Source organism: Eriocheir sinensis, unplaced genomic scaffold, assembly GCF_024679095.1.
Source record: "Eriocheir sinensis breed Jianghai 21 unplaced genomic scaffold, ASM2467909v1 Scaffold1, whole genome shotgun sequence".
Classification (NCBI taxonomy): domain Eukaryota; kingdom Metazoa; phylum Arthropoda; class Malacostraca; order Decapoda; family Varunidae; genus Eriocheir; species Eriocheir sinensis.
Genome location: NW_026110295.1, coordinates 2,007,136 through 2,079,224, shown reverse-complemented (window position 1 = coordinate 2,079,224; position 72,089 = coordinate 2,007,136). Strand labels below are relative to the sequence as shown.

The window sequence follows — 72,089 nt, the reverse complement described above, 5'->3', positions numbered from 1 at the left end:
ATCAGTCATCATTCCCTCAATGTCCACACTGTTAGGCTGGGACGTCAGGTGTAGTGCCGCAGAATTGGCCCCTGGCACGATGGTTGAGTTTGCTTGCTGCCCTGGCTTGTACCCTGAAGGCCCGGGTTCCCTCAGTGCACGTACGAGACTAGTGAAACATTATTATTATTGCTATTAGTATTATCTGTCATGGATATACACAAGAATGACAAAACTAATGCATCTGTTCAATATACACCCATGCCTTAATATACTTTCTCTTGCATGCAAATTATAGGGGAAGGAGATGGGAAGATTTAGAAGAGGAAAAATAGGAGGAGGAGGAACTAAGGAAAAATATAGATGAGGATTTGTATGAGAGGAACGAAGGAAGAAAACATAGAAAATAAGAAAGGAGGAGGAGGAGGAGGAACAGAAAAGGAGGTGTAATGAAAACTATGAAAAGAGGAATATAAGAAAAACGTAAGTTTAGAAGAGGAGGAGGAACAGAGGAAGAAAATTATAGCTAGAGGAGGATCCGTAAGAGGAGAAATGACGGACGAAAATAAATGATGGAAATAGAGAAAACAAGGAAGAGGAGGAGAAGGAGGAGGAAGAGAGAAGTATAAGAAATACATACGTTTAGAAGAGGAAGTGGAGGAGGAGGAGGAGAAATGACGGACGAAAATAAATGATGGAAATAGAGAAAACAAGGAAGAGGAGGAGGAAGAGAAGTATAAGAAAGACATAAGTTTAGAAGAGGAGGAGGAGGACAAGTAGGAGGAGAAACGAAGGATAAAATTAAGGAAGGAAATAGAGAAAACAAGGAAGAGGAGGAGGAAGAGAAGTATAAGAAAGACATAAGTTTACAAGAGGAGAAGATCGAGGAGGAGGAGGAGAACAAGTAGGAGGAGAAACGGAGGAAGAAAACTAACGCTGGAGATATAGAAAAAAAGGAAGAGGAGGAGGAGGAAGAGAAATGAAGATGGAATGAAAAACGGAGAAAAGGAAAAATATATTAAAAAAACCTGAGAAGAGGAAATAATAAGCAGGAGAATAAAGGAAGAAAGGGCAGAAAGGGGGAGAGAGGAAGGAAGAGGAGAAGTAGAAAGGAAAAAGACATAAAATTATAGAAAACGAATCCTAGGAGAGGAAGAGGAGGGGTCAAAGAAGGAAGAGGAGGAGGAGGAGGAGAAGGAGCAAAGGAAGAAAAATAAGAAAGGAAAGAGGAAGGAAGAGGAGGAGGAGGAGGAGGAGGAAAAATTAGAAAGGAAAGAGAGATACATGAGAGAAAAATGAATCATATAGGAAGAGGAGAGGGAGGGGAAGCGATAAAGAAGGAGGAGGAGGAGGAGGAAGGATAAAGAATGACATATATTAGAAAGGAAGAAAAATAAAGGAAAGAAGAAATAAATGATAAAATAATATAAGAAGGAAAGAAGAAGTATAAGAAGAAGAAAAAGAAAAAGAAGAAGAGGAGAAGAAAATATATATTAGGAAGGAAGAAAAACACGAAGAGAAGGAGAGAGAAGATACAGTAAAAGAGGAGGAGCAAGGAGGAGGAGGAGGAGGAAGAGGAGGAAGCTCTTGCTACTATAAATCTTGCAAACTACTACTACTACTACTATTACTACTACTACTATTATTACTACTATTACTACCACTACTACATGCATTTCACTAGACTGTGACTAGAGTAAGGTCTGTATATGATTCTTGGTGTGGTGGTTCTGCTGCTGGTATCTCATTCCCTCCCTCATTCTTGTTGTGGTTCTGTTGTCTCATTCGACCATTCTTGCTGTGGTTTCAATGCACATTCATTCATTCTATTCCCGTCACTGCCTGTTGCTTGCCGCCCGCCTCGCCTGTGAATGGAAGGATGTGTGAATGTGTATGTCATGGGAAGAATGTGTGAACCATCTGTATGTTACGGGAAGAATGTGTGAACCATCTGTATGTTACGGGAGGGAAGAATGTGTGAACCATCTGTATGTTACGGGAAGAATGTGTGAACCATCTGTATGTTACGGGAAGAATGTGTGAACCATCTGTATGTTACGGGAGGGAAGAATGTGTGAACCATCTGTATGTTACGGGAGGGAAGAATGTGTGAACCATCTGTATGTTACGGGAGGGAAGAATGTGTGAACCATCTGTATGTTACGGGAGGGAAGAATGTGTGAACCATCTGTATGTTACGGGAAGAATGTGTGAACCATCTGTATGTTACGGGAAGAATGTGTGAACCATCTGTATGTTACGGGAAGAATGTGTGAACCATCTGTATGTTACGGGAAGAATGTGTGAACCATCTGTATGTTACGGGAACAATGTGAACCATCTGTATGTTACAGGAAGAATGTGAACCATCTGTATGTTACAGGAAGAATGTGTGAACCATCTGTATGTTACGGGAAGAATGTGTGAACCATCTGTATGTTAGAGGAAGAATGTGTGAACCATCTGTATGTTACAGGAAGAATGTGTGAACCATCTGTATGTTACAGGGGAAATGTGTGAACCATCTGTATGTTACGGGATGAATGAGTGAACCATCTCTATGTTACGGGACGAATGCGTGAACCTTCTGTATGTTACGGGAAGATTGTGTGAACCATCTGTATGTTACGGGAAGAATGTGTGAACCATCTGTATGTTACGGGAGGGAAGAATGTGTGAACCATCTGTATGTTACGGGAAGAATGTGTGAACCATCTGTATGTTACGGGAAGAATGTGTGAACCATCTGTATGTTAAGGGAAGAATGTTTGAACCATCTGTATGTTACGGGAAGAATGTGTGAACCATCTGTATGTTACGGAAAGAATGTGTGAACCATCTGTATGTTACGGAAAGAGTGTGTGAACCATCTGTATGTTACGGGAATGTGTGTGAACCATCTGTATGTTACGGGAATGTGTGTGAACCATCTGTATGTTACGGGAATGTGTGTGAACCATCTGTATGTTACGGGAATGTGTGTGAACCATCTGTATGTTACGGGAAGAATGTGTGAACCATCTGTATGTTACGGGAAGAGTGTGTGAACCATCTGTATGTTACGGGAAGAATGTGTGAACCATCTGTATGTTACGGGAAGAATGTGTGAACCATCTGTATGTTACGGGAAGAATGTGTGAACCATCTGTATGTTACGGGAAGAATGTGTGAACCATCTCTATGTTACGGAAAGAATGTGTGAACCATCTGTATGTTACGGGAAGAATGTGTGAACCATCTGTATGTTACGGGAAGAATGTGTGAACCATCTGTATGTTACGGGAAGAATGTGTGAACCATCTGTATGTTACGGGAAGAATGTGTGAACCATCTGTATGTCATGGGAAGAATGTGTGAACCATCTGTATGTCATGGGAAGAATGTGTGAACCATCTGTATGTTACGGGAAGAATGTGTGAACCATCTGTATGTTACGGGAAGAATGTGTGAACCATCTGTATGTTAGTGGGAGAGTGTGTGAACCATCTGTATGTTTCTGGAAGAATGTGTGAACCATCTGTATGTTACTGGAAGAATGTGTGAACCATCTGTATGTTACGGGAAGAATGTGTGAACCATCTGTATGTTACGGGAAGAATGTGTGAACCATCTGTATGTTACGGGAAGAGTGTGTGAACCATCTGTATGTTACGGGAAGAGTGTGTGAACCATCTGTATGTTACGGGAAGAGTGTGTGAACCATCTGTATGTTACGGGAAGAATGTGTGAACCATCTGTATGTTACGTTATGAATGTGTGAACCATCTGTATGTTACGGGAAGAGTGTGTGAACCACCTGTATGTTACGGGAGGGAAGAGTGTGTGAACCATCTGTATGTTACGGGAAGAGTGTGTGAACCATCTGTATGTTACGGGAAGAATGTGTGAACCATCTGTATGTTACGGGAAGAATGTGTGAACCATCTGTATGTTACGGGAAGAATGTGTGAACCATCTGTATGTTACGGGAAGAATGTGTGAACCATCTGTATGTTACGGGAAGAATGCGTGAACCATCTGTATGTTACGGGAAGAATGTGTGAACCATCTGTATGTCATGGGAAGAATTAATGTGTGAACCATCTGTATGTTACGGGAGGGAAGAGTGTGTGAACCATCTGTATGTTACGGGAGGGAAGAATGTGTGAACCATCTGTATGTTACGGGAAGAGTGTGTGAACCATCTGTATGTTACGGGAAGAGTGTGTGAACCATCTGTATGTTACGGGAGGGAAGAGTGTGAAAATCGGTGTCATTGCTTAAAAAGAATAGATGAAAACTGCTACGATTTTTTTACCATAATTAAGAATGAGAGAGGCCAATGAGGAAGGTGAATGAGATACGGAAGAAAGAATGAGAAAAAAAATGAGAAAAATGAGACCAAGGAGGAAGTAGTAGTCTTTTTTTTTACGGAAAGGAAAAAACAGCTCATGGGTAAACAAAATAATAAATCCACTTCGTACATTTTGGATGGAGAGGCGTCTGGAAGGGGAGAGGGAAGGGAATTTTTAAAAGGAGAGGGAGATGATGTTACTTTAGATTGGCAGTCAGGAATGCTGCCTTACCCTGTCTACCCGGCCTACTAAGCAATCACGAGTGTGGAGTCGGATATAAAAAATTTCAGTAAATTTAAAGGTTACGACTCCGACTCCACACCTCTGTAAGCAAAACACATCGGCAGAGGGACGCAGTGTCTTTAATGTTAATTACCTATCACGTTTGAACACAGCCTGGCGCGAGACAAGCCCACGGGGTTAGTAAGTTATCACAAGAAACAGAACGCGATTTAAAAAAAAAGTGCAACTCACGTACCTGACACCACTCGACCCTCAGAGTGGTGTCAACGGTACATTTTTTTCCCTTCACAAAAATATTAATGTAAAATACAAATGATGTCTGCAAATGAACCCAATCAATTCAAACCAATAATCTATAGCAGATTTATTACTTTAACTCTAGTAGCTAATTTGTTATAAATAAAAAAGAAGCAAATTCCATGAAGAGTTCCTCTGAGACACCCTCTGAAAAATATAACCTGAAACAAACACACATTATTTCGGCAAAACTTTTGGTTAATAAACACTCACCACTCCAACGAGGCCAAGGTGTGTGTGTGTGTGTGTGTGTGTGTGTGTTTCACCACGGCCTGATCACGATATGGGCTCGTCGTCGCCAACAATTATATATATAAACCCTTATCGTGCCGGAGCCGCCCTGGTGGCTTGGCTAGTAGGCTGCCATGAGCCACCCGGGCGGGTTTTTCACACACCCTTTATTTTGTTCCATCACTGTGCGTTTATACTAATTATTATGGTATATATTTTTTCATAGGTAACCATCCTCAATAATTAAACTTCATCATTCGAAACCTTATATGCTTGTTAGTAATGAATAGTCCGTAAAAGAATGAACTGTGCATAAAGCTCCTTATGATAATGTCGGCACGAGCGATATTAGGCTATTGGATATTATATTATTTTGAATTACCTCTCCAGTAGGACTTACTTTGTCCTTTAGTCATATGGATCCTATAAACAAGCACATTTTATCACTTTACAACAATTACAATAAACTAGGCAGCATAATTTATTTACATTTATATATATATATACATAAAAATTTAAATAAATATATATATATATATATATATATATATATATATATATATATATATATATATATATATATATCCGTATCCATTGTCTTCGTACGCAGCTGAAACTTCTCCCGAGACGCCTCGCGGAGGGAGGGCGAGAAGGGACGCACTGTCAAGATGGACGGAAAAACTTGGGCATGTTTCTTTGCCCCACTTCACCAAGCAGTGATTTGATATTGGACGTAGATCGAGAATTCGTAATCTCGTAGCCCGGAGAGTAAGTGTGTGTATTGGCTTTATCCCCATCCATAGACCGGTCAAATAAAGAGCTCTAAGATCGCTCCCAGAGGATGGTGGCTCTCAGGGATCCACACTGATCTACAAGGCTGTTCGTGAATAACACACACACACACACACACACACACACACACACACACAAACATAATATATATATATATATATATATATATATATATATATATATATATATATATATATATATATATATATGTGTGTGTGTGTGTGTGTGAGAGAGAGAGAGAGAGAGAGAGAGAGAGAGAGAGAGAGAGAGAGAGAGAGAGAGAGAGAGAGAGAGAGAGAGAGAGAGAGAGAGAGAGAGAGAGAGAGAATTACATAGAAAATCAGACCACACAGACCACATGGTCCAGACTAGGTGGTCTGTCCTTAAACCTAAGTGATTTTACATTAATCAGAGGGCTCCAAAACGTTACTTTTCTACTCTAGTTAATATTAAGTTCAAGGAAGTGACGGTCGAGCTTGTTTTTAAAGGAGTCAATCGTGTTACACTGGACCACTGATGGTGGGAGCTTATTCCATTCTCGCACTACAACGTTGGTGAAGAAAAATTTGGTGCAGTCTGAATTTTTGTCTACATTTGAGTTTTATGCCATTGTTCCTCGTTCGCAAAGTGTCATTGATCATAAACAATTTTGTTCTGTCTACATTCGTGAAACCATTAAGTATTTTAAAACATTCGATCAGTTTTCCTCGGAGGCGACGTTTCTCAAGAGATTACATGTTAAGGGTGGAAAGCCTTTCTTCGTAGGATTTGTTGCCCAAGGAAGGGATAATTTTTGTTGCTCGACGCTGAACACCTTCTAGTTTAGCAATGTCCTTTGCATGGTGGGGAAGCCAAAACTGTACCGCATATTCCAAGTGGGGTCTGACTAAACTATTGTAGAGCGGAAGTATTACATCTTTATTCTTGAATAAAAAGTTTCTTTTAATGAAGCCCAGCATTCTGTTCGCTTTATTTGCAGCATCGATGCATTGATGTGAGAATTTGAGGTTTGACGCGATTTTGACCCCCAGGTCCTTAACGCACTGAACGCTTGTGAGTTTAACGCCGCGCATTTCGTAATCGAACTTCTTATTTTTTGTTCCAACTTGAAGGACCTGGAACTTGTATACGTTAAAGAGCATCTCCAATTTATCCGACCAAGCTGAAATTTTGTGCAAATCCTCTTGGAGGCTTTGCCTGTCTTCGTCAGTGACAACCGAGTTACCAATCTTTGTGTCGTCTGCAAATTTACTAATGCGATTATTGAGTCCAACATCCACATCGTTGATGTAAATAATGAAGAGCACTGGGCCAAGAACCGAGCCCTGAGGGACGCCACTAGTGACCGGCGCCCACTCTGAGTTAAATCCGTCAATCACAACTCTTTGTTGTCTCTTGCTCAACCAATTCACGATCCATTGGTTTACTTGACCGTCAATACCTATTTGCATTAATTTATAAAGAAATTTATGAAGTGGGACTTTATCAAACGCTTTCTAGAAATCAAGATAGACTACGTCCACTTATTTGGTTAGGTCATGAATTGAGAAGAGATCGTTATAAAAGATCAGTAGGTTTAACAGGCATGATCTTTTGTTACGGAAGCCATGAGAGAGAGAGAGAGAGAGAGAGAGAGAGAGAGAGAGAGAGAGAGAGAAAGATAGATATTAGGGGAGGAGGTGGGTGAGTGGTTAGTGTGCCGGTGCAGCGTCCAGGGGATCCAGGAAGGACGTGGGTTCGAATCGTGGCCGCTGGGATTTTTTCTGGCACCGCCGAGTGGCCTGCAAGAGTACCCACATGCTGAGGTGAAGACCACCTATCAACCCGGACTCTACATTACCTCTCCAAAGAGAGCCTCAGATATGAGAACCATGGGGCAGTATGAGCCAAAACAAGATGGCGCCATTATAAACACTCGCTTGCGCCACAACGGGCTGGGCAGACCATCAGTCCCCATCAATGAAAAAGCCTAACGGTGCAATAGGCCGGAGCGTAAATCAATATATATATATATATATATATATATATATATATATATATATATATATATATATATATATATATATATATATATATATATATATATCAGAGCTGGGCGTTACTGGATTTGGGGTAGTCCGCTACTGCCTCCGCACTTCGGACGCAGGTAGTCCGCATCTGTACTTCCGCGACTAAAATTTTTTCGCTCGGTCCGCTACCGGACCTCCGCTACTGTACGCAAAACTATTAAAGCGCGCCTGAAAAAACTAGTCCGCACCTCAAAAATAAAACAAAATAGTACAAGGCAATAATACATCAAGCTTCATATATATATATATATATATATATATATATATATATATATATATATATATAGATATATATATATATATATATATATATATATATATATATATATATATTTAAGGCAGGAGATTTTCTCTTATACATGTTTGGTTAAAGGTGATAGCTAACTCAGCGTTATATATCTTCTTGAGTAAGTTTTCCTTGTTTCTTAAGAGTGTCTTGTTCTCTTTTGATAAGACTGAGATGACATCTCCATATGGTGTCATCGTTGTCGCCAGATCGCGATTTCGGGTCCTTGACCCTTCTTCAGTGGCAGGAGTGGAGCTGTGTCCGTCTTGAGGTCTCGAGTGAGAATGACTACACCTTCCTTTTCAGATTTACCCCCTAAAAAGGGGGAACGGGCCTTTGTCACAGTGGACGGCCCGTCGCAGAGGGGAACCCGCCGCGGGCGTGCGGCGGGTGGGGGAGCCCTTCCGTCGCCGCCTCAGCCACGGGTATAAACCGGGGGGCAGCGACGGAGGAACGGGCCCTCCGAGCTCTGGCTCGAGGAGCAGCCCGCTCGTGTGGGCGAGCAATGCAAGCTCGTAGCGGGAGCCTCCGCCGCCGCCACAGCCACGGGTAACAGCCGGCGAGCAGCGACGGAGGCACGGGCTCTCTGGGCAGGCGCCCAGCAGACACCCGTAGCGGTGCACGGGCGAGCAGCCGACCGATCGACTTGACTGCCGCGGTGGGGCCCTAGGCGAGGATGACCAAGCGGGTCAACCACGCCGCAGCAGAAGGACCCCCCGGCTGCTCGCCCGAGGAGTGCTGGCGGTCCACTGACTACACCGCAGTTCAGTTCAATAGTTTATTGATAACCTTCACATAAGACATATAAAAATAAACATAAAAATTACAAAAATAAGCGGTTACCAAAGCAGGCTCTAAACAAGCAGCCTGCCCGATGTACGATACATAGTTGGCACTAGTTACAATTGGACAAGATTACACATGGATGAAATGTCTTTTTATTCAGTGGTCACCGGCGTAGTAGCTTTCGAGCTCAGCGTCGGTGAGGTCTCTGTCTGCGTTGAGGAAGAAGTCGTCGTCCACGTCTCCGACGTCGACCTCGTCCTCCGAGACGTCTTCCTCCTCGTAAGTCGCCCACTCAACCTCCTGCCTGTGGTCGAAGTGACGTGGGGGGTTACCCAGTGGGCGGGCCGTGCGGATGGAGGCTGGGAGCGGCTTCCCTTCACGGAGTGTCCTCCTCACTAAGGGGAGGGCTGTCTCGTGCGGGATCCTCTCGAACCTGGCCTCCTCCTCTTGTTCAGTGAGGTGCTCGTAGCGGATCAGGAGATCCACCAACTCGCCCTCACTGAAATTGTAGGTCCGTGGGGTCTGGGTCGCCTGGCAGCTGCCGGGGGCCTCGCGGGGTGCTGGCTCCACTGCAGTCGCCGGCGCGTCCACCGTCTCGAGTGTCTGGTCCCTGGTCCTCTTTGTCTTCTTCGGCGCGGGTACATCTGGGGACACTACTGGGGGTGTCACCTCGGCGGTCGCCGCAGCCGTCTCCGTTCTCGTCGGCCGTGGTGGGTCCACCTCCATCTCCCTAGCGGGAGACTTTGGTGTCGGGACGCTCAGTTCCGTGGGTCCCGTCCTCCTCTTCCGTCTGCGGCGCCTCTTTCGTCCTTCACCGTGGGTGACGTCCTCTCCTCCGTGGGCGGCTGCCTTGGCCGCGCTGCTGCCGGGTCCGCCGAAGACGTCGTCCTCTGCAGCTTGGCTCCCGGGATTCTGCGGAGTCGAGCGGGGCACCTGCGGTTCCAGGCATGGTGACCTGAACTGCAGTTGGGGCACACAGCCACCGGGCGCGCCACGCCTTCCCTAAGGCGGCGAACGCAGTCCCTCGTAGCGTGGTCCCCGCTGCACACGCCGCACAGCTCCTTCGTCCTGGTACACTGCCGCTGCCTGTGGCCGAAAGCCTGGCACTTGTAACAGCGCACAGGCTCCGGCACGTAGCGGCGGCAGGTAAAGCGTCCCCAGCATCCGAGGTCCAGCGAGGCGGGGACACGTCCCCGCAGCGTCAGCTGCACGCTCCGGGTGGGCAGGCGTCGTCCGTGGCCGGCGTTGTAGTGGCACCTCACTGCAGCTGCAACGCAGGGGTGCGCCAACACCGGGTCCAATGGGAGGTGGGTTGGGTATCCAAGCAGGACACCCTTCACCGCCGCCTCCTTTTTCTCCAGGGTGATGCCGCGGGTCCGTCCAGCAGCAATCTCGTCCAGGGTGGTGGCGTGGTCCCAGTCCCACGCACGGATGAGGAAGTCCCCCGCGCGGGAGACCGTCACCCGGAGTCGCAGCTTCCGCTCGTCCTCCATCCACCGAATGGCCTGGTAGTGGGTGCTGAAGTCCGAAGACACCAGCCTCCACTCCGGCAGGGGTCCGCTCGATCGGTCCTCCCCGCCGTCCTCGTGAAGCGTCCTCCTTCGGGCCCGCTTGCTCTGCACGCGGGTCCATCCGTCCCCGTCGTCAGGAGCAGACTCCGTGGGCCGCTTCCTTCTTGCCGCCATAGCAGAGGCGGGAGCTGAGAGCTCAACCGGGCCGTCTGCAGGGGCAAGTCAGGGAGAGCAGCAGTGAGGTGCGCGTCCGCGCTGGCCTTTTATACAGGCTAGGCGGGCGCTGATTGGCTGAGCGCCTCAGCGGCTGATTTTCTTTTCATGCTCGGAAGTGCTTGTAAGTCTAGGTGCTGGATGTTCAAGCTAGGCTCCATTTCCTTGATGTAGAGAGCTTCGAGGATGGGAAGGCGTCTCATATCGGTGCAGGTCGTGATGATTTCAGTGTTCTTTTCTAGCATTTCTCTTGTGAGGGTCTTGTGTTCTTTTCTCATGTGGGACTTCGGTGCTCCTGATGCTAGGTGGTAGGTAAGGCGTCTACTTAGCTTCACTGTCGTCATGCCAATATAGGATGTGTTAAGGGCTGCACAGTTCCCTTGGTTGCAGGAGATCCTATATACAACATGCGACTGTTGGGCTTTGTCTTGTTCCTTGTCAGGGCTGTTCCGCAACAGGATATGGCTTGTTTTCTTGCTCTTGTAGTAGATTATGAGGTTTATTCTTTTTTCTTTGTTTGTTGGGGTCACATTTTTCTTGATGATTTGTTTCATAATCCTTTCCTCTTCTTTGTAGCAGGTGGAGAAGTGTGCCTTGTAGTAGAGGTTGATGTCTTCATTCTTGGTAGTGGCTTCTTTTGTCGTGTACCATCGGTTTATTATGCGGTTTGCTTGTTTGTCTATATCCGCTGTAGTGAATCCATTGCTGACAAGTACTTTAGTTGATCTTTGTATCTCGTCGTCGACTTGCTTCCAGGTGCTGCAGTGGGAGATTGCTCTTCGTATGTAGGCGGCGATGGTCGAATCCTTGTAGCGCTGGGGGCATTCACTTTTGCCGTTGAGACAGTTGCCTGAATTTGTAGGCTTGATGTAGACTTGCGTGGTGAATCTGTCTTCGTTCTGCTTCACTAAGACGTCTAGGAAGGGCATCTCTCCGTCGCTGCTTCTTTCTACGGTGAATCTAAGTCCGGAGGTATCCTGTAGGCAGCTACGTAGTTGTTCAATTTCCTCTTCGTTTCTTGTTAGGATGAAGATGTCGTCTATATAGCGGCAGTATATGGTTGGCTTCGTAACTTTTTTGAAGACTTCTTCCTCTACACAGCCCATGAAAAAATTAGCGAGAAGGACTCCAAGAGGGATATAGATATATATATATATATATATATATATATATATATATATATATATATATATATATATATATATATATATATATATATATATATTTACCTTCAAATGGGGTGGGCCTCTCAAGCGCGAGTCTGGAATGTTCTATGCGGTAACGGCTTATTCCTCCCTAATTTACATTTTCCCATTCTTAATTAAATTCTGGCATTACACTGGAAGGGGTCCAGCTCCACGTCAGACAAGGAAATGTCTGACGTCGCCAGCGGCGTAGGGGTTCTGGAGGCTGACGGTGCAGGCGTGCTGGTTCTGTAGCTCACGCTATTGACGCTACTATCCCCTGACACACTCCTGCTCCTGTCGCTATCACCTCTTTTCACGTATCTGTCCATGTTTATTTGTAAACACTAAACACTAAATGATCGCAGTGAATCACTAAATGTAAAAAGATTCTGAAAAGAAAAAGAAAATTGACACAGTGATCAGCTGGTAGCACATAGCCCGCCAAAACGCGCGAAAGTAATGCCGCGGACTGTTTGTCGTCTTCGTTTTTTATCTTTGAAAATCTCAGGTGCGGAAGTCTGGACCCAAAATTTCCCCTGTCCGCACCTGTTACTTCCGCACTTTTGAAAACGTTCCGCACTTCCGGGCTTCCGCACCTCGTTATATATATATATATATATATCTATATATATATATATATATATATATATATATATATATATATATATATATATATATATATATATATATATAAATTTCTTGATGGAGGCAGTGTTAGCCAATATTTCTGAACCGACAGTCATCACGAACGTCCTTCATTAGGCGAAGACTGTCGTCACGACAGTCCCTCATCATTCTTAAGTAGTCGGCACAGACGACTGTGCCGACTGGAAACTGTAAAAAATTGAAAAATGGCCCCGACAGTCTAAAAACAAGCCAAGACTATTGACGACAGTCTTGACGACTGCTCCCGACCTCAACCGGAAGTGACGGTTAGTCGAGACTCTTGCCGACTCTTGTTGTGAAAGTTTAGCATGGAGTGTGAAATTTGTGATACATGGTTTCACACTAAGTGTGAAGACATCCCTGATGCTGTGTATAATTTTATGGTTGAGAAAGAAGCAGGAGAGCAGCTTCACTGGATCTGCAGCTTCTGCAAGAGAGGTTATGATAAATTATTCAAGCAGGTAAAAAAACTGGAGAAGCAACAAGTGGATTTAGTGAAGAAGCAAGATGCTACGAGTGAGGAATTATCAACCATGAAAGTGACCATGGGGCAGGAAATTGAGGCTGTGCGGGAGTGTTTACAGGAGGAAATTAAAACAAAAAAACAGCTCGAGGACAGAGTAAGCTCAGTAGAGGCTAAACTCATGTCATCACAACTAAGCAATAATATAAATGATGGTGAGATCAGAGGAACCCAAGGAAGTGCCAATAAATTAACAAAGGACATTCAAGGGATTTGCTTGGACGAGGCAATGGTAGAAATAAATGATAGGAAAAGCAGAGAAAATAACATCATAATATTTGGAAAGGAGGAATGTGATTCAAAAGTTCAGAGCGAGAGGGAGGGATCTGATTTAAATTTTGTACATGTGTGGCTGGTCATAAGGATGAAAATGTACTTTATGTTCGAAGGCTGGGGAAGTTTGAAGAACAGAAGAAAAAGAGACCACTGCTAGTAGTCCTCAAAGAGAATAACATAAAAGCAAGCCTATTCAGAAACATTAGAAAGCTGCAGGGAACTGAGGAATACTCAGGGATCAATGTTGCCAACGACTTGACAAAGAGGCAGAGGGAAAAGGAGAATGAATTAAGACTGGAAGCAAAAAACTTGACCGAGCAGGGGAAAGGCAACTTCAAAGTACAGGGCCCGCCTTGGGCAAGAAGGTTGGTAAAAAATTAAGTAAAGGAAATAATAGTAAAGACATACGAGCAATGACGTGTTGGTATACAAATGCTGATGTCTTGAGCACCAAGTTAATCGAGTTAAGATTTAGATTAAGGCATTGTATAAGCAAGCCACTTCTGTTATTTATATGTGAGGTTAATCCAAAACATTTGAGATATCCCTTGACAGCTGAAGAAATGTCAATATCTGGATATAAGTTATGTTTAAAGAGAGAGAATAGAGGAATAGCAATATATGTACATGAGAGTATATCAGCATGGCAAGTGGAGATGAACACAGAATTTGAAGAGGCTTTATGGATACGCATGAGAGTTAACAAGAACGAGGAAGCACTGATGGGGTGTTTATACAGAAGCCCACACAGCAGTAAGGAAAATAACGATAAACTCAGACAGTTATTGGTGGAAGTGAATTCTGGTAGGGATACACGCGTTTTTATGGTTGGTGATTTCAACTATCCCAAAATTGATTGGGAAAATTGGACTACAGAGGGAGGGAGCACAGAAACAGAGGAATATAAATTTATAGAAGCAGTGAGGAACTCTTACATGTACCAACATGTATCACAGGCCACCAGAGGAAGAGGCATGGTTTCGACAAGTTTACTTGACTTAATTATGACCAGAGAGGAAGGTATAATATCAAATATTGAATATGAGTCCCCCCTTGGTAAAAGTGATCACTGTGTACTTATAATAGACCTTAAAATTTTCAACAGTGTACCCCAGCGCTCATATGAGAAGTTTTATTATGATAAAGGGGACTATGAAGCTATGCGTACATTTTTAGGGAGTATCGAATGGGAAGAAGGATTCAAACACTGCAAAGATAATGTAGAGGAACAGTTGAAGATGATCACAGAAAATTTGCAGTCAGTAAAACAAAAATTTATCCCCAGTAAGATCATTGATACTGCAGGACAACGACAATATAATACACCACTTGACATGAAGACACGACAAGCAGTGAGGAAGAAACATAGAACATGGCAAAGGTATATTGAGACCATGGATCAACAGAAATATAAAGAATATGCCAGGGCAAGAAATAAGGCAAAGTCTATGACGAGGAAACTGCAGAGGGCAGCGGAAAGGGAAATTTCATTAAGTGTAAGGGAGAACCCAAAAAACTTTTGGAAATATGTGAAAAGTAAAGTGAAGGTAAAAGAGGGTGTAGCTGATCTATACATATCAGAGTCAGGGGACAGAGAAGAATTGACAAAAACAGATGGTGAGAAAGCACAGGTACTAGCTGATTTCTTTAGTAGTGTATTTATAGAGGAGCTTGATTCAGTTCCACCACCCATCGCAACCAGAAATTATGGAAGTAGACTTGAGATGGTTGAGATAACTGCTCATGAAATTAAGGAGAAACTGAAAAATCTCAAAGTGGATAAATCTCCTGGACCAGATGAAATACAACCGAGGATATTAAAGGAACTTAGTTCTGAGCTTGCAGAGCCCCTGAAAAGCTTATATAATACATCACTTCGAACGGGAAAGGTACCAGAAATATGGAGACAGGCTACAATATCGGCTATATTTAAGAAAGGCTGTAAGAAAACGCCAAGCAACTATAGACCGGTAAGCTTAACATGTATATTATCTGAAGTAATGGAGTCTATAGTGAGAGATAAAATGGTTCATCATATGTCAGCAAACAATTTGTTTAGCCAGAGTCAGTTTGGCTTTATCAGTGGGAGGTCAATTACACTACAGTTATTAAAGGTAATGGATACATGGACTGAAATACTGGAAGGTGGAGGAGAACTTGATGTAGTGTATCTAGATATAAAAAAGGCATTTGACACTGTCCCACACAACAGATTGATGATGAAGTTAAAAGCCTATGGAATGGGAGACCAACTTGTATACTGGATTAAAGCCTTACTAAACAGAAGAGAACAGAAAGTGGTTGTTAGAGGTTCCTCGTCAGAGTGGAAGGATGTTGTCAGTGGAGTGCCTCAGGGAAGTGTTATTGGACCACTACTGTTTGTGATACTTATTAATGACTTGCCAGATAATATTGAGTCATCGGTATACATGTTTGCTGACGACACTAAATGTTTTAAGGAAATTGGAAGTTCTGGGGACCAAGGATCAATCCAGAGGGATTTGGACAGGCTACAAAGTTGGTCAGTGGATTGGTTATTGGAGTTCCATCCAGCGAAGTGCAAGGTTATGACGGTGACAAGGCAAAGGAATCAACAAGTGGAAAGAGAATATTTTATGCAGAAGGAAGACCAACCTGTAAGTCTTGAACGAGTGGATAGTGAAAAGGATCTTGGAATAATAGTAGACCAGCATCTTACATTTGAACAACATATTAATGACAAAATAAATAAAGCCAATAGAACAATGGGACTCATCAGAAGGTCATTTGTGGATTTAAATAAAGAAAATTTTATTAGATTGTATAAAGCACTGGTGAGACCACAGCTGGAATTTGGAAATGTGATATGGAGTCCGAGTAGAAAGAAGGACATCACTTCCCTGGAAAATGTGCAAAGGCGATCAACGAGAATGGTAAATGGACTTAAGACACCTATCGTACCAAGAAAGGTTAAAGGAACTTAGTTTGCCAACATTGGTGTATAGGAGGTTAAGGGGTGAAATGATAGAGACCTATAAGATTGCAAGGGGGAAATATGACACCAGAGTGGCTCCAGTGCTTGACTATAATGTACGTGAAGAATTAGTGACAAGAGGACACCAATACAAATTGAATAAAAAGAGGTGCAACACAAGGATCCGTCAAAACAGTTACATGAATAGGATAGTAAATGTATGGAATAGTCTTCCCTCCTCTGTAGTAGAGGCCCCAAGTATTTATACATTTGAAAAGAGACTTGACCGCCACTGGCAGCATCAAGAAGTGTTTTTAACTATGAAGCAAAGTTGTCTGTTTCGCCACAGATGTCCATACCATAGTTTTTTTTTGAGCTGTTACTGAAGATCTGGATATAGAGGCCCTTGGGCCTGCGTCCAGCACTCACCTAAGTAAGTATACCTAAGTAATACTTTTTTGCGCTAACCCTCACGACTCCAGACACCCCTCTCGACGTCTATGCAGCATTCAGCAACAGTCTCAAGACCTCTTTCAAGACATGCCCGACCCTTTCACATCAACACCCAAGACCTCGTGTACCCTAGAGTCGTGGATAGTCTTGGCCCAGAGTCGCACAGTGTGAACGGGGCTTAAGGGACAATACTGAGTGGAGGAGGCGAAGGGGACGCCCTCGGAGTTCGTGGCTTGAGCAATTCGACAGATCCTGCCAGGAGGTACTTGGGATGGGAAGCGGGCCTGCATGGATACTTGCCCGGAGTGACCCCCGGCGTCGTAAGGTGGGCGAGGCTACGCGGCCCCCGACGTATGCCCCCATTGACTGAAAGGAGGCAGCTCAAAGGTAAAATGGATTAAAAAATAAAAAAAAAACTATTCCGTTGGCGCTGCTCCTGTGAAAAGTTTAAATAGTAATCGGAAGTGTTAAAATCGGAAAGGTGTTTTGATACTCCCCTTTTGAAAGCGTTCAAGTTGTAGGCAGGAGGAAACTTTAGGAAAGGCTGTTCTAGAGTTGACAAATGAAAGGGATCAAATAATGAAGATGCTGGTTGACTCTTGCATGAGAGATTTGGATGTCATAAGGATATTCAGTCAATGAATGGGGGCGTGCTAAATGCCCGTATAGCCGGAGACGGACAATGAGGGTTATCTGGTCCTCCTCTTTCTTTCTCTCAAACATCCTCCTCATTCTCCTCCTCCTTGTCTCCCCACGATATGTTTTACCCACAAAGCATCGCGTCGCAGTCTTCCAACATAAGCTTGTTCCACGGTCCAACATTACCCCCCACCCGCCCTAATCTCTCTCTCTCTCTCTCTCTCTCTCTCTCTCTCTCTCTCTCTCTCTCTCTCTCTCTCTCTCTCTCTCTCTCTCTCTCTCTCTCTCTCTCTCTCTCTCTCTCTCTCTCTCTCTCCTGAGAGAGAGAGAGAGAGAGAGAGAGAGAGAGAGAGAGAGAGAGAGAGAGAGAAAGAGAGAGAGAGAGAGCCCTCGTTGGTGCCTCCTGAGAGAAAATTACATAGATTTACATAGAAAATCAGACCACACAGACCCCATGGTCCAGACTAGGTGGTCTGTCCTTAAACCTGAGTGAATCTACACTAATCATATGGCTCCAAAACGTTGCTTTTCTACTTTAGTTAATATTAAGTTGAAGGAAGTGACGGTCGAGCTTGTTTTTAAAGGAGTCAATCGTGTTACACTGGACCACTGACGGTGGGAGCTTATTCTATTCTCGCACTACAACGTTGGTGAAGGAAAATTTGGTGCAGTCTGAATTTACTTGTCTACATTTGAGTTTTATGTCATTGTTCCTCGTTCGCAAAGTGTCATTGATCATAAACAATTTTGTTCTGTCTACATTCGTGAAACCATTAAGTATTTTAAAACATTCGATCAGTTTTCCTCGGAGGCGACGTTTCTCAAGAGAGAACATGTTAAGGGTGGAAAGCCTTTCTTCGTAGGATTTGTTGTGCAAGGAAGGGATCATTTTTGTTGCCCGACGCTGAACACCTTCTAATTTAGTAATGTCCTTTGCATGGTGAAGAGACCAAAACTGTACCGCATATTCGAAGTGGGGTCTGACTAAACTACTGTAGAGCGGAAGTATTACAGCTTTATTCTTGAATAAACAGTTTCTTTTAATGAAGCCCAACATTCTGTTCGCTTTATTTGCTGCATCGATGCATTGCTGTGAGAATTGGAGGTTTGACGCGATTTTGACCCCCAGGTCCTTAACGCATTGAACGCTTGTAAGTTTAACGCCGCGCATTTCGTATTCGAACTTCTTATTTCTTGTTCCAACCTGAAGGACCTGGCACTTGTCTACGTTAAAGGGCATCTCCCATCTATCCGACCAAGCTGAAATTTTGTGCAAATCCTCTTCGAGTTACCAATCTTTGTGTCGTCTGCAAATTTACTAATGCGATTATTGAGTCCAACATCCACATCGTTGATGTAAATAATGAAGAGCATTGGGCCAAGAACCGAGCCATAAGGGACGCCACTAGTGAGCGGCGCCCACTTCGAGTTAAATCCGTCAATCACCACTCTTTGTTGTCTGTTGCTCAACCAATTCGCGATCCATTGGTTTACTTGACCGTCAATACCTATTTGCTTTAATTTATAAAGTAATTTATGATGTGGGACCTTATCAAACGCTCTCTGGAAATCAAGATAGACTACGTCCAATGATTTGGTTATGTCATAAACTGAGAAGAGGTCATTATAAAAGGTCAATAGGTTTGATAGGCAGGATCTTTTGTTACGGAAGCCATGTTGTGAATCCCCAATTAATGAGTGGCTTTCGAGGTAACTCACCATTTTGTCTCTAATTATGCTCTCAAGTAGCTTACCTACAATTGAAGTTAGACCAATGGGTCGGTATTTTTTTGTCTCCTTTCTTAAAAATCGGTGTCACGTTAGCCTTTTTCGAATCCGAAGGGACGATGCCTTGTCGCAAGGACATATTGAATATGGTTGTGAGGGAGGAGAGTATTTCGCTCTTTGTTTCTTTAAGCAGTATAGGATATACTTTATCGGGTCCGGGACTTTTATTTGTTTTAAGTGAATGGAGAGCTTTAAGGTTTTCATCGGTTGTTATTTCAAAATTAGGCAATGCATGCTCGAGATTTACATTAGTACTGGTGCTGGTGGTAGTGGGAGGAAGACTGTTAGTATTAAACACCGAGGAAAAGTAATTGTTTAAGAGATTTGCAATGTGTTGGCTGTCAGTCACCAGTGCACCGTCGCTGTTTGTTAAAGGTCCAATTCCACTTCTGATCGCCTTTCTGTTGTTTATGTAACTGAAGAACGATTTCGGATTATTTTTACAGTTGGCTGCAATATTTTCTTCATATCTACGCTTTGCCTGACGCACTAATCTTTTTACTCGTCGCCTGGCACCATTATAAAGTCTAATGTTTTCGGGCGTGCTTTGTTCTTTCTTTAACCTGTAAGACAATTTTCTCTCCCTGACTGAGTGTTTAATTTCGCTATTAAACCAAGGTGGGCTTTTATTAGTGTTAATTCGCTTCTCGCACAAGGGGACGAATGTGTTCTGAGTGAGTATATGATTTTTAAAGCTTAGCCAGGCTTCCTCTACATTGCCGTCATCTGATAGTTGTATTTCTGTTAGTTTTTGTCGGATTTCTACGAAGTTAGCTCTTTTGAAATTAGGCACCTTTACTTTATTTTCAGTCACTGATGTTTGAGCTCTAATGTCGACGCGCACTGATTTATAATCGCAAGAGCCGAGGTGTTCTCCTACCGTGACACTACTGACTAGGTTATCTTGGGTCGTTATAACAAGGTCGAGTATATCATTTTGTCGAGTTGGCTCAAGAAACCATTTGGCTTAGATGATTTTCTTCTAGAAATTCGATCATTCTATGTGACTCGCCTCCTGTACCTGACAGTGTCGCCCAGTCGATATGAGGGAGGTTAAAGTCTCCTAATATCAGTGAGTCGTTGTTATTAAGTGACTGCCTTAAAACGCTGTACATTTCAAGGTCGTCATCGAGTGATTGCCCGGGAGGCCTGTAGGTGACTGATATATTTAAATTGACTTTTGCAATGTTTACTCGCACGCACAAATGTTCAACGTTACTGTTTCCCGATGTTCTGTCAGTGGGTTGCAAATACCTTTTGATATAAAGGGCGACGCCACCGCCTCTACGGTTCACACGATCTTTGTTGAAGAGTCTATAGCCATCTATGTTGTACTCGGAACTTTAATCAATATTTGTGGTGTCGATAAATATTTCGGTTATGGCAATTATGTCAAAATTTTCTGTTAGAGCAGGACATCTCAGTTCATCAAATTTGTTGCTTAGGCTACGCGCATTGAAACTAAGGATTTTTAAGTTATCTAGAGGCTTGGTAATAGAGGTGGTGGTACTTGCGGGATCACGGTTACGGGTTTGTTGCGATGCACGGCGTCTATTTACACGGGCGGGGTGGAGGGACGTGGCTGAGGGTCGTTTTTTGATCGAGAGAGAGAGAGAGAGAGAGAGAGAGAGAGAGAGAGAGAGAGAGAGAGAGAGAGAACAATTATTTGACGTTAGAGTCAGGGTCTTTTTTTTCTTTTTCTTTCCCTACTTCCCTTTTCCCTTCTACTTACTTCCTTAATCTTTCTTTTTATTGCCGTGTCAAATGAAAACAAACACATCGTAAATAGACAACGGCAACAGAGGAAAGTAAAACTGAAAACAAGCAAAAAAGATATTCAATAATAATCACAATCAATCAATAATCAATGTCTGAAAGCATCAGTTTGCCGGCATAACACACTCAACAGCCATCCACCATCAACTCGTCACTGAAGTCCATATATTATTAAAAGTATCGGGCGCCCATTACGACCATTCCCAAGGCCACGGAGAAAGTTGGAAAGTTTCGTTTAGTCGGCGCAACATCTGTGGTCATATGCCGGAGAGAGACAGAAGGGGAAGGAATTATAGGAGAAGGGAACAGTTGGAAAGTTTTGTTTAGTCGGCGCAACATGTGGCCATATGCCGGAGAGAGATAGAAGGGGAAGGGATTATAGGAGAAGGGAACGGACCCCAGGAGACGGGACACAACCCCTGATTTATACTTGGTACCCATTCACTGCTGGGTGGACAGGGGCGTAGGGTATCTGAAAAGCCGCCCAAATTATTCCACTCCGCCCGGGAATCGAACCCAGGCTCTCTCGGTTGTGAGCCGAGTGTGCTTACCACTGCACCACGAAGCCCCCTGCCACGAAAAAGATTAACCAAGTTTTCAGGGGTGATTTTTCCCGTTCAAGATGCAGAAGTCGTGTAAAACTATCACATTACAAAACAGTCCATGAATATCCCAGCGACTTCTACGAGAGGCTATTCAAACAGGCGAACTGCGGTGCCGAGACGCTGAACAATAAGAACATGTTTGCCGGGCTCCCATTACGACCATTCCCAAGGCCACGGAGAAGACTAACGAGGTTTTCAGGGTGATTTTTCCCGTTCAAGATGAAGAAGTCGGGTAAAACTAAGGTATCGGGCTCCCATTACGACCATTCCCAAGGCCACGGAGAAGATTAACGAGGTTTTCAGGGTGATTTTTCCCGTTCAAGATGAAGTAGTCGGGTAAAACTAAGGTATCGGGCTCCCATTACGACCATTCCCAAGGCCACGGAGATTAACGAGGTTTTCAGGGTGATTTTTCCCGTTCAAGATGAAGTAGTCGGGTAAAACTAAGGTATCGGGCTCCCATTACGACCATTCCCAAGGCCACGGAGAAGATTAACGAGGTTTTCAGGGTGACTTTTTCCCGTTCGAGATGAAGTCGGGTAAAACTAAGGTATCGGGCTCCCATTACGACCATTCCCAAGGCCACGGAGAAGACTAACGAGGTTTTCAGGGTGATTTTTCCCGTTCAAGGTGCAGAAGTTGTGTAAAACTATCACCAGCGTCACAAAACAGCCAACGAACATCCCTTCTAGGAGAGGCTTTTCAAACAGGCGAACTGCGGTGCTGATACGCTTAACAATACGGGCTAAGAGCTTGTTGCCCACCTATCGTCCTTGCCTCATAACATACCAACAGCCAATCGACAGCAACTTGTTATTAAGAACATGTTGCTCATCTCTTCCCTGCCTCACAAAACATTACTGCTCAGCTCTCGTCCTTGCCTCATAACACAAAGCAAGCAACCGCCACCAACTCGAATGTTCCTCACCTCTCGTCACCGTAGCGGCCTCCTCGTGTGCATAATATATTTCTTCGAACGTTGCTTCCTTATAACGCATCAACAGTCACTCTCCACCAGCTCACGTCACCGCGAATGTTATATTGCTCACCTCTCGTCCTTGCCATAACACACAAAACAGCCGCCTGCAATCAACTCGTCACCAAGAACGTCCTGTTGCTCACCTCTCGTCCCTGAATCGGCCTCCTCGTGCGCAGAAAACCCTTCGTACGACCAACACCCACACCCACGGCACACCCTTGGCCATATAAACAGCAGCAGATGAAGCTCACCGGAGGCTCGGTTCTGACGTCACGGCGTACTACCTTGTGATTGGCTGGAAGCCGGAAGGTGAAGCATTGACGGAGGCCCCTCATTGGCCCTCGGGATGGCGGGGCAGACGAGGAACGACAAGCGTGTGGAAATCAATACAAAAAGTACCGTGAAAACGTTTACTTTAAGGAGTCACTAAGTATTTCTACAGCATGATTTTTTTTATGCGTTTGTGACAGGAAATTCAACCTTGGATTAATACCCTAGTACGTGGTGAGCCCGTGGACCTAGGATCGAGTCCCACCTAAACGCGCTGATATTTCAAGCCATCGCCGAGTGGATGATGATTACCCACATGCTGCCCAGGCCTTCAATCAACCCTAACTTCAGTGATTTCGTCCAAGAGGAGCACCGGGGGGCAGCATGGACCAAGCAAGAGTCATACATCACGGCAGCTACTATAAAAAAAAAATTCGCCTGCGCCGCTAACGGGCTGGGGTCGACCAAGAGGCCTCTCAAGAAAGCTTGCAGGCGCTATTGGCAGCATATAAAAAAAGTTGTTAAGTTTGCTTGATATAAAGTTGCTGTCTGACTTACGTAAGTTACTGAGAGTTTTGAATGTTTACTGTTGACTCATCAGTCTAGCTGTTGGTTAATGATAAATTTGGTGCCATTATTAAACTTTGCGTTTTGTTTTCATAAAATATTTCGTAAATTTAACTGAGTGTGTTACTGGACCATGCTTCCCCGGCCCCCGCTGTCCAGGCCGTGTGTTCCCTCGGGCGGGTCATAGGGCGTGTCCTCGAGCAGCAGGCCCCACCCGTAGAAAAGTGCCCGAGTGCTTCATCGGGTGCTACTCCACGCCAGTTTGTACGATCCTGAGCAAGGCCCAGAGTGTTAGGCTCCACACCATGACGCCGGCCACCATGGAGACCCAGACAGTACCTGAGGAAGAAATGACGCATGGCACCAACGCTTGACTGAACACACACACACACACACACACACACACACACACACACACACACACACACACACACACACACACCAACGCTTCTCAACCAGCCCAGACACAGACACATCCTCCCACCTGCAGTGAACCGCCCTAAGCACTCAGTGAGACACCACAACATTATTGCCCCGATACGGGCACGGACTGACCGCTATAAGAACAGCGCAGTGCCCATGATGGTCAAGTATATTAACAATGCAAATTAAGAGCAGCACTATTTGTATGTTTTGTAAATATTTTTCATTAGCATTTATTGTTGTTGTTATTATTATTATTATTATTATTATTATTATTATTATTATTATTATTATTATTATTATTATTATTATTATTATTATTATTATTATTATTATTATCATTATTAGTATTATCTTTACTATGATTATTGCTATTATTGTTATTTCTATTTTCCTTTTTAGTTTCAATCATACTACTTTGTTCATTTGTCTCATTCATTTCATTTCATCTTCCATTGATGTATATTTTCAGCTCTAGGGCTGCCTGCTACTTCATGCAATAAACCGTTTATTATTATTATTATTATTATTATTATTATTATTATTATTATTATTATTATTATTATTATTATTATTATTACACACACACACACACACACACACACACACACACACACACACACACACACACACACACACACACACACACACACACACTTTAGGAAAACAAAGTGAACTTTAACATTGCATTGAGAGAATATTTTCAAAAATAAAATACTATACTTAATTATTCCAGTCGTACTGCTTCATATACGAATAATTGTGTGTCTACTTCAATATTTGCCGAGCAGTGTGAAATAGCCCTTCAGTTTTGGCAGGAACCGGAGCTGCTTTCGACGAGTCCTAATAATGAAAGGTTTCACGTGGCCACTTGAAACACATTTTTATATACTCAAGGGAAGAGGAGTACGGCCGCCGTAGCTTTAAATTGCACCGACGGTCTTGGTTAGGCCGTGCACGTGTTGTGTGTAAGAGTAACATAATTATCATAAGAAGATTTCAAGATGATCGGACAAAAAAATATTTTACAAAAAATGACGCTGGCTATTTGTCCTCAGCAAGTTCCTTCTTACCCGCACATCGATACTTTTCTATCATCCTAACAAGCTTATGTGATTTCCTTTTCAATATGTTTTCATTTATCATTTGAATGTTTTTACATAGCATGGAAAAAACATGACGTTTAAAAAAAATCTAATCACATATATTTCTCCTTTAAAATTTGAACTTATAAAAGTTTTATTGATTTCATGCAAACCTGACAACACCGTTAGCCAGACCGATGTATTTATCTGACAATGTATGAGAGAGAGAGAATGTTATAGAACCATCTCTTACCTTCTAAGGGCCTGAAGAGAGAGAGAGAGAGAGAGAGAGAGAGAGAGAGAGAGAGAGAGAGAGAGAGAGAGAGAGAGAGAGAGAGAGAGAGAGAGAGAGAGAGAGAGAGAGAGAGAGAGAGAGAGAGAGAGAGAGAGAGAGAGAGAGAGAGAGAGAGAGAGAGAGAGAGAGAGAGAGAGAGAGAGAGAGAGAGAGAATGTTATAGAGTAGGTAGGAAGACACCTACCGAACGGGCGCAAGCCACTCCCGGTGAGGCATATATGGGAGGTGAGAAGGGAGCTGAAGCCCTCCAGAGACTCTTCCCATGTCCTCACTAACCGTTTCCCTATTGTCTCACCAACACCGGAGAGTAATTCAGCATGCTCTCTAAAGATAGATCCTCTCTCTATCCACACCACACTTCATTCACACAACATATACACCTTTTCCCAAAATTCAAATTTCAAAATGGCGCACCTATATCAAGCCTCGGAGTCCCCACTTGGGGGGGGACCACAAATTCCCCCAGGGAGGACTCCCCTTCTGGCTGCCGACCCGAGAGGTGTCTTGATAACTCCTCGAACCTCTTTCTTCTCAGTTTCTGCAACATTCGCGGTCTTCGTTCTAATTTTCATTCTGTGGAACATCATCTCTCCTCTTCTAAACCTCACCTTCTCTTCCTTACCGAAACACAGGTTTCTGAGGCTACTGACAACAATCTCTACTCTGTCCCCTCCTACTATATCCTAAATTTCAATCCAAAGCTGGATGTTGCGCCTACGTTCTCAACGACATCACTTGCTCTCGTGCCCACAACCTTGACTCTTCTGAATTTTCTACCATCTGGCTAAGACTTCATTGTCAATCTATTACTAAATACATCTGTGCTGTTTATCTCTCACCTAACTCTACTAACTATGTAAAATTCTTTGACTATTTGAACTCTAAAGTGTAGCATATCTTGACCCACTCTCCCTTCGCTGAAATCTCCATCCTAGGATATTTCAATGTTCACCACCAGCTTTGGCTTTCATCTTCTTTCACTGACCATCCTGGTGAACAAGCCTACAACTTTGCTATCCTCAACGACCTAGAGCAGTTGGTCCAGCACCCTACACGTATTCCCGACCGTCTTGGAGACCGGCCCAGCATTCTAGACCTCTTCCTTACCTCAAACCCTTCTGCTTATTCTGTCAAACTGTTCTCTCCGTTGGGCTCCTCCGATCACAATCTTATTTCTGCATCCTGTCCTATCGCTCCTGTACACCCTCTGGACCCACCGAAGAGGCGATGCTTCTGGCATTTTGCTTCAGCTCGGTGGGACGACGATTCCAGGATAGAGACCCATCTGTGTGTGCTCAGCGCATCACAGAGGTGATTGTCTCTGGAATGGAGGCATACATTCCTCGTTCTTTCTCTACTCCTCACGCTAAAAAGCCTTGGTTTAATCACGCTTGTTCTCGTGCTGTCAATGATAAAGAGGCAGCTCACAAAAGGTACCAGAGCCTTCAAACTAATGCTAATTATGAACTTTACATTTCTGCCCGGAATCGTGCCAAATCTATTCTCCGACTTACCAAAACTCCTTCATCAATAGAAGATGCCAAAATCTTGCTTTCTCTAAATCTTCCCGGGACTTCTGGCATCTAACGAAAAACATCTCCAACTTCACTTCTTCATATTTCCCTCCTCTCCTTAGTCCTGACGGCAGCACCGCCGTCTCATCTATCTCTAAGGCTGAACTCTTCTCTCAAACTTTTTTTTCTAAAAACTCCACTCTGGACGATTCTGGGCATATTCTTCCTACTCATCCCCCCTCTGACTCCTTTATGTCTGTTATTAAGATTCTTAAGAACGATGTTTTCTATGCCGTCTCTGGCCTCAATCCTCAGAAGGCTTATGGACCTGATGGAGTGCCTCCTATTATCCTTAAAAACTGTGCCTCCGTGCTGTCACCCTTCCTGGTCAAACTCTTTCGCCTCTGCCTGTCAACATCTACCTTTCCTTCTTGCTGGAAGTATGCCTTCATACAGCCTGTGCCTAAGAAGGGTGACCGTTCCAATCCCTCAAACTACCGTCCTATAGCTTTTCTTTCTTGTCTATCTAAAGCTTTTGAATCAATCCTTAACCGGAAGATTCAAAAGCACCTTTCCACTTCTGACCTTCTGTCTAATCGCCAGTATGGGTTCCGCAAGGGGCAATCTACTGGTGATCTCCTAGCTTTCTTAACTGACTCTTGGTCATCCTCTCTTAGCCGTTTCGGTGAAACCTTTGCTATTGCGCTGGACATATCAAAAGCTTTTGATAGGGTCTGGCACAAATCTTTTCTTTCCAAACTACCCTCCTACGGTTTCTATCCTTCTCGCTGTACCTTTGTCTCCAGTTTCCTTTCTGACCGTTCTATTTCTGCTGTGGTAGACGGTCACTGTTCTTCCCCTAAACCTATTAACAGTGGTGTCCCACAGGGTTCTGTCCTATCTCCCACTCTTTTTCTGTTGTTCATTGATGATCTTCTTTCCAAAACGAACTGTCCTTTCCATTCCTACGCCGATGATTCCACTCTGCATTACTCAACATCTTTTAATAGAAGACCCACCCTACAGGAACTTAACGACTCAAGGCTGGAGGCTGCAGAACGCTTAGCCTCAGACCTTACTATTATTTCCGATTGGGGAAGAGGAACCTGGTGTCCTTCAACGCCCCCAAAACACAGTTTCTCCACCTATCTACTCGACACAATCTTCCAAACAACTATCCCCTATTCTTTGACAACACTCAGCTATCACCTTCCTCAACACTAAACATCCTCGGTCTATCCTTAACTCAAAATCTCAACTGGAAACCTCATATCTCATCTCTTACTAAATCAGCGTCCTCGAGGCTGGGCGTTCTGTACCGTCTCCGCCAGTTCTTCTCCCCCGCACAGTTGCTATCCATATACAGGGGCCTTGTCCGCCCTCGTATGGAGTATGCATCTCATGTGTGAGGGGGGCTCCACTCACACAGCTCTTCTGGACAGAGTGGAGGCTAAGGCTCTTCGTCTCATCAGCTCTCCTCCTCATACTGATAGTCTTCTATCTCTTAAATTCCGCCGCGATGTTGCATCTCTTTCTATCTTCTATCGATATTTCCACGCTGACTGCTCTTCTGAACTTGCTAACTGCATGCCTCCCCCCCTCCCGCGGCCCCGCTGCACACGACTTTCTACTCATGCTCATCCCTGTACTGTCCAAACCCCTTATGCAAGAGTTAACCAGCATCTTCACTCTTTCATCCCTCACGCTGGTAAACTCTGGAACAATCTTCCTTCATCTGTATTTCCTCCTGCCTACGACTTGAACTCTTTCAAGAGGAGGGTATCAGGACATCTCTCCTCCCGTATTTGATTTTGTTTTCGGCCACCTCTTTTGTTTATTTTTTAGGAGCAGCGAGTAGCGGGCTTTTTTTTATTATTGTTTTCTTTTTTTGTGTGCCCTTGAGCTGCCTCCTTTGTTGTGAAAAAAAAAAAAAATCCTCTCTTAGCCGTTACGGTGAAATTTTCTCTGTTGGGCTAGACATATCGAAAGCCTTCGATAGAGTCTGGCACAAGTCTTTGCTTTTTAAACTGCCCTCTTTCGGATTCTATCCCTCTCTTTGTTCCTTTATCTCCAGTTTCATTTCCGGCCGTTCTATCTCTGCTGTGGTAGACGGTCACTGTTCTTCCCCTAAACCTATCAACAGTGGTGTCCCGCAGGGCTCTGTCCTATCACCCACTCTCTTCCTGTTATTCTTCAATGATCTTCTTTCCTTAACAAACTGTCCTGTCCACTCATACGCCGACGATTCCAATCTGCATTATTCAACTTCTTTCAATAGAAGACCATCCCAACAGGAAGTACATGACTTCAGACTGGAGGCTGCAGAACGCTTAAGGGTGATGGACATGATGATTGCTATCATTTCCGTTTTTTTTTTTTCACCTATCAAGTCGACACAATCTTCCAAACACCTATCCCCTATTCTTCGACAACACTCAGCTGTCACCATCTTCAACGCTAGATATCCTCGGTCTATCCTTAACTCAAAATCTGGACTGGAAACTTGATGTCTCTCTCACTAAATCAGCTTCCTCGAGGTTGGGCGTTCTGTATCGTCTCCGCCAGTTCTTCTCCCCCGCACAGTTGCTATCCATATACAGGGGCATTGTCCGCCCTTGTATGGAGTATGCATCTCACGTGTGGGGGGGCTCCACTCACACAGCTCTTCTGGACAGAGTGGAGTCTAAGGCCTTCGTCTCATCAGCTCTCCTCTTCTGACTGATAATCTTCTACCTCTTAATTTCCGTCGCGATGTTGCCTGCCTCTCTTTCTATCTTCTATCGATATTTTCACGCTGACTGCTCTTCTGAACTTGCTAAATGTATGCCTCCCCCCCTCCCGCGGCCTCGCCTCACACGGCTTTCTAATCAAACTGATCCCTATACTGTCCAAACCCCTTATGCAAAAGTTAACCAGCATCTTCACTCTTTCATCCCTCACGCTGGTAAACTCTGGAACAATCTTCCTTTAACTGTATTTCCTCCTGCCTACGACTTGAACTCTTTCAAGAGGAGGGTATCTGGACACCTCTCCTCCCGAAATTGACTTATGTTTTTGGAGACTCCTCTGTACTCTATTCAGGAGCAGTAAGTAGCGGTTTTTTTTTTTCATTATTGTTTTTTTTTCACGTCTGTAAAAAAAAAAAATTTTCTTCGAGTATGTATGGGTGTGCGTACGTGTGCATGCGTCTACTGCTACCTGTATACTGTTATACATTCATCAATTTTATTTGAAGCACGATGACTTTTTTTCAGGTTACGAGTCTGTATGCAGCCTTCCCCTTAGACAGTTTGTCATGGACGCCTATAACAAATAAAAGCTGATTTGGTTTAAAGCGTATTTCTATACATCCTTTTTGTTGTGTATATGCTGCGATTGGCTGACTGCCGGTACATAACAACTGTTCCACCATTGTTGCTTACTGCTAACCATAATATGGAGATATGCTGTGGGAAAAACAAGTTCCTTAATATGATGAACCTAACCACTGGAATCGTGTTTAATAAGGCAAACACAACATACAAATAGAGCAACATAAGCCTAGGTTAATTAATGGTAATCCATCTATATATTACATAGGTGCCGTGCATACACCACTGTAAACCACACGGAACACATATAATAATAATAATAACAATAACAACAACGAATAGCATAAATCCGCATTGTTTACGTGTTTCCCATCGTTTACGGACGCATTGTTTACGTATTTCGCATCGTTTACGGTCGCATTGTTTACGTTTTTCGCATCGTTTACGGTCGCATTGTTTACGTTTTTCGCATCGTTTACGGGCGCATTGTTTACGTGTTTCCCATCGTTTACGGTCGCATTGTTTACGTTTTTCGCATCGTTTACGGTCGCATTGTTTACGTTTTTCGCATCGTTTACGGTCGCATTGTTTACGTGTTTCCCATCGTTTACGGTCGCATTGTTTACGTTTTTCGCATCGTTTACGGTCGCATTGTTTACGTGTTTCCCATCGTTTACGGGCGCATTGTTTACGTGTTTCCCATCGTTTACGGTCGCATTGTTTACGTTTTTCGCATCGTTTACGGTCGCATTGTTTACGTGTTTCGCATCGTTTACGGGCGCATTGTTTACGTTTTTCGCATCGTTTACGGGCGCATTGTTTACGTTTTTCGCATCGTTTACGGTCGCATTGTTTACGTTTTTCGCATCGTTTACGGGCGCATTGTTTACGTTTTTCGCATCGTTTACGGGCGCATTGTTTACGTATTTCGCATCGTTTACGGGCGCATTGTTTACGTTTTTCGCATTGTTTACGGGGGCATTGTTTACGTTTTCGCATCGTGTACGGTCGCATTGTTTACGTTTTCGCATCGTTTACGGTCGCATTGTTTACGTTTTCGCATCGTTTACGGTCGCATTGTTTACGTTTTCGCATCGTTTACGGTCGCATTGTTTACGTTATCGCATCGTTTACGGGCGCATTGTTTACGTTTTCGCATCGTTTACGGGCGCATTGTTTACGTTTTCGCATCGTTTACGGGCGCATTGTTTACGTTTTCGCATCGTTTACGGTCGCATTGTTGACGTGTTTCGCATCGTTTACGGACGCATTGTTTACGTGTTTCACATCGTTTACGGACGCATTGTTTACGTTTTTCGCATCGTTTACGGACGCATTGTTTCGCATCGTTTACGGACGCATTGTTTACGTTTTCACATCGTTTACGGACGCATTGTTTACGTTTTCGCATAGTTTACGGACGCATTGTTTACGTGTTTCGCATCGTTTACGGGCGCATTGTTTACGTGTTTCGCATCGTTTACGGGCGGATTGTTTGCCGTACGTTCGCATCGTTTACGGGCGGATTGTTTACGTGTTTCGCATCGTTTACGGGCGGATTGTTTACGTGTTTCGCATCGTTTACGGGCGGATTGTTTACGTGTTTCGCATCGTTTACGGGAGGATTGTTTACGTGTTTCACATCGTATACGGGCGCATTGTTTACGTGTTTCATCGTTTGGCGGCATTGTTTACGTGTTTCGCATCGTTTACGGGCGGATTGTTTACGTGTTTCGCATCGTTTACGGCGGATTGTTTACGTGTTTCGCATCGTTTACGGGCGGATTGTTTACGTGTTTCGCATCGTTTACGGACGCATTGTTTACGTTTTTCGCATCGTTTACGGGCGGATTGTTTACGTGTTTCGCATCGTTTACGGGCGGATTGTTTACGTGTTTCGCATCGTTTACGGACGCATTGTTTACGTGTTTCGCATCGTTTACGGGCGGATTGTTTACGTGTTTCGCATCGTTTACGGGCGGATTGTTTACGTGTTTCGCATCGTTTACGGACGCATTGTTTACGTGTTTCACATCGTTTACGGGCGGATTGTTTACGTGTTTCGCATCGTTTACGGGCGGATTGTTTACGTGTTTCGCATCGTTTACGGACGCATTGTTTACGTGTTTCGCATCGTTTACGGACGCATTGTTTACGTTTTTCGCATCGTTTACGGGCGCATTGTTTACGTTTTTCGCATCGTTTACGGGCGCATTGTTTACGTGTTTCGCATCGTTTACGGGCGCATTGTTTACGTGTTTCGCCTCGTTTACGGGCGGATTGTTTACGTGTTTCGCATCGTTTACGGGCGCATTGTTTACGTTTTTCGCATCGTTTACGGGCGCATTGTTTACGTGTTTCGCATCGTTTACGGCCGCATTATTTACGTGTTTCGCATCGTTTACGGGCGCATTGTTTACGTGTTTCGCATCGTTTACGGGCGCATTGTTTACGTGTTTCGCATCGTTTACGGGCGCATTGTTTACGTGTTTAGCATCGTTTACGGGCGCATTGTTTACGTGTTTCGCATCGTTTACGGGCGCATTGTTTACGTGTTTCGCATCGTTTACGGGCGCATTGTTCACGGGCGTCTAAGTAACGGAACGTCTCGGGACGAGGGGGCAGTGGAGGAGGCCCCTTCCGCGAAGGTGTCGCCGGCCTGCTCCTCGACTGGGCCGGGGCCGGCAGCCTCCTCCTCTTCGTACCCCGCGCGTTTTGTGTGCCAGTCAGTGTGTTTTTAATGGACTCAGTCTTGTGTTTGTGTGTGCCAGTCAATGTGTTTTGAGGGACTCAGTCTTGTCTTTGTGTTTTTTTTTTTTACAACAAAGGAGGCAACTCAAGGGCACACACAAAAAAAACAATAATAAAAAAAAGCCCGCTACTCGCTGCTCCTAAAAAAGAAACAAAAGAGGTAGCCGGAAACAAGATCAAATACGGGAGGAGAGATGTCCTGATACCCTCCTCTTGAAAGAGTTCAAGTCGTAGGCAGGAGGAAATACAGATGAAGGAAGATTGTTCCAGAGTTTACCAGCGTGAGGGATGAAAGAGTGAAGATGCTGGTTAACTCTTGCATAAGGGGTTTGGACAGTATAGGGATGAGCATGAGTAGAAAGTCGAGTGCAGCGGAGCCGCGGGAGGGGAGGAGGCATGCAGTTAGCAAGTTCAGAAAAGAAGGCATTTGACAAAGTTCCACATTCAAGACTGCTGTGGAAACTAGAAAATAAAGGAGGATTGAGAGGGAAAATGAAGAGCTGGATGGAAAGCTACTTAAGAGGAAGAGAGATGAGAACCATGGTTAAGGACACTAGATCGGAATGGAGAACGGTGGAAAGTGGAGTGCCCCAGGGGTCGGTTTTAGCACCAGTACTCTTCCTAGTCTATATTAATGATATGCCAGAGGGAGTAAACAGCTACATGAGCCTGTTTGCAGATGATGCTAATGATGCATACTCGTATGGAGTATGCATCTCATGTGTGGGGGGGCTCCACTCACACAGCTCTTCTGGACAGAGTGGAGGCTAAGCTCATTCGTCTCATCCTAGTCTTCTACCTCTTAAATTCGCCGCATGTTGCCTCTCTTTCTCTCTTCTATCGATATTTCCCACGCGACACTGCTTCTGAACTTGCTAACACTGTAAAAAAAAAAAAAAAAAAAAAAAGGAGCTGCAAGAAGACCTAAACAAGATTTGGAATGGAGTCAGAAATGGATATGAAATTCAACGTGAAGAAATGTCATATTATGGAAATGGGAAAAAGTGTAGAAAGACCAAAATGGACATATAAAATGGGAGATGGTGAAACATTAAAGAAAGTAAATGAAGAGAGAGACCTGGGAGTAATAATGCAAGATTATATGCAACCAGAAAGTCATATAAATCGGATCTTCGGTGATACATATAACATGGTGAGAAATATAGGTATAGCATTCCACTACATGGACAAAGAATTGATGAAAAAAATAATTACTACTATGATCAGACCTAAACTAGAATACGCGGAAACAGTGTGGTCTCCACATATGAAGAAACACAAAAAAACTAGAAAGAATACAGAGGATGGCAACAACAATGGTTCCAGAACAGGAGGGACTGACATATGAAGAGAGACTAAAGGAAATGGAATTACCTTCACTAGAACAAAGAAGAGAAAGAGGAGACCTAATACAAATATATAGGCTATTGAGTAAAATGGAAGAAGTGGATAACGAGAATTGCTACTAAGAGAGGAACCTTCCAGCAGGAACATAGTAAAAAGTTGAGGAAGGGAAGATGCTCAAGAGACATAAAGAAATATAGCTTCCCACAAAGAAAAATAGAGGTTTGGAACAGACTAAGTGAAGAAATAGTATCGGCGAAGAGTGTGCAGAGCTTCAAGGAAAAGTTGGATAATTATAGATACGGAGACGGGACCACACGAGCGTAAGCCCAGGCCCTGTAAAATTACAACTAGGTAAATACACACACACTGACCGAGGTCAGACGTGGGGCGCAGCGCGCCGAAAGGAGAAGCCAGGGCCCAGCCTGTTGGCCTCCCCCCCTTCCCCTTCCCCTACTTCCCCCTCTCCCATTTCATTAAAATCCCAACTCCGTAAGAAACTTTTGTGCCATCAAGCTCTATCGCGGTGACAGACAGTGAGAGCAGTGCGTTTGTGGTGCCGTTAAGACACTGAAGAGGAAATGGCCAGTGTGACGGCGCCGCGGCCTTACCATCCGGCCAACTCCCCAGGTCCTCCCAGGTACACCAGCCCGACCATCATCCGGCTGGGTTAAGTCGGTGCAGTGCAGTGTTGAGGCCCGTCACTCAGGTGGAGGCAAGGGTGAGGCAACCAGCACTCCCCTCAACATAAAAGGCTGTGCAGACCCGGTGCGTGACGACAGACGTTCCCACGCCTGCTCTCTCGCTTGTCATCCTCTTCCCTTCTTGTCTCGCCGGCTGGATGCAGATTAGATCAACGCTAAGCCCATAAGCTGAGTGACGGTCGAAACCGCCTCTACCTGCACCCTGCCCCCCATCAGCCGCGACCTGACCCTTTCTGACCGGGGGTTGACCTGGAGCTTAACACCTGACACACCACCCAGAAGACTGCCGCACAAACACACTGCATTCCAACACCGCACCTCCTCCCCCCAGCCCTAAACATTTTCATCACAACTTTCCCAGTGTTTACCACAGACCCCGATACCTCTTTCATACTGTACTTTTCCCCTTTTTATTGTACTTCAATATTATATATGTAACGTGTATATTTTCAGCTTAACAGCTGCTATCTCTTAATAAACCGATTATTATTATTATTATTATTATTATTATTATACACACACACGCGCAAGAGCCCCAGCCATTAGATATGTGTAGCTCCATGCTCAGCTACAGAACGAGCACACAGCCGTGCACAGCTTACACAGCGCACCTAACATGACACCTTGTCTTCACACACATCAAAAGACACTGAAAGACGCTGTGCCTAAACCCCCAAAAATATTTAGGAGGCACATAATCTCAGAACATCAACTCCAGGCATTAGTTGCAGGGCCGAGGTGTCCTGTATGAGGCGTAGAGGCAACGCTTGTGTCATACCTGTAGTCCTCAAGCTGGACGCAAGCTTTAGCGTGACACCACCCAGACTCCTCCGGTTACAAAGGACAAGTTCACAGAGTCCTATTTGGTGCAAGTGTAGCTTAGCTGTGTGGGGCGTGCAGCAAGGTGCAGGATTCCTTGGCCAAAACTTCAGCGCAGGCACGCAGCACTGCACCTTTCTGCACCAGTAGATATTGAAGTGAATCTCTAAGAATAATGGAGACGTGGCCATTGAGGTCAGCTTGGATGCCACGAGGCCACGGGTCTTGTGTGCTTCGTGACAGGAGCTTACACCAGGACCATCATAAGAGTATTTCTGCCATGATAATCGTCATGGAAAGTCTGGTGCCACGGAGAAGGAGGGCGCTGTGGTTTCACCAAAGAAGAGTGTGTCAGTCACATATGCAGTGTCCTAAGCAGTGCTGACAGATGATGGGACTGACTGTCTGTCATAATGCCACGGGAAGGCAATTCCTGGCGACTGTGGCACCACCTGCCAGGCTATGAAAAAGGATATATATATATATATATATATATATATATATATATATATATATATATATATATATATATATATATATATATATATATATATATATCAATCCTCAGAAGGCTTATGGACCTGATGGAGTGCCTCCTATTGTCCTTAAAAACTGTGCCTCCGTGCTGTCACCCTGCCTGGTCAAACTCTTTCGCCTCTGCCTGTCAACATCTACCTTTCCTTCTTGCTGGAAGTATGCCTTCATACAGCCTGTGCCTAAGAAGGGTGACCGCTCCAATCCTCAAACTACCGTCCTATAGCTTTACTTTCTTGTCTATCTAAAGCTTTTGAATCAATCCTTAACCTTTCCACTTCTGACCTTCTATCTGATCGCCAGTATGGGTTCCGCAAGGGGCGTTCTACTGGTGATCTCCTAGCCTTCTTAACTGACTCTTGGTCATCCTCTCTTAGCCGTTTCGGTGAAACTTTTGCTATTGCGCTGGACATATCAAAAGCTTTTGATAGGGTCTGGCACAAATCTTTGCTTTCTAAACTACCCTCCTACGGTTTCTATCCTTCTCTCTGTACCTTTATCTCCAGTTTCCTTTCTGACCGTTCTATTTCTGCCGTGGTAGACGGTCACTGTTCTTCCCCTAAATCTATTAACAGTGGTGTCCCACAGGGTTCTGTCCTATCTCCCACTCTTTTCTGTTGTTCATTGATGATCTTTCCAAAACGAACTGTCCTATCCATTCCTACGCCGATGATTCCACTCTGCATTACTCAACTTCTTTTAATAGAAGACCCACCCTTCAGGAACTTAACGACTCAAGGCTGGAGGCTGCAGAACGCTTAGCCTCAGACCTTACTATTATTTCCGATTGGGGCAAGAAGAACCTGGTGTCCTTCAACGCCTCAAAACACAGTTTCTCCACCTATCCACTCGACACAATCTTCCAAACAACTATCCCCTATTCTTTGACAACACCCAGCTATCACCTTCCTCAACACTAAACATCCTCGGTCTATCCTTAACTCAAAATCTCAACTGGAAACTTCATATCTCATCTCTTACTAAATCAGCTTCCTCGAGGCTGGGCGTTCTGTACTGTCTCCGCCAGTTCTTCTCCCCTGCACAGTTGCTGTCCATATACAGGTGCCTTGTCCGCCCTCGTATGGAGTATGCATCTCATGTGAGGGGGGGCTCAACTCACACAGCTCTTCTGGACAGAGTTGAGGCTAAGGCTCTTCGTCTCATCAGCTCTCCTCCTCATAATGATAGTCTTCACCATCTTAAATTCCGCCGCAATGTTGCCTCTCTTTCTATCTTCTATCGATATTTCCACGCTGACTGCTCTTCTGAACTTGCTAACTGCATGCCTCCCCCCCTCCCGAGGCCCCGCTGCACTCGACTTTCTACTCATGCTCATCCCTATACTGTCCAAACCCCTTATGCAAGAGTTAACCAGCATCTTCACTCGTTCATCGCTCACGCTGGTAAACTCTGGAACAATCTTCCTTCATCTGTATTTCCCCCTGCCTATTACTTGAACTCTTTCAAGAGGAGGTTATCTGGACACCTCTCCTCCCGAAATTGACCTCTCTTTCGGCCACCTTTTTTGTTTTACTTTAGAAGCAGCAGCGTGCGTGCTTTTTTATTATTATTTCTTTTTTGGTGCCCTTGAGCTGCCTCCTTTTGTTGTAAAAAAAAAATATATATATATATATATATATATATATATATATATATATATATATATATATATATATATATATATATATATATATATATATATATATATATATATATATATATATATATATATATATATATATATATATATATATATATATATATATATATATATATATATATATATATATATATATATATATATATATATATATATATATATATATATATATATATATATATATATATATATATATATATATATATATATATATATACTGGCATCTGTGTTCATCAGACAGACATCAGATGTGTCCCAAGGTGCATATTCGTGGTACTTTCTCAACAGAGCTGAGCCCCGCAATGACACAGACGCCTGACAGTCACAAATCAAGGAACCTGTACTTGGCAAAAATCCCTCTGGAAAAGTTGACACTAATCCGAGGGGTCTACAAGGAACTTAACGCTCCAGACCTATTGCGGAGGTGCTTGAACCCTAATGAGTCACTAAGTATGCTGGACTATTCAGTGACTCTTGTCCAGGGTTACTACACTGGAACACAACACTGGCAAGGAAGCCAACACATGGCAAACCTGGCGACAATGAGGCCTTCTGTCACCCTGGGCTATTACTATGCCCTGCACTAAGATGCCAGCCATACACTAGAATGCAATGTGAATGTGGCATAACACTCAGGCATGATACAGAGAGGGCTAGAATACCGCCTCTATTGTACTTGAGTTTCTTGTGTGGCTCTAGAATGTGGTGCAGCATGACAAAATAACACCTGGTACAATTGACTTGAGTTTCTTGCATGTATATAGAGTGTAGTGTACTCACCTCCACAGTGTCCTGGGGAAGAGGAGGTCACTCTTGCTAGTGACGGGGCCGCTCCAATGTGCCTGATGGAGACCAGTCACGCACAGCCTGGCGGACGGTGGACTGAACCTTCTCCACGTCTAACCTGAAATAGATAATATATAAATAGATAAACACTCATAACTCCACTCTCCTCCTGTTTCACCATATATACAGCCTTCCTCCCTTTCCTTATACACCATTTATACTTTCTTCCTCTCCCTCTCTTTCACCGTGAAGGAGGAAATGTACGCGAGGAAGCCAGGCCGAGGGATAAGTAAATATCGGTGCCTGTAGTAGTCTAGTTGTAGCATGTCTGAGCCGTGAGGAAGGACGTGTAATTGAGGCAGGAAGGAAGGGTCTTCACTCATCATGTTGGAAGAAAGATAAACTGAGAAGGGAAACAGAATGATATAGAAATTACAAAGGCCAAACTCACGACCCTTAGTTCACCTCACCCCGGGCTGCGGCTGCTTCTCAGACATGGCGTCCACAACCCTGCCGGTGAGCCTGACCATCTCGGCAGCCGACCCCCCTCTCCGGCACCTTCTTCAGGGAGTGAGTGCTGCCTGCAATGGATTAAACTTATAGTGATTCATGTAGCCAGGGCTGTTTGCTTGTAAAGGAGTGCAAAGCCCTCATCTTTGGTGAGTGGCAGATGCAGTACACTCCAGCATGCATCAGACCAGCACTTGCAACAGATACCAAGGGAACCTCATTACCCTGCATGGGCCCAGAAAACTCATCCACACCGTCACAGGGGCACTCAGATTTGGTATTTACTTGTCTGTCTCTCTGGGAAATGTGGCAGCAGAGTTGGCTTCCCACACTTGATATACACAAAGCCAAGGTTATATTCTGGGCCCAAAAAACTCATCCACACTGTCACAGGGGCACTCAGATTTGGTATTTACTTGTCAGTCTCTCTGAGGAATGTGGCAGCAGAGTTGGCACCCCACACTTGATGGAACAAATATATACACAGCAAAGGTTATTCTTGAGGCCTGGAACACTCCTCTAAACTGTAACTCTAACACCAGTGATGACCTAAACTTTCTTATCAACTCTACAGTCACATCTATACGGATTTGCTCCTTCGCCCACAAGACGTGATGAAGCAAGGAAGCAAGACACACTGGCATTACTAAGCACTCTGGGTTCTTGTTAGGGCCAGTTGTTAAGGCCAGAAAGGAGCTACGTCAGGTTGCCAGGAGTGTTTTACTCATTCACAGCGCACAAGCCTTAACTGCACAACTATCGCCAGGCTCACGAGACCAACCATGGAAACCCTGACAACTTCCACTAGAACCACGCACACACACACACACACACACACACACACACACACACACACACACACAGGAAAGGAGGAAGGATGGAAAGTGTCTTATACGAATATCAATGGAATAGGGTCATCATGGATAGAGTTTAACGACTATTTGAGAGACAGAACCTGATATTGTGGGGCTGACAGAAAATAATTTGTATGACTCAGTTTAGTTGGGGATTGGAGAAAGTGCATACAATATATGGAGGAGAGACAGATAGAGAAAACAGGGAGGAGGTGTGGTGCTGATGGTAAGGAAAGGCATTAGGGTGGAAGAGGTGATTGAGGGTGAAGGCTTGGCAGAGGTACTGAAAGTGAAAATTGTGGGTGCTGAAGGAAGAAGGAGGCAGTATGTAGGGTATGTGCCACCAAGAACCAATGCATGGAAGGCCCGAGAATATGAACAAATGATACAGGACACAGTGAGTTGCCTGGATGGAATGTTGAGAAGGGGTGAGAGAATAATTTTAATGGGTGATTTTAATTGCAAAGAGATAGAATGGGAGGACTGACATACGCGGGGAACCGAAGAGTTGTGGGGAGGAAGACTCCTGCGATGCTTCTGGCATTTTGCTTCAGCTCAGTGGGACGACCTGAGGATGTACTTTTCAGATTTCCCGTGGAATGATTAATGCTTCCAGGAGAGAGACCCCTCTGTGTGTGCCCAGCGCATCTCAGAGGTGATTGTCTCTGGAATGGAGGCATACATTCCACGTTCTTCCTCTACTCCTCATGCTAAAAAGCCTTGGTTTAATCATGCTTGTTCTCATGATATTAAAGATAGAGAGGCAGCCCACAAAAGGTTCCAGAGCCTTCGAACTCCCGCTAACTATGACTTTTACATTTCAGCCCGGAATCGTGCCAGATCTGTTCTCCGACTAACTAAAACTTCTTTTATCAATAGAAAATGTCAACACCTTGCTTCTTCTAATTCTTCCCGTGACTTCTGGCATCTAGCCAAAAATATCTCCTCCAATTTCACTTCTTCCTCTTTCCCTCCTCTCCTTAACCCTGACGCCAGCACTGCCGCCTCACCTGTCTCTAAGGCTGAACTCTTCGCTCAAACTTTCTGTAAGAGCTTCACCTTGGACGATTCTGGGCATATTCCTCCTACTCATCCCCCCTCTGACTCCTTTATGCCTGTTATTAAGATTCTTCCAAATGATCTTTTCTATACCCTCTCTGGCCTCAACTCTCAGAAGGCTTATGGACCTGATGGAGTGCCTCCTATTGTCCTTAAAAACTGTGCTTCTGTGCTGACACCCTGCCTGGTCAAACTCTTTCGTCTCTGCCTATCAACATATCTTTCCTTCCTGCTGGAAGTATGCCTTTGTACAGCCTGTGCCTAAGAAGGGTGACACTTCCGTTCCCTCAAACTACCGCCCTGTAGCTTTACTTTCCTGTCTATCTAAAGCTTTTGAATCAATCCTTAGCCGGAAGATTCAAAAGCACCTTTCCACTTCTAACCTTCTATCTGATCGCCAGTATGGATTCCGCAGGGGGCGTTCTACTGGCGATCTTCTTGCTCTCTTAACTGACTCTTGGTCATCCTCTCTTGGCAGTTTCGGTGAAACTTTCTCTGTTGGGCTAGACATATCGAAAGCCTTCGATAGAGTCTGGCACCAGTCATTGCTTTATAAACTGCCCTCTTTCGGATTCTATCCCTCTCTCTGTTCCTTTATCTCCAGTTTCCTTTCCGGCCGTTCTATTTCTGCGGTGGTAGACGGTCACTGCTCTTCCCCTAAACCTATCAACAGTGGCGTTCCACAGGGCTCTGTCCTATCACCCACTCTCTTCCTGTTATTCATCAATGATCTCCTTTCCATAACAAACTATCCTGTCCACTTGTGCGCCGACGAATCCACTCTGCGTTATTCAACTCCTTTCAATAGAAGACCATCACAACAGGAAGTACACGACTCCAGACTGGAGGCTGCAGAACGCTTAACCTCAGACCTTGCTATCATTTCCGATTGGGGCAGAAGGAACCTTGTGTCCTTCAATGCCTCAAAAACTCAATTTCTCCACCTACCAACTCGACACAATCTTCCAAACACCTATCCCCTATTCTTCGACAACACTCAGCTGTCACCTTCTTCAACACTAAATATCCTCGGTCTATCCTTAACTCAAAATCTTAACTGGAAACTTGATGTCTCTATCGCTAAATCAGCTTCCTCGAGGTTGGCCGTTCTGTATCGTCTCCGCCAGTTCTTCTCCCTTCGCAGTTGCTATCCATATACAGGGGCCTTGTCCGCCCTCGTATGGAGTATGCATCTCACGTGTGGGGGGGCTCCACTCACACAGCTCCTCTGGACAGAGTTGAGGCTAAGGCTCTTCGTCTCATCATCTCTCCTCCTCCTACTAATAGTCTTCTATCTCTTAAAGTCCGCCGCAGTGTTGCCTCTCTTTCTATCTTCTATCGATATTTCCACGCTGACTGCTCTTCTGAACTTGCTAACTGCATGCCTCCCCCCCCTCCCGCGGCCCCGCTGCACACGACAGTCTACTCATGCTCATCCCTATACTGTAAAAACCCCTGATGCAAGAGTTAACCAGCATCTTCAGTCTTTCATCCCTCACGCTGGTAAACTCTGGAACAATCTTCCTTCATCTATATATCCTCCTCCCTACGACTTGAACTCTTTCAAGAGGAGGATATCAGGACACCTCTTCTCCCGAATTTGACATTGCTTTCGGCCACCTCTTTTGATTCTTTTTTGGGAGCAGTGAGTAGCGGGCTTTTTTTATTATTATTTTTTTTTTTTTTGTGCCCTTGAGCTGCCTCCTTTATTGTAAAACATTTTTTTTTTTAAATGGCAATGGAACATGTGCTGACGCAATGGATTAAGGAACATACTAGATTCGGGAAAGAAGGAGAGGCATCAAGACTAGACCTGGTTTTTAGCATGGAACCAGAAGTAATAGAAAATATTCAAATAGATTGCCCAATAGCAAAGAGTGACCATGCGATTGTGGAATTTGAAGTTAAAGAAAAGAGAACGATTGACCGAAAAGAGGATCACAAAATAGGGAGAAGTAACTACTCTAAGGCAGACTTTGTTAATATGAGAACTTTTTTTGAAAATATTTGGAGTGGGCTGTACAAAGCCCAATGTACACAAGACAAGTGAGAGGAGTTTTTAAAGCTGTACAAAGAAGCCGAGAATGGATATGTCCCTAAGGTAACCAAAAGGGATGTTTGTAAAAAGGAATGGTTTAACAAAAGATGCGAGGCAGCTAGAAAAAGTAAGGAGGAAGCCTGGAAGGGATGGAGGAGACGAAGAAGAATCAACGCGTGGAACAATTTCAAACAAGCAAGGAATGAGTATACAAAGATTAGAAGAGAAGAAAAACGGAAATATGAAAAAGATATAATCGACAAATGCAGAGACCAACCTAAATTATTTTATAGACATTTGAACGGCAAATTAAAGAATAGAGAAACAATCGATAAACTGAAAATGGATGGAACTACATATGAAGACCAAGCAGAGATGGCAGAAGTGATGAACAATAGTTTTCATAGAGTTTTCACAAAGGAAGACGAATTCGTACAACCACCGGGCCAAGAAAGAGGAAGGATTATGCAGGAGATACAGTTAACGGTGCAGAAGGTCAAGGAAAGCTTGAACAAGCTGGATGTAAGAAAGGCGACAGGGCCGGATGAAGTATCACGGTGGATCCTGAAAGAATGTAGTGAGAAACTTGCAGAGAAACTGTACTCCATAATGAGCGCCTCTCTGAGTGAAGGAAGGGTACCACAAGATTGGAAGAGAGCAAACATAGTACCAATTTATAAAGGAGGAAAGAGAGAGGACCCATTAAATTACAGAGTGGTATCACTCACTAGTGTGGTAGCGAAGATATGTGAGAGGCTAGTTAAAAACAGGTGGTCGGATTTTTTGGAAAGTGAGAGAATTATCTCGGATTGATATGTTATTACTCAAGGGTGACATTTAATACAAGAGAAAGAAGGCTGGGGGGATGGAGTGTACAATTACACTCGAACGGCTGGAATCACAACACGGATCAAACAACAGATAAACATGGACCCTCTTCACATACGCAGACAAGCACACAGACTTACATTTATGTACAAGATCACGAACACTCACATTGACATTGACCCACAAACATACCTACACAACACAGTCAACGTACTCGTAACACACACACTCATAAATACCAAACATATCACACTAACACTGACGCATACAAGCACTCATACTTTCCACGCACCATACATGACTGGAACAGCCTCCCTCAACATATTTTAGCCTGCGGTACAATAGACTCATTCAGAAAACAAATACACACTCTCTGGTCACCACAGCACACCAACACTAACGATTACACTTGATTCACTTCCCTCCCCTGCACACCCGGCTCCCCCGTCCCCCCAACAGCTAACACAAATATGCGTGTTATGTACCTGTACGGCTGCCCTGCGCATCATGTATCCAGATCCAGTATGCCCGCCCCACCTGCGCCTTCCTCAGGGGGACGGGGCAGCCTGTGCGGCCCTCACACTGGGGCTGAGGTGACTGCCTCTCCCCCTCACTTTAGAGCTATCTCACTTTGTCTCACAACATGTCACTTCTTCTTGGGTGGTTTTATGGGGCTAGTTAGGCTGTGGGGCCACAGCCTCTTACTACAACATGTCACTCATCCAATAACGAGCTCGAACAGGACACAGGAAGAATGGAAGACATTTTACCTTATTTCAAGGGATCGCCGCCCCCACGCCAGCGCCTCCGCCTCCCACGCCTGCATATATTCTACTTATATAAGTGTCTCCGAGGGTTTAAATAAGGAAGTATTAGGTTTGTTATCGTCAAAATGTGGCTCTTGCTCTTGCTCTTGCTGTACAGTTCAGTTCAGTTCAGTAGTAGGCGTGGGATAAGCCTCGGCATGGCTCCCACTAGGCTGTTTCTTTAGTTGTGCTGCAGTTCCTGTGTTTTTCTGTGTCTTGTTTTCCAGATAGTTTTAATATATTCTTTTCTTTCTTGTATATTTTTGATTCATTGTTCACCAAATAGTAGTGTTTCTGCTATTATTTTGTCTGTGTTGTGAGAAGTTACCTGTAAGTTAAATTTGTTTCTTATATCTTCATAACCTGTACATTCTAAAAGAAAATGTTCTAATGTTTCCTTGTCAGTCATCATATGGACATCTCTCACTCTCTCCTTGGTAGCCATTTCTCCAGTTTAAACTTAGCGTGTTGGTTCTTGCTCTCATCATTAATTAACCATTAGCTGTACAGGTGACCCGCTGGGAGTCAGGCCTTCATATCGGCACACCCTGTAAAAATAAAACAAAACAAGCAGTATCCATTACAAATCTTCCAATTCCCTATTTCTTACACACCACATCTTTTCCAGAAAAATCTTCATGGCTGCTATAATTCTCTCATTTGCTTCAGCACTCAGTCCCAGCAGCAGCAGCATCCATTCCCTCTCCGTTCTTGCAATCCTCCCATTCACATCCCAGCCCATCAGTGCCACCCTCATCATCTCCGTCCTTTCTCTCCGGTACCTCCCGCACACCAGTATCACATGCACGACAGTTTCCTCCACACCCCTGTCACACATCTGACACACTTTGCTGCGGGACTCAGACCACCTGTAGTTTCTTGCTTTCACATTCATATACTGCGCTCGAGCTTGGAGGAGAAGATCACCACCCAGGCTTCCATCATACCAGCTGACACACTGCGGGGCATCCTTTTCCCTGTACCACTCCAAAGTACTCTTTCGCTCCATCGCATGCTTCCACCTCCTCAGACCGTCACCTTTCACTGCACTGTCTATCTCTCTCTTCCACTTTCTCACATCCCATTCTGGACCCTCACTGTTCCTGTCAGTCACCTTACATTCAAAGAAACGCCTCCCTTCCTCTCTGCTCACCCACCTGACTCGCATACCACTGTCACCAACCATTCTTATGCAGTTCTTAATCCTACCATCTGAGAATTATTGCATTAGTCAAGAAATACCTGGATGATAAGACTATGAAGATGCTTATATATAATCATGTAACTAGTAAGCTGGATTATTGTAACTCACTTTATTATGGCCTTCCTAAATATCTGCTGAAGAAACTACAACTTGTTATGAATAGAGCTGCAAGGCTAATAAAGGGTCTGCCCCCCCCGTGAGAGAATAACACCTGCACTTATAGACTTGTATTGGCTACCCATCAAGGCACGAATAGTCTACAAAATATGTGTCTTGACTTATCAAGCAACGCGACTTAGTAAACCTGGATATTTGAGAAATATTCTACAGGATTTTCATTTGGACACCACCATGTCAGTGAGATACAGTACAGAACGATATAGACTCTATGAGCCCAGGGTCAACCTGGAACTGGGTTTCAGAGCATTTGAGAAGAGTGCCCCACGGCTCTATAATGAGTTACCCGGGGACGTTAAGAACAGTGGCAGTCTGGCAACCTTCAAGAAAGCGCTGAAGACTTACTTATTCACTAAATCCTACGAATTAACAAATATGAGGATTGAGGACAACTTTAGTTGCTAATATTACTGTTATAATGTTAGCGGCCCTGTGGAGCGCTGCCACGGCGGCGGACCGGGGCCTGAAACCTCATCAACGGTAAACGGTAAACAATTAAGTAAACCTTCGATCCAATCCCATATCACCCCTCAATGCTTCCACCGCTGCATACCTTGGTGCATTCAAAGCTAGCCTCCCGATCCTATTTTGCCCTACTTCCTATTTATCCATTTCCAACTCACTCCATATAATCACCTCCATCCCATACATCACACTCGGCACTGCTACACTCTTCCACACCTCTCTCAGCACGTCATACTTACATGCTCTCATTCTTGCCGCACTTCCCAGACGGCCCACCCATTGATTGACTAGGCTAATCTTCTCATTCTTTGTCCTTTCACATCCGCTCGGACTCATCCATACACCCAGGTACTTGTATGCATCTGTTTGCCCTAGCTCTGTGTCTCCTAGCCTCCAGGTCCTATTTCTTTCATCTTCTGTCCCATTCACAATCATTATCTGACTTTTCTCACTACTAAATATCACTCCAAAATCTCTCCCATACTCATTCACCACATCTAATAGTTCCTGCAGTTCCTCCGCTGACTCACTCATGACTACCACGTCATCTGCATACAGAAGCACACTTACCCTGTCTTCTCCCACTTTTACTCCTGCATTCTTTCTCCTCATCCTGGCTGCCAACTCCTCAGTATACAGACTGAAGAGAATTGGAGACAGGATGCAGCCCTTCCTGACACCTCTTTCACTCCTCACCCACTCTGTCTCCAATGCTCCTAACCTATAGAGGTTTTGCAGGGACGTCACGAAATAGCGTCGTCTGCACCTTGTGCGTCGTCTGCAAACCCGCTGGTGGTCACCTCCCCAGCAGAGTGAGCAGACGGACCACGTGTGACCCATCCCCAAGTCACTACCCGCGGGCAAAGGGCAGGACCTTCAGCATCATTTGTGTTAAGTGATTACTCGAGATCGCTTTAGTATGTTGCGAAGCTAAGATACATCGAAAAAACAGTGCTATTGGAGGAGGAGACTGGTAGACTGGCTGTCTAGCTGGCTGGTTGTCTGGTTGACTGGTGGGTTGCCTGGTGAGTTGATTGGCTGGCTGATTGGTAAACTAACTGTCTGTCTAACTGACCGACTGGATGGCTGACTGGTTGACTGGATGACTGACTGGGTGGCTGACTGACTTGGTGATTGATTGGCTGGCTGGCTGGTTGACTGGCTGATTGGTCGGTTGACTGGGTGTCCCTCTGCCTGGCCGATCTCCTGTTGCTGACCAGTGATGCCCAGGTAGGCCCAGGTAGGCAGCACAGGCAGGCAAACAGGAGAGGGCAAGTGACGACAGGTGAGGGCAGGTGACGGCAACTCACCCACACTACGCACTCTTGGTCACTTCCATGCGTACACTTATATACTCCACCCAGCACTGAGCTCTGTCCCTCTGAGCATTTGCCTCCACTGAATTTCCTTTCCTTTTTTCTTCCCTGCTTGAGCGCTTCCATGCGTGTTTACCTCCGCCAGCTCATGTAAATCCCGTTCCATAGCAATCCCCCGCCACACAATAAGCTAGGGGACCCGGTGCAATACCTAAATGAGTGTTACCTCATGTAATAATCTGATTAGTCTTGCCTGTAATATTTACCTCTGACAAAATGAGCACTGCGGAGTCGAGATGAAGCAGACGGCCGCCAGTTTTCCCTCCTCACAGCGGCTATCCACTTCCCCCGCTCTTCTGGATTCGCTGAGAATCTATAAAATGACACAGCATCTCTCCCGTGTCGGTTAGAACATCCAACCACACAGCATACGTATCCCATGACGAACACAGAGCACTTGTGCAACCGTCAAAAAGGTTTGCTTTGACAGTGACCACCGCCACTGACCACCAAGATGGCCGTGCAGGCCCGCGCTACCCCCGCACCCCCACTAATGACGTCAGCTGCAAAACCTCAATACCTGACTCTCTTGTCCACATACATACTCCTAATGATTCGCACTATCTTATCACTCAAACCTACTTTTTCCAATACCTTGCACATCACCTCCCTGTTTACTCTACAGCAGGGGTTCCCAACCGGTGGGTCGCGACCCCCTGGGGGGTCGTGGAGCCTTGGCAGGGGGGTCACGTAGCCTTGCTAAAAGTAGCTTGGGATGATATTAATTTCAACTCATCAATTACATTTTTTATGTTCCTTCATTTTTTTGTTTTGTTTTTGTTTCAGTGCAAAAAAAAACCGTGTGTTACAGCGGTTCAATGTGATTAGATGACATTGGGGTGTCTGTATGCGTGCCTGTGAGTGTATGTGCCTGTATGATGTATGTGTGTCTTCAAGTGTATGTTTGTGTCTGTACTAGCGAGTATGTGAGTGTGTAGCAGCCACTGCTCAAGCAGTCGCGTGCTCTCTTCCAGTGAAAACGGAAAATGGGGCGTTGCAGTATAGACTCATTGTTCATTCTTATTTTGTCAATGTTTTCGTTCGTGCACCCGTCTCGTTGTTTCTTGTGCGTCTAATTGTTTATCTCTTGTTACTTGTTTATCTTCTACTGTCCGTCCACGTCCTCTTGTCGTCCACTCGTACACATTGTTCCACATATACACCAACACTTAAATGTTAACCTACACAAACAACATTCACACAAACGCATACACAAACAAACACCTATCATATGTGTTGTCCTTGTCGTGATGAGCTCTGTAAGTTTTGTCCAATAAAGTAACCCTGGCGGATATGACTTTCTCTATCCGTGAACCGATTAGCACTTAGAACACTCGCTACCACCAACAATTGGTGACCCTGGAGTGTTGCTATGGTTCAAGGTGGCTTATAGCCAGTGCCGTTTAAGGGCACTCTCCTAGAGTGGAGGACCTGGGCAGGGTAACTTGCCCATTCGTCCGCCCTCTCCTGGGGCAAAAATCCTCACCTCCATTCGGGGTTCGTGGGGCTGAGCACTCAGGTCGGGAGAAACATTACGCCATAGGCGTAGTTGCCACCTTCAGGGTTTTCCCCCGCCCTCCCCTAGGCGCCTTCTGTGCCTCCTCCAGGCACCCTCTGTGCCTCCCCCAGGCACCCTCTGTGCCTCCCCCAGGCACCCTCTGTGCCTCCCCCAGGCACCCTCTGTGCGCCTCTTCCAGGCACTCTCTGTGCGCCTCTTCCAGGCACCCTCTGTGCGCCTCTTCCAGGCACCCTCTGTGCGCCTCTTCCAGGCACCCTCTGTGCGCCTCTTCCAGGCACCCTCTGTGCGCCTCTTCCAGGCTCCCTCTGTGCGCCTCTTCTAGGCTCCCTCTGTGTGCCTCCTCCAGGCATCTGCAGCGCCCTTCAGGCATCTTTGTGCCCCATGGTGCTTCCCGGCGCTCACCCACCCACCCCACCCTTCCTCCTCCCTGCTTTTCTGCTGGTCCGGCGACTGAGACACGCACACCGTGTGACACACTACACAGACTCAGTGAACACTCAAACACAGTGCGACATATTACTGAGACACAGTGCCACACACTCAGTGTACACGCCACACACAGACTCAAGCGTACACGCCACACACAGACTCAAGCGTACACGCCACACACCACACAGATTTGAGAGACACGCTAACACAGTGTGACACCCCACTGGGATTACTAGCTGCCCCCTGGATTAACCACTGCCTCCTGGATCTATCACCGCCGTCTTTGATTATCCTACACTTGTGGATCCTTGTGTACAGTGCAGTGTGTCCAGCAACAGTTAGTGTCACAGTGTTACCCACTAAGCGTACAGTGTTGTGTTACAGTGCCTTTTTGAACGCTGGTTCACTCCCCGAGCCACAGAGGCCCCTGGCACGTGCCAGCGCCTACAGTACACGCAGTTCGTTTTACTCTCACGGACTGCCGCGGCTCCAGGCACATGCTAGCGCCCCTAACTTTTCAACTCGCTGTGGCCCCGGCTCGCTGGCATCTAGCGCCTTCCCACGCAGTCGGTCGACGCACCCCCGACTGCCGCGGCTCCTGGCATATGCTTGCGCCCCTCAATTCTCAACCGGCTGTGGTCCTGGCACGCTGGCATCTAGCGCCTTACCGCAGTCATTCGACGCCCTCACGGACTGCCGAGGCCCCTGACACGCTGGCAGCTGGCGCCTTTAATACACGCAGTCGTTCTACTCTCACCGACCGAGGCCCCTGACACGCTGTCAGCTAGCGCCTTCACACGCAGTTCCTCGATGCACTCTATGACTGCCGTGGCCCCGGCGCGTTTACGCCAGTGCCTGTGCCCATCTCCGCCGCTCGACTTCACCATACCTGACGACGACATGCAACTCTTCCTCTACTACGGCGGTGTCCTTCAGAGCACCACTCTTCTGCTCAGGACCCGTCTACGTGGTTCGCGATTCGGGAGTGCGGATTCAAGTCTTCCAGGATCTATTAAACAGCCAACCACTCAACTCACCGCAGCCCACCTTACGCAGCCCACCTTACGCAGCCCACCTCACGCTGCTCAACTCCTCGCTGCTCAACCCCTCGCTGCTCAACCCCTCGCTGCTCAACTCATCGCTGCTCAACACTTCAGCTCGACTTACCGTAGCTGCCCTCACTGCGCTACTCATCTCAGCTCGACTCACCGTAGCTGTCTCCTACGCGCTACTCACTCCAGCTCGACTCACCGTAGCTGTTGTCACCGCATTACTCACTCCAGCTCGACTCACCGTAGCTGTTGTCACCGCATTACTCACTCCAGCTCGACTCACCGTAGCTGTTGTCACCGCATAATTCACTCCAGCTCGACTCACCGTAGCTGTTGTCACTGCACTACTCACTCCAGCTCGACTCACCGTAGCTGTTGTCACCGCATTACTCACTCCAGCTCGACTCACCGTAGCTGTTGTCACCGCATTACTCACTCCAGCTCGACTCACCGTAGCTGTTGTCACTGCACTACTCGCCCCAGCTCGACTCACCGTAGCTGAACTACTCAACGCAACTCTACTCAGCGCAACTTACCGCGCACCTCAACGCAACTACTCAGCGCAACTTGCCGCGCATCTCGACACAACTCTACACAGCGCTACTCATCGCAACGCATCACCGTCTGCCACAGCGCCCCAGCACCAGGGAAGATTTCGTTCCTCCTTCCTCGTCACTGGGGGGGAGTACTTGTAGCAGCCACTGCTCAAGCAGTCGCGTGCTCTCTTCCAGTGAAAACGGAAAATGGGGCGTTGCAGTATAGACTCATTGTTCATTCTTATTTTGTCAATGTTTTCGTTCGTGCACCCGTCTCGTTGTTTCTTGTGCGTCTAATTGTTTATCTCTTGTTACTTGTTTATCTTCTACTGTCCGTCCACGTCCTCTTGTCGTCCACTCGTACACATTGTTCCACATATACACCAACACTTAAATGTTAACCTACACAAACAACATTCACACAAACGCATACACAAAAACACCTATCATATGTATTTGTCCTTGTCGTGATGAGCTCTGTAAGTTTTGTCCAATAAAGTAACCCTGGCGGATATGACTTTCTCTATCCGTGAACCGATTAGCACTTAGAACACTCGCTACCACCAACAAGTGTATAGGCATGTACGTATGCTTGAGTGTCTGTTAGCTGTGCTTAAGCATGTGTTCAGTTAAGCCCCGTTCACACTGTGCCGACTCTAGGCCACGATTCTAGGGTACACGAGGTCTTGGGTGTTGATGTGAAAGGGTCGGGCATGTCTTGAAAGAGATCTTGAAACTGTTGCCGAATGCTGCGCCGACGTCGTGACGGGAGTCTGCAGTCGTGAGGATTAGCGCAAAAAAGTATTCCATGCTAAACTTTCACTACAAGAGTCGGCAAGAGCCTGGACCAACCGTCACTTCCGGTTGAGGTCTGAGGGAGGTCGGGGGCAGTCGTCAAGACTGTCGTCTGTCTTGAGACAGTCGTGACGACTGTCGGGGCCATTTTTCAAATTTTTACCGTTTCCTGTCGGCACAATCGTCTGTGCTGACTTCTTAAGAATGATGAGGGACTGTCGTGACGACAGTCTTCGCTTAATGAAGGACGTTCGTGGCGACTGTCGGCTCAGAAATATTGGCTAACACTGCTGCTATCAAGAAATTTTTATTTTTATCTTGCAGCTCACAAGGACAATAACACCTTCTGGGCATGGTTACGTTTCGCTGCAACAAACTTAGGAGATGCACAGTACGCACGCATTCCTTTTGCCTCGATCTCTCTTGTGTTGAATAACATAACTAGGGTTGCCACCCTGAGGTCAGAAAAATGTGGAATGCAACATCTCACTCTCCAATACGGAATGGATCCATATGTAAAGGAACGGGTGGCAACCATAAGATTTCTCGAGCATGCAATGAGTGACAGCCGCATCACGCTTCTGGTGGAGGCAATAGGGAGGGGGGAGGGACGTTATGTCGCGTATTTTACGCGTATTTTAGGACGAAACTTTGACAAATTTTACGGGCTGGTTTTGTGATTAACCGAAAAATGCGCTCACTACAATTTTAAGATACTGAATTTTATCTGCTTGACCATTCAGTTAACAAAATACCGTGCGGAACAAATACCGTTCCGTATTGGTTCAAAACGGAACGATATATTTCATTCTCGAATACAAAGCGATTCCGTATTTTAAGGAACGGCAAGGCTGCCGCCAAGACAGTCACCAAGACAGTCGCGAAGACCGTCAGGAAGACCGTCGGCCAACTCCTTGGCAACTGTCGGCCAGCTAGTCGGCCAACCAGTTGACAGACAATCTGGAAGACTGTTCTCAAGACCGTCTGCGACTGTCGGCCAATCGGTCGGCAGATTCGTGGTTGTCGTAGACAGCGCCATTCAAAAATTGACCGTTGAGACTCGTCTTGAGACTAGTTGGCAGCATGTCGCAGTCATTCTGCCAACTAGTTGACCGAGTGTCCTGAACAGTCGGCAATCATGCTAGCCGACACCAAGACGCCAATAAATTCTTGGAGCGTGGGAGCCGACTTGTCAAATGCAGAAGTCGCTGGGTTGTCGTATCCTATAATCGCCACATTCTGAACGTGCGTATACTCGTAGTGCTGTAGCGCGTGCCGTGTGTGTGTGTGTGTGTGTGTGTGTGTGTGTGTGTGTGTGTATTTTGTTAACTGAATGGTCAAGCAGATAAAATTCAGTATCTTAAAATTGTAGTGAGCGCATTTTTCGGTTAACCACAAAACCAGCCCGTAAAATTTGTCAAAGGTTCGTCCTAAAATACGTGTACTCCAAAGTCAGCATGATAGCCTTACGTGTCCTTATTCCATTGCTTCTACCTACTTGTGTGAAGCAGGATTTTCAACTCTTGTCAATATAAAAACGAAGAATAGGAATAGATTGGATGTTGGAGATGACATAACAAACGCTCGGTCACGAATTTCAAGGTTTGCTGCTCAAATGCAACATCAGGCATCCCACTGGCTGGGCTGGATAGCTGTTGAAACCTATGTTGATATTATTGTATAGGAATAATTGTGTTCTTTTTGTGAATTAAGGTTGGACCAATGTTGCGATTGTTTGCTAATAGATAACTACAGGATTCTTGAAGAAATTTTTTTGTCAGAAGTTTCTTTCCCTCTCCTTCATAGAAAACAAAATGTAAATCAGGCTGCTGATAGTAGGGGGTCGCGTGGGATTCAAGCTTTTGGGTAAGGGGTCGCGAGTGCAAAAACGTCGGGAACCACTGCTCTACAGTATCATGCGCTTTCTCAGTATCAAGAAACCCAAGATACAGCGGACTTCCATTCCTCTTTTTCCTCTCGATCATCTCATTCACTATGTTCCTCCCGTCTCCCTTGTTGTTTACCTGTAACAATAAATTATCAATCAATCAATCACATACATATTGTCCTCTGCCCTCCTGTCTGCACGAAAACCATTCTGCTCCTCACACCCAGCACTCTCTCCCTTTCAGTCCACTTACATAAGAACATAAGAACATAAGAACGTAAGGAGACTGCAAGAGGCCGGTTGGCCTATACAAGGCAGCTCCTGTACACTCAACCCCACCTTACCTCACCATCCATGGCTTTATCTAACCTCTTTTTGAATGTATCTATGGTGTTGGCACCCACAACATGGCTCCCAAGCCTGTTCCATTCATCTACCACTCTATTGGTGAACCAATTCTTGCCTATGTTTTTGTTGAATCTGAATTTGTCTAACTTGAAACCATTGCTACGCGTCCTACCTGGCTCTTTTACTAGCAAAATCTTATTGACATCCCCTTTGTTAAAGCCCTTCATCCATTTATAGACTTCGATCAAGTCTCCTCGCAACCTTCGCCTTTCTAGAGAGTGTAGGTTTAACTGCTTCAGCCTGTCTTCATAAGGCAAGTTTCTCACCCCCTGAATCATCTTTGTCATCCTCCTCTGTACAGATTCTAACATCTTGATATCCATTCTATAGTAGGGGGACCAGAACTGAACTGCATAATCGAGATGAGGTCTAACTAGTGCTAAGTAAAGTTTGAGGATGACTTCAGCGCTCCTATTGCTCACGCTCCTTGAGATGAAACCAAGTACTCTGTTTGCCCTATTTTTAGCCTGAATGCATTAAGCCCTAGGACGGAGGTCAGCGCTCACTAGTACTCCTAAGTCTCTCTCACGCCCAGACCTGCTTAGAGGAGTGCCATTTAGGGAGTAATTGTGTGAGGATTATTCTACCTACACTCGAATGCTACACTTCCCGACATTGAATTCCATCTGCCACTTCCCCGCCCAATCATATAGTCTGTCAAGCTCATCCTGGAGAACGCTAGCGTCCCTGTCTGATTGGATTACTCTACCGATCTTGGTATCATCTGCGAACTTACTGACATCACTACTAATTCCTGTGTCCAAGTCATTGATGTAAATAATAAAAAGCGGAGGACCCAGCACCGACCCCTGTGGGACTACACTCGCAACACAGCCTTTCACTCAACACAGCACAGAACAATCTGTCCTTCTTCTTCTTCTTTTGACCTGTGACGCTTTGTATCGCTTCTTAGGTCCTCCTCCTTTCGTTCCTCTTTTCTTCACTTATACACACTTTTCTTTTCAGTATTACATCACTTTGTCGTACTCGTTTCTGACGCCTAAGTATTGCCAAGAAACATTAGGATCTAACTCTTTTAACGATAACTATAAATTAGTTTCGTTATTGGAATGAAGACAGTGTTGGGGTAGGAAGTCGGAAATATAATCGGCTGAGTACGACAATCTGGCACCGTTGAGGCTGTAGCTCCGTGGCCCGAGCCATTTTGCGGGTGTCATACCGTAAATAGCATATTCTTACTGCGCAAAGCAGGTGATGTCACTTATTGTAACTTCGTGAGCTTTCATATTTATCTATTTTTGTATATTTCATGGTGGCAAAACTTTCATTACTAGTTTCATTTTACCAGTGACACGAATTTATGACTTTTCACAATAGAATTTCCTCAAACAAGTGAATCAGACGAGTACCGTCTGTGCCGCTGATGCGTGCAGACGCGTGTCGCCCCGCTGTGTTTGGGTTGTCCAGAAATATTACCAGTGTGTGTATGAATGAATACAAAGATAAGCACATACATTGATTTAACTCTAGGATGTCTCGTGGATTATTAATAGATAAAAAAACAAAATATCTGGATAGGCTATATACTCTTTAGCCCGTTACCGGCTATGGCTGCAAAAGTCCCTCGCCTTAGTTTGTACCCCCATTTGGTGATTGTTCAGGCAGCTTTACACCTGGCAATTCCTGGCCAGCAATACAGCCGCGACGTGCTGCCGGCAGCATTTTTGGTCTGGGTCTGGGTCTGGGAGCCCTTCTCGCGGCAAGTTCTCTGCAGGTGAGCTTGTCCGTCTTGTATTGCCGATCGATGGGCGGCTGGGTAAACAACGTGTCGGCGCCAATAAAACAAGAAATGACAGATGCAGATAACAAGATTTGGAGCCGGGAGGCCGAGGTGGCATTGTTAGAGGAAGTAGGCAGCATTGACACTTGTGGGACCCATAAGATAAGCTCTACTAGAGGCAGAGTCTGCGCAAAACAACTTTTGAGTGGCAGCAACAATATATATTGCGGGAAATGTGTATCTCTTTGCGATATATCAAAGGAGGTAATAAAGGAACGATTATTTTCATGTATTATATAATCACACTATGTAATGCCTGGGGGTTGAGATGGCATGTTCCTCCCTTCTCCTTTGTTGTTAAATGCAACAATAAGCATTCAATCAATCAATCAATACTACTCATGATAAAACTCGTTTACTTAAAGTATTTCTACAATATTAGGCTAATGGACCAAACTCATTGTGGTGTTAAGATATGGTAGTAGACTGTTTGGGTGTTTGGGATGAATTCATGCCCTTGCATTTACCAGCAGTTTACGTCTTGATGCTCCGGCTCCTCCCACGTGTGAAGGTACTTGCTCCCGAGCACCCAGCCAGTCTAGCTGCTAGATCGTCGACTGTATTGCCGGCCAGAAATTGCCAGGTGTAAAGCCGCCTTTAGGTACGCCTATTCTTCAGCTCTTTCCTACTCCCTATGCCCCTAAGCTCCCTTGTGTATCAAGTCACTCTGCATTCGTTCCACTCCAGGCACTCTCTCATTCTCCCATACACAGTTGAACAGCTCAGTCATCTTGTCTATCACCACCTCACCTCCATTCTTATACAATTCATACAGGATCTCATCCAGCCCTGCTGCCTTGCAATTCTTCTGCTTCTTAATTTCTCTCAAGCGTTACATCCCTCTCTCACCTCAAAGCTTCACCCACCCTTCCATGCAATCTCTTCCCAGAAACCTTTTATACACGTACTCTTTCATTCTGTCTGTGACCCTGATTTCCTCACCATTTACTTTCAGGTACTCCACGTTTTCACTATCAGTCACCTCTCACTCCTCAAGAATCTATACCATTCACGCCCACCTTCTATAGACCTTTTTTCAGAGCTTCAGTCAGACTCCTCACACCTGACCTTGGCCTCCTAATCTTCTGTTTATTTATAGTAACCCTCTGTTGCTTTACATACTCTGACCATGTATTCTGATATACATTTTCTGCCTCAATAATTTCATGTCTCTCTTTCCTCAGTCTCCTACAAACCTTATTCAGCCTCTTTCGCTCCTTCCTAACATCCCTGATCTCCCCATTCCACCACGGCTTGCATGCACTCTCTCTTCCATTCGTACTCAAATACCCAATCCGTGGAGTTGCAGCTCTCCTTACATTCCTACAAACTCACTATTGGCTCCATCCACGTCAGGCACACTTCCATTCATCCAGTCTAGTTTCCTCAGGTCTACCTGGAAATCTTCCCATCTAACATCCCTACACCTCCATTTCTTTCTTTCCCTCTTCGCTTCTATTTCATTCCTAGCATACAGGTCACATTCCAGCATATTGTGATCAGACACCACATCAATCATTCCGTCCTCATCTCTCCACACACGAGACACACACTCACACATTCTCCCATTCACTAACAAATAATCAATAGCAGACTCCTGATCCCTCGCACTCCACGTCACACGTCCCTCAGCCGTCATCACATTCAGGTTTTCCAGATTCATTTCATCCACAAACTCATCCAGCATTTCCCATTCAGTTCATTCTCTCCCCAAGTACACCCACGTGTGCATTCCTTATCTCCCATGACCACAACTTTCTCTCCGGCATACTCCTCACAGCTTTCCTCACCACGCCATACTTCCCGGCCTCTCTTCTCCCTCACGGCTCTCTCATCTTGCACCGTCATGTAGAACCCAGCGTCTAGCAGCAGCGTCCATTACTATATTTACTGGTGCATTATTTAGGCCTATGTGTTCATTAAAGTCTCCCATGACTATCCACTTTCCTTTGCCTACCCTGCCGCTAATTTCCCACCATACAGCTTCCTATTTTCCTCCCAGTCTTCTGCCCTTCCACTCCCATGTACGCCACTGTCACCTAGGGCCGCTTTCACAGTCACGCTTTGTTTGTTTTGATCGTTACCAATGGCGCGATCGACGCTATAGTTTTCCACGTGAAACTGGCCGATGGGGTAGTGGCGGCTGCAAAGAAGCGAGAGGTGTTGAGAGTGTGGCAGGTGCGGGGCTAGGCTAACCCGCAGCCGCCACTACCCCATCAGCCAGTTTGACGTGGAAATACTATAGCGGCGATAACAGCCATTGCTAACGATCAAAACAAACAAAACGACTGTGAAAGCGACCCTATAGAGTCCCTTTATAGAGAGTCCCGACATAGGCGGCCCTGTGTATAAAGGCTGCTGGGCGCCATTTTAGCCCTTCGAGCACCGCACCGACTTTGAACTGAGGTATTAAAGCATAATTTTACCTATTTTGGAAAGCGGATTCGGCTGCTTTTTAATGTAACAATGCCTTGCTGCCTAGCATTCGGCTGTAGCAACATGCCACAGAGGGATAAAAAGTGTATAATTTAACTGCAAGGCCGCTGAGAAGACAGACAGAGGCGTGCTAACAGTCAGTCGTCTTGGGAGGAAACCATCGGTTATGACAGCAAGACACACGCACTGCCATTGTGTGCGTCTTGCTGTCATAACCGCCCTCCCTTTGTACTGTCTATGGAAACCATTGTGAGAGAGGCACAGGTACGAGGACGTACTGAAACAATCGTTCACCTCAGGTCCAGGCATGATGAAGGAAGCTGTGGCCCTTAATTGTGTCCAAAATTATTGGCTGTGATCTCTCCCACAGGGTTCCAGCTGTTATTACAGACTCACAAGGGATATTTCACAGTCTCATCAAGGCCACAGTCTAATAGACTGGACGTGTTACAAGAGTTTAATGAACACAAGCTAGCTTTTGGTGAGCCATAGGTTACTTGCACGTGACGTCACACCCTCTCCGTGGCGGCAGCAGACGATGCTTCTAGCGTTGTGTGGGACCGAGCCCGTATCAGCTGACGTGCGAGGTACTTTGGTAATCATACGAAAGACAGTGAATTTGCCAAGATGCCAGCATTCTGTGGTGTTATTGGGTGCGCAGACAAGCGGACAAAGTTCCCGGAAAAGTTTTTCTTCCGATTACCAGTGTAATGCCGGGATGTGAAGGCAGGAGAAGAACCTTAGAAGTACAAGGACAAAACGTAGTTTAAGTCATTATAAGTGATTACATGTAGTTGTAAGTAATTATAAGTCACTGTAAGGCCATCATAGATATGTAAGAATGTAGTAGGTATTCTTGATCACAACCCATAACAGAATACATCCCCCCCCCCTCCTCAGACTACAATTACACCATATGACGCAATACCACGCCAAGTATTTTCCCGCCCCGGAACAGCGTCGGTCACCCTCCTCCCTTTCCTCCTTTCCCCCTTCTCCTACCAGCGCACGCACCTCGGAATTGTTACCAGCCCTTGCTTGTTAAAATCCCCTATCAGTTAAATCGTCCACCCTTACATAGATTTTTCCGCTGCTCCACATGAAATTTCGTCACCTTACACGTTAGAGACCATGCTTCCATGTATAAACTACCCTAGACTTCTCTTCATTTTGAATTAAAACGTGATAGATTATTAATCCGCTACTTGGTCCCTCTTCCTCCCCTACGGGGCCGCCGCAGGGCTGGTATAAAACGAGGGAGCGTCGTTTGAGGGCATCTTTCGCCCCTCATCTTCCTCCTACTACAGGTATTGTACTCGTGATTTTTCCTCCATCCCATTTTCCCCTAAAGTGCTCCCCAAGGGTTAATTACCGTCTCCCCTTTAGCCAATCTGCTTTAATTATCCTATAAATGCATTTCTGATCCCAGTAAATGAAATAAGCTTGATCTTTCGCCCACTCATCTTCCTTTACTCACAGGTCAGGCGTCCCAGTCTCTGCCACACACACACACACACACACAGCTTCACGAACCCGTGTATCCACCGATGTGTTCTTTTAGTTGTTAAACTCAATATTCCTATTCTCTCCACAGTAGGAGTTGTAGGAGAGAGCCCTGTATGCGTTCTTGGAGCCATACCAGGGGTAGGAAAGGGAATCGAGTCCCCTTACGGTTCCCTCCTGTTCCCCTATTGCGGGAAGTATTTTTGGGAGTATTTGGCCAGTAATCTGTGCTTTACCTGTAGTGTAGAAGTGTTAGTGAATTAAGAGGCTGTATGTTTGTGTCTTTACGACGGAGATGGTTCTCGTCGTGTATAGGTTTCGGAAATGTAACGTTCCCTCTCTCTGAGTCTCTTTCATACATCCTTATATATGTACCTGGTTTTTACAATAATTGTACACCCGCCCAAGGGTAAAGATTTCGTGGAGAATCATCAGCCTTCTTCTGGTTACCATAGTGAGAGGAGAAAACTAGAAATCAGTCGTGGGTCCATTCGCCCATTTCCGTCAGTTTCGGAAAATCGTGCCTTCAATGAGGAATTAATTATAAACCGTGTCGTCAGGTATGCGGCGCCTATGTATTGCCTTCTAAACTAAGTCTGGAATAAATGCAAGCACTCCTGTATAGGCATTTATTTCTTGTCACTCCCCGATGTGAGATTTGTCCGGCCGGCTGTGAGTTAAACTAACCATTTACCGCCCTGAGCCTGCCCGCTCACCTCGCTACCCTGCCCAGGAATCAGAGTCTCGCTCTGGGTCATTTTAATCCTCATTAAATCCTTAGTCCTTTATACATATACTCTTAAGGTTCCCAGTGAGCGTCCGGCGACATAGTTCATCAGTAGATCTCTGGGCAGGTGTAACAAAACTACCCCAGGGTGAGTCCCCTTGTTCTAATCAGATATCCCTAGGTGAATTCCCTTTTTTATTATTTACAACATTTAGTGTCCCGAATTTCCGGGCGACACCAGCAATGAACAAGAGATATGGAGGAAGAGAAAATAACAAGAGAACGGCGAGGGAAGTGGCTGGCAAGTCTGGCGAGAGCTGACTTATCCGAGGCTGGAAAAAGGCATCTCCTCGTGTGCAGTGATCATTTTTGGTGGTAAGTATATATTTGTTTCCTATTTAAGGCACAACATTCGAATAAAGTCAATAATTTAACCGAGAGACACACAAAGTGGCACAGGATTCAGTAACTCACGGCGCCACACTACCACCTGCACTAAAAGACACAGACCAGATATCTGATCATTGTTCCTTAAGGAATTCCTTATACTCTGAAAAATTATTTTTTGTGTCCCTGTTAACGGCATCTTTTACAGGTAAAATAACCATTTCAAATCAAAATTCACCGACTCTAACCCTATCTTTATGACAGTGTGCTCTCTTACTGTTCATATTGTGCCATCAGGCTGCAAAATTTTATATTATATGGCTTATATTGCAAATATTTTTTTCCTGCTCCTTTTCAACAGTCAGTCATTGTTATGTATCTTAGTCAATAACAAGGACTTCATATTAGTTAGGTTTCGTTTGAACTGAATTTCACTGTTATGTTGTCTAACACACCTGAAGATTAAAAGCAATTGTTGAGTTGAGCTCCGCAGCTCCAAAAGATGACATTACACCTTCCTATCATAAGGGACTAAATCCATTATTAAGCCTTTCTCTTCTCTTTAATTTTAAGAACTAGCTCTATCATATTATGGTTCAGGGACATGGATTTAGTCCCATAACTGTAATAAGGAGGCGCAATATCGTATATTAGGAGGTATGGAGCTCAACTCAATAGTTATGAGATTGAATTTTATATAGGTAATTTTTGGTTTATGGATTTAAAACAATGCTCACCAGTAAAAAGTACACTTATTTGACCTTTAGTCTGGAAAAAATAAATGTTGTCTTAGGAAAGTGACTGCTGAGGTAAACCTCACATTATTAACCCTGCATTCTATTTGTTACTTCAGGACGACCAGCAGTCCTTGAGGATACTAGTAATCCAGAGTGGCCCCAACACAGAACCTTGGTCATCGTAAAGTGTCCCAGGAATTGGTCGCCATCAATTGTGCTCGGCATCAAGGATCCAGGAGAGAAAGTTGAAGAGAGGATAAGGAGATGTTTATGACACTCCATGGACATACAGGAATACACTCCCAACCTTGCTGCAGGTGACGAAGAAGTTCATGTTGGTAAGTGGTTATGTTGATATATGCCATCAACAAGTAGCCCGTTCCATGTTTTTTTTTTTTATGGAAATACAGACCTTTTCATAACAAAAAACATTTCATATCTCCATAAAATATTAGTCTCATCCGCTTTTGTTGGTGTCAAGTTAAGAAACCTCTTCCTAAAATGGGTATGAATTTTCACATTGGCCAAAGAGATTTGGCCATGGGAGTGTATTACTATCTTCCTCACAATCTTTCACACCTTTCCAAGAACCAAGCAGGAACAGTTGTCCCTACTAGCCATCGGCCAGAACATTTCAGACAGAGAAGCAAACCAGTTGTTCTGACCAGCTGCCTGCCAGACAGAAACAAAATGTAACAGGTTGCAACTTGTCGTGGCCTGCCAAAGAGACTCTCACCCTAATGGAGACAGACTTATGTTTGATCAGCGAGATGAGGACTTGAACCAGTTTACGAACAGAGAGGGTATGAACACCAGTTCTACAGTGCAGGTGACTACAATAACCTCAACCTCAATGTAATGATGGATGAAAAAGTCCTTTTTGTATACAGGGCATTGCCAAACCATGTACTGATGTGCAAATAGTTACTAGATTGAATTTTATATAGGTAATTTTTTGGTTTATGGATTTAAAACAATGCTCACCAGAAAAAGCATGACTTTTAGTCTGGAAAAAATAAATGTTGTCTTAGAAAGTGACTGCTGAGGTAAACTCATTATTAACCCTGCATTCTATTTGTTACTTCAGGACGGCCAGCAGTCCTTGAGGATATTAGTAATCCAGACTGGGCCCCAACACAGAACCTTGGTCATCGTAAAGTGTCCCAGGAATTGGTCGCCATCAGTTGTGCTCGGCATCAAAGGATCCAGGAGAGAAAGTTGAAGAAGGATAAGGAGATGTTTATGGCAGCGCAGACACTCATGGACATACAGGAATACACTCAACCTTGCCATGACGAAGTTCATGTTGGTAAGTGGTTATGTTGATATATGCCATCAACAAGTAGCCCGTTCCATGTTTTTTTTTTTTATGGAAATAGACCTTTTCAAAACAAAAAACATTCATATCACCATAAAATGGAGTCTCATCCTTTTTGTTGGTGTAAGTTAAGAAACCTCTTCTAAAATGGGTATGAATTTTCACGGGTCAAAGTTGTCATGGGAGTGTATTACTATCTTCTCACAATCTTCTTACACCTTTCAGAACAACAGGAACAGTTGTCCCTACTAGCCATCGGCCAGACATTTCAGACAGAGAAGCAAACCATTGTGTCTAGACCAGCTGCCTGCCAGACAGAAACAGTAACAGTTGCAACTGTCGGCTGCCAAAGAGACCTCACCCTAATGGAGACGACCATGTTTGATCAGCAGGATGAGGACTTGAACCAGTTACGAACAGAGGTGTATGAACTCCGTTCTACAGTAGGTGACTACAATAACCTCAACCTCAGTAATGATGATGAAAAAGTCCTTTTTATACAGGGCTGCCAAACTATGCTGTACTAATGTGCATTTTTTATTATGTTTGCCTTAATATTACCCATTCAATTAATTCAAAGCAATCCCCGTTTCAAGAATTTGTTATGTTTCTGATGCATCTTCGTTTAAACACATGCTTCCAGGATTTGGCCTACAGATTTAAAGTATCTCTTTCAACTGTGTCAAGGATATTTTATAAATGGGTAGATACAGCAGATACAAAATTAAGACATTCCATTGTATGGCCTACTGGCACAACAGGCTGGGAAGAAAATAAATAAAAAATAGAAAAATAAAAATCAGTCGACACACACACACACACACACACACACACACACACACACACACACACTCACCCTGAGAAATTCCCCTTGCAGTAGGGTTTGGGGAGGTTCAGCACCAGCAGCACCCCACATAGGATGAGAGGAGTGCACCATCAGGGGGACGGCTGCTGCTCGGGCTTTGCTAAGACGAGGGAGACACAGTTAGAGGGGCAGCCATATTAGAATCTCTTGTTGATATTGATAAGTTTAAAGCAAGAGTCAACACCTGCCTGCCACCTTTTGTTAAGGGGTGATTTTTCCTCCATTGTTTTTTCTTATCCTTACTTACTGTCTATTATTTCACACACACACACACACACAAAAAAAAAAAAAAAAGTGCATAATTATAAAGAGAAGCCCAGGATGAGGTTACAGTATGTAGTACAAGGTTATTAGTGTAGTGAATTAAGGCAGTGGTGACAGACAAGTCCTGGTGCAGCCTTCTCAAGAAACAGACTTAGTTGAACACAAAACACTCACACACACACCTTCAATATAGGGACCTGCAAGGTACTGGCCCGATGTACATTTGCCTCTTATGGCCCGATTGCAGAATATTTATATCGGCCATATATTGGCCCGATAAACAAAATCCTCGAACTACAACAAAAAGACGTAATGTAGGCTATTTAGTACTGGCCCGATGTAGATTTGCCTCTTATGGCCCGATTGCAGAATATTTATATCGGCCTTATATTGGCCCGATAAACGAAATCCTTTATGCCATAGTTCCGTTATTTGCCGGTATCGGCCCGGACTTTCGATGTTTGCTGGGTGTCTTCTTGCGGCCTCACGCTATTTTCTTTTCCCGAGGCTCCCTAGGTTAATTCAAGGTAGATTTCCCCTAATATAGCACTGTAGGGTAGGGCAAGGCGTTTAAACTATATCAAATTAAAAAAAAAAAAATAAGTAAAGAAATAAAATTGAAAGATATGCAGTAAATTTTATATTCTCTTCCATTATTTGTCGCTAAAAAGGTTAAATTATTGATAGATAGCGAGATATATAAGAAGGGATTATCTATGCAATGGTTCGTTATCGTACACCTGACACCCACGTTGGAATGTAAACAAGAGAGCATGTGACCTTTCCTAATGTCCTCCATCTGCTCTCTCTCTCCCCCCATATCGACTGGGCGACACTGTCAGGTACAGAAGGCGAGTCACATAGAATGATCGAATTTCTAGAAGAAAATTATCTAAGCCAAATGGTTTCTGAGCCAACTCGACAAAATAATATACTCGACCTTGTTATAACGACCCAAGATAACCTTGTCAGTAGTGTCACGGTAGGAGAACACCTCGGTTCTTGCGATCATAAATTAGTGCGCGTCGACATTAAAGCTCAATCATCAGTGACTGAAAATAAAGTAAAGGTGCCCAATTTCAAAAGAGCTAACTTCGTAGAAATCCGACAAAAACTAACAAAAAAACAACTATCAGATGACGGCAACGTGGAGGAAGCCTGGCTAAGCCTTAAAAATCACTTACTCAGCAGAACACATTCGTCCCCTTGTGCGAGAAGCGAATTAACACTAATAAAAGCCCACCGTGGTTTAATAGCGAAATTAAACAATCAGTCAATGAGAGAAAATTGTTTTACAGGTTAAAGAAAGAACAAAGCACGGCCGAGAACATTAGACTTTATAATGATGCCAGGCGACGAGTAAAAAGACTAGTAGGTCAGGCAAAGCGTAGATATGAAGAAAATATTGCAGCCAACTGTAAAAATAACCCGAAATCTTTCTTCAGTTACATAAACAACAGAAAGGCGATCAAAAGTGGTATTGGACCTTTAACAAACAGCGACGGTGCACTAGTGACTGACAGCCAACACATTGCAAACCTCTTAAACAATTACTTTTCCTCGGTGTTTAATACTAACAGTCTTCCTCTCGCTACCACCAACACCAGTACTATTGTAAATCTCGAGCATGCATTGCCTAATTTTGAAATAACAACCGATGAAGTCCTTAAAGCTCTCCATTCACTTAAAACAAATAAAAGTCCTGGACCTGACAAAGTATATCCAACTCTGCTGAAAGAAACGAAGAGCGAAATACTCTCCTCCCTCACAACCGTATTCAATATGTCCTTGCGACAAGGCATCGTCCCTTCAGATTGGAAAAAGGCTAACGTGACACCGATTTTCAAGAAAGGAGACAAAAAAGTACCAGGTAATTACAGGCCCATTAGTCTAACTTCGGTTGTAGGTAAGCTACTTGAGGGCATAATTAGAGACAAAATTGTGAGTTACCTTGAAAGCCACTCATTGATTGGGGACTCACAACATGGCTTCCGAAACAAAAGATCCTGCCTATCAAACCTATTAACCTTTTATAACGACCTCTTTACTGTTTATGACGTAACCAAATCACTGGACGTAGTCTATCTTGATTTCCAGAAAGCGTTTGATAAAGTCCCGCATCATAAATTACTTAACAAATTAAAGCAAATAGGTATTGACGGTCAAGTAAACCAATGGATCGCGAATTGGTTGAGGAACAGACAACAAAGAGTAGTGATTGACGGATTTAACTCAGAGTGGGCGCCTGTCACTAGTGGCGTCCCTCAGGGCTCGGTCCTTGACACAGTGCTCTTCATTATTTACATCAACGACGTGGGTGTTGGACTCAATAACCGCATTAGTAAATTTGCAGACGACACAAAGATTGGTAACTCGGTTCTCACTGACGAAGACAGGCAAAGCCTCCAAGAGGATTTGCACAAAATTTCAGCTTGGTCGGATAGATGGGAGATGCCCTTTAACGTAGACAAGTGCCAGGTCCTTCAAGTTGGAACGAGGAATAAGAAGTTCGAATACGAAATGCGCGGCGTTAAACTCAAAAGCGTTCAATGCGTCAAAGACTTGGGGGTCAAAATCGCGTCAAACCTCAAATTCTCACAGCAATGCATCGATGCAGTAAATAAAGCGAACAGAATGTTGGGCATCATTAAAAGAAACTTTGTATTCAAGAATAAAGATGTAATACTCCCGCTCTACAACAGTTTAGTCAGACCCCACTTTAGAGCAGGAGCCCAGAGGGTTGGGGGTAGCCGGAATACTAACCAATTTTCCTTCCTGCCAGTGTTCCATACGTGCATTGTTGCATATGAAACTGGACGACTGGCATGATATCTGTGGTGGGTGTGGCTTCAGCAGCCATTTAAATTCGACACCTCAGCTACCCTAGGCTGCTTTTGACCTAACCACTTATAAGTACCTAGAATGTATGAGTTGTGGGTGGAGTTGTTCCAAAAATTGATGACAGCAATTTTTGGTGATGGAATGACCTTGCCAAACCCAATTATAAGCCACTCCAGCTACCCTAGGTCAGCCTGAGAGCTAACTTCTCAGAACCTTTGCCAAAATGTTTGTGAGGATCCCAGGAGTCATAAATGGCCAATGACAGCAGTTTCCAATGGTGGGGTACCCCGCCAGCCCCTGCCCAAAGTGCCATGCCCCAAAGTTACCCTAGGTCAGCCTGAGAGCTAACTTCTCAGAACCTTGCCAAAATGTTTGTGAGGGCCCCAGGAGTCATAAATGGCCAATGACAGCAGTTTCCAATGGTGGGGCTACCCCCATAGCCCCAAGTGCCACGCCCCCAAAGCTAACCTAGGTCAACATGTGAGCTACTTTCAGAACCTTCAAAATGTGTTTTAGAGCCTGTAAAATTGCTGTTATTGGAAACAAAGTGATAAAGATAATGATTTTACTACTACATTTAATATCGTTTTATTATTTTTCTAAAATGTTTGTCTACATTTAATTGGTTGCAACATACATGTACAACACTCTAATTGAACTTCAAGATCTGCGACAAAATCTGAAATGAAAATAGTGTAGAGCAAGATGCTTCAAAACTTGAGAATTATAAGAAACAGTGTCCGTGATATTATCCTCTACCAGTAATGCAATCAACTTCAGTCGATCCATATAGTCTTTGATTTCACATCCCTTGGACATTGTAAAAGCTAGTCACGTCATGGAAATGAATCTATCAATCAATGAATACATGCACAGTCAAATTTATATTTCACTATCGTCATCAGAGTCTGTATTCACTCCAAGGAATTTCCTTCGATTCCGTCCCTCCCTTGAATTTCTTGGAGCCTGAGCAGCACTTGACTGCTGGGGTGTTCTGGCACGTTCTGGTAGGTATGCCCGACGGTTGCATGGAATGTATCTTTCCGTCCGTTTCTATATTGGCATCATTATTGTCCCAGACTGATGCTGTTCCTAAATCAGGGCAAGTTTAATGCCATCTGAACATCTCCATGTTCTTTCTGTACCGCATACGCAAACTCAGTTTCAAGCCTTTTGCTTCACTGTAGCTGATCGAATGGCCAGTCCTATTGAGGATTTCAAGTGATCTTGGAGCCCTGTCATGGATGCTAATCTGAGACCAAGCGCCGTGTGCTTCCACGGCTTTATTGATCCTCGAGAGACATTGAAAACTGCGTCTGACGCCATTGAATTGCTTTCCTCTTGGTCATCTCACTTAATGATCCGGCCTTTGCAGATGAGCCCAACAACGTCTTGAAAAGAGATCCAGTTGTTCTGGGATGTTGGCAGCAGATTCCTTCAGATTCTGGACATTTGCTGGATTGGGAGTCTTGGATTTTGGGAGTTGTAGGATCTGTTTACGGAGATGACGAGCGACCCACTTGATCTTCTCATTTTCTTCATGTTCTTCACTATGTAGGCCTGCAAACGCTTCCTCCTCAGTCAAAGCAGAGCTGTAGATGTAATTGCCTAGACGCGAATTTGCCAGCTTCACTGTGATGTCATCACCAAAGTGTTCCTTAAGCTTGCGTTGGAGAGATTGGGCTGAGTAGGAATTAATCCTTCCAGGGTCGCCACCAACTTCAATGAAATCTGTTCGATAGATATCAAGTAGCAAGGAGACAAATACCGGTTGCCTATTCTCTAACACTTCGGTTTTTATGTACTGACGGAGTGAAGTGAATGCCTTCTTGTGATATGCAGATTCCTTTGGCTCTGACTCGGCTTTTACATCAGTCTCAACCAGGACCAGACTGGAGCATGGCTTGTGATAGACTGATTCCTTGGCAATGAGTGCACCACCATGCGGACCAATGCCTTGATTCTGTCGTTTTTTGAACGATTGGCCCTATCTGCTATTGAATTCGCCATATTCAGTGTAGCTATATTGAGTAATGTTTCTTCCTTGCCGCGTTTCTTCTTTCTTCTCTTCCCACAAAACAGGCATGATCCTGTTAGCATTCCCTTCTCATCGTACTTTGGGATACTACTGTCGCTTCTTGTTTCCATTCGTCGTTTCTTCATCGGAGGGGTGGCATCATTGCTGGGGGAGGCTGATGTACCAGGACATTCTGTTGAGGTGTCGCCTGGCCGTGGCCGCTTCACTGCCGTGTATGTCTTCCGACATGCTGGATGATACTGTAGGGTATCTGGTGCTGTCACACTCATAACTCTTCGTGTTACATCTGCATATTTGTCAGCATGCAGAGCCTGGCGTTGAGATGCGCATTTCTTCATTGTGGCCCATACAGTTTCGCTGTAAGTCTTGAGCTTGCTGTCCTCCTCAGTTGGCTTAAGACAGATGAAGCATCTTGAGGCAGGACTGTGGGTCTGCAACGACACAGTTTGTAAGAAACATGAGCAAAAGTCTATGAGGTATTTAACCCCATATTATTTTGGACCAATTGAGTTGTGAGAGGATTTTTATATCTATTTTAATTATTAAAAGCGGGTATCGTTGAAAAGAAAGATAAAAGTGAACTAACCTGTGGAGATGTGGGTAGAGATGAAGATGATGACCTCGAACTAGATGTCGGATTGATTTCTGTTTGGTCGGCTCTCTCCTCATTATCCAAGGCGGAGTTGAGCTTTGCTCGTTGATATTGTCATTTTCATGCATATCGTTCCCGTTAGAATTATAAAATTGGCTTCACCTCAACAGCATCCTTATTTGTTTCCATATCGCCAATACACCACCAACACACCTGAAACACATCCTTTCTAGAGAGGGCAAGTTTGTATAAGGGACAGGTTTAAAGAGAAGGATTTAAAGAATTAGTGAGTCAAAGACAATTTCTGCTAAAACGAGTAATACATGTAATACCTTTATAGCCTAAGGGTTACAAAGTATCCTGTTTCTGGATGTACTTGTGACACCTTTGCATGGGCAGTTCATACCATGTTTTTGGGAGTTATGTGTAGCCTAGCTGCATGGACCTAGGTTAGCATGGGGTGTGGCACTTTGGGGGGGCTGGCAGGGGTACCCCACCATTGGAAACTGCTGTCATTGGCCATTTATGACTCCTGCCTCACAAACATTTTGGCAAAGGTTCTGAGAAGTTAGCTCAGGCTGACCTAGGTAGCTGGAGTGGCTTACATTGGGACTGGCAGGTCCATCCCACCACCAAAAATTGCGGTCATCAATTTTTTGGAACAACTCCACCCACAACTCATACATTCTAGGTACTTATAAGTGGTTAGGTCAAAAAGCTAACCTAGGGTAGCTGAGGTGTCGAATTTAAATGGCTGCTGAAGCCACACCCACCACAGATATCATGCCAGTCGTCCAGTTTCATATGCAACAATGCACGTATGGAACACTGGCAGGAAGGAAAATTGGTTAGTATTCCGGCTACCCCCAACCCTCTGGGCTCCCGGTCTACTTGGAATATGCGGTACAGTTTTGGTCCCCCCACCATGCAAAGGATATTGCTAAATTAGAAGGTGTTCAGCGTCGGGCAACGAAAATGATCCCTTCCTTGCGCAACAAATCCTACGAAGAAAGGCTTTCTACCCTGTTCTCTTGAGAAACGTTCGCTCCTCGTCGGAAAACTGATCGAATGTTTTAAAATACTTAATGGTTTCACGAATGTAGACAGATCAACATTGTTTATGATCGATGACAGTCTGCGCACGAGGAACAATGGCGTAAAACTCAGATGTAGACAAGTAAATTCAGACTGCACAAAATTTTTCTTCACCAACGTTGTAGTGCGAGAATGGAATAATGCTTCCACCATCAGTGGTCCAGTGTAACGATTGACTCCTTCAAAATAAGCTCGACCGTCACTTCATTCAACTTAATATCAACTAGAGTAGAAGTGCAACGTTTGAAGTCTTCTGATTAATGTAAATCTCTTAGGCTCTCTCTCTCTCTCTCTCTCTCTCTCTCTCTCTCTCTCTCTCTCTCTCTCTCTCTCTCTCTCTCTCTCTCTCTCTCTCTCTCTCTCTCTCTCTCTCTCTCTCTAAGTTTAGGCTACAACGTCAACAGTTAGATAAATGAATAGATAGATAAATAGATAGATAGATAAATAGATAGATAAATAGATAGATAGATAAATGGATAAATAGATAGATAAATATAGATAGATAAATAGATACATAAATAGATAGATAAATAGATAGCTAGATAAATAAATAGATAGATAAATAGATAGATAAATAAATAGATAGATAAATAGATTTATAAATAGATAGATAAATAGATAGATAAATAGATAGATAAATAAAGATAGATAAATAGATAGAGAGACCCCTCTGTGTGTGATCTGCGCATCACAGAGGTGATTGTCTCTGGAATGGAGGCATACATTCCACGTACTTTCTCTACTCCTCATGCTAAAAAGCCTTGGTTGAATCATACTTGTTCTCGTGCTATTAAAGATAGAGAGGCAGCTCACAAAAGGTTCCAGAGCCTTCGAACTCCCACTAACTTTTTGATCTATATTTTCAGCTCGGAATCGTGCCAAATCTATTCTC

General features: G+C 44.6%; 1 protein-coding gene and 1 long non-coding RNA gene across 3 annotated transcripts; one reads left to right on the top strand and one right to left on the bottom strand.

The window, feature by feature from the left end:
* Positions 1-20,853: 20,853 nt before the first annotated feature.
* On the bottom strand, positions 20,854-45,870 carry LOC126988861 (uncharacterized). Of its 2 annotated transcripts, none has more exons than XR_007742594.1 (4): positions 44,709-45,870; positions 39,120-39,230; positions 38,644-38,767; positions 20,854-23,762 (listed from the first exon to the last, which is right to left on the bottom strand). It is a non-coding gene; the product is annotated as an uncharacterized LOC126988861 (long non-coding RNA). The 2 variants fall into 2 exon arrangements; XR_007742592.1 differs by having other exon boundaries at positions 44,424-45,868.
* A 16,594-nt stretch (positions 45,871-62,464) lies between these two features.
* LOC126988852 (uncharacterized) lies at positions 62,465-64,366 on the top strand. The gene is made up of 3 exons (XM_050847262.1): positions 62,465-62,522; positions 63,272-63,493; positions 63,728-64,366. Exons 1-3 carry the CDS (start codon positions 62,465-62,467, stop codon positions 64,027-64,029), a joined length of 582 nt encoding a protein of 193 aa, XP_050703219.1. The 3' UTR covers positions 64,030-64,366.
* The last annotated feature ends 7,723 nt before the right edge of the window (positions 64,367-72,089 follow it).

Bases quoted from the DNA above. Each gene is read 5' to 3' on its own strand.
- LOC126988852 (XM_050847262.1), top strand. From the start codon at position 62,465: ATGGACATACAGGAATACACTCCCAACCTTGCTGCAGGTGACGAAGAA. The intron at 62,523-63,271 runs GTAAGTGGTTAT...TTGTTACTTCAG, and splicing joins TGACGAAGAAGTTCATGTTG to GACGGCCAGCAGTCCTTGAG. The intron at 63,494-63,727 runs GTAAGTGGTTAT...TACACCTTTCAG, and splicing joins CCATGACGAAGTTCATGTTG to AACAACAGGAACAGTTGTCC.